At 32.3% G+C, this 72,089-nt stretch overlaps 4 protein-coding genes, 1 long non-coding RNA gene and 1 pseudogene across 7 annotated transcripts in view; 4 read left to right on the top strand and 2 right to left on the bottom strand.

Annotated features, from left to right (window-relative positions):
• The window catches only part of LOC139492037 (uncharacterized), a 9,547-nt gene extending 8,222 nt beyond the window's left edge, over window positions 1–1,325 (top strand). For all 3 annotated transcript variants that reach the window (XM_071280099.1, XM_071280100.1, XM_071280101.1), the window contains exon 5: window positions 1–1,325. This exon is cut by the window's left edge and continues 370 nt beyond it. The gene's annotated coding sequence lies outside the window, so the exon portion shown is untranslated.
• A 474-nt stretch (window positions 1,326–1,799) lies between these two features.
• LOC139493061 (uncharacterized) lies at window positions 1,800–5,079 on the top strand. Its single transcript, XM_071281204.1, has 2 exons — window positions 1,800–1,808; window positions 4,597–5,079. The coding sequence occupies exons 1-2, from the start codon at window positions 1,800–1,802 to the stop codon at window positions 5,077–5,079; spliced, it is 492 nt and encodes a 163-aa protein (XP_071137305.1).
• A 95-nt stretch (window positions 5,080–5,174) lies between these two features.
• On the top strand, window positions 5,175–8,948 carry LOC139493060 (uncharacterized; the record flags this gene model as incomplete). The annotated part of the gene is made up of 3 exons (XM_071281203.1): window positions 5,175–5,624; window positions 6,384–6,456; window positions 8,659–8,948. Coding segments are annotated over 3 exons (813 nt in total), but the record flags the coding sequence as incomplete, so codon positions are not given.
• Window positions 8,949–10,761: 1,813 nt separating this feature from the next.
• LOC139492558 (uncharacterized) lies at window positions 10,762–12,270 on the top strand (annotated as a pseudogene).
• A 9,236-nt stretch (window positions 12,271–21,506) lies between these two features.
• On the bottom strand, window positions 21,507–36,137 carry LOC139493059 (fibropellin-1-like). Its single transcript, XM_071281202.1, has 10 exons — window positions 36,014–36,137; window positions 34,580–34,693; window positions 33,797–33,910; window positions 32,712–32,825; window positions 32,306–32,332; window positions 31,968–32,081; window positions 30,621–30,734; window positions 30,079–30,192; window positions 29,539–29,652; window positions 21,507–26,327 (listed from the first exon to the last, which is right to left on the bottom strand). The coding sequence occupies exons 1-10, from the start codon at window positions 36,135–36,137 to the stop codon at window positions 25,771–25,773; spliced, it is 1,506 nt and encodes a 501-aa protein (XP_071137303.1). The 3' UTR covers window positions 21,507–25,770.
• Window positions 36,138–36,415: 278 nt separating this feature from the next.
• Window positions 36,416–57,466, bottom strand: LOC139492036 (uncharacterized). The gene is made up of 3 exons (XR_011656697.1): window positions 56,461–57,466; window positions 48,805–48,956; window positions 36,416–36,526 (listed from the first exon to the last, which is right to left on the bottom strand). It is a non-coding gene; the product is annotated as an uncharacterized lncRNA (long non-coding RNA).
• Between the last annotated feature and the right edge of the window lie 14,623 nt (window positions 57,467–72,089).

The raw sequence follows: 72,089 nt of genomic DNA, 5'->3' as shown, positions 1-72,089 counted from the left end.
CCTTTCGTAATATAGCTGTTTCATATTGAAAAACAGCGCCGCAATTTTAGAGACATTTTCGTAAAAATAAAGTGATTATGATATGATCTTGTTCCTGTGTACTTCTAAACGAAAACGTTTGCATGACGACGCATAGAGGTGTGAAATCCTTTTGGAAAGAACGGACCATAGAAGAATAGGGGGAAAATCTAGATTAGAAAAGGATACATCCCTATGCATATAACCGTCAACATGTATTAAAACAAGGCGCAAGATGATTCTAATGACTAGTTTGGAAAACGGGGCGAAAATGCACGGCAAGATTGTGCCAAGTAAAAAATAACAATATTCAAAAAGATTTAAGTGGGATAACTTTGACTCCTTAATTAGTATTATTAATTCATTTATTTGTATTTATCTATTTATTAACGAGGCTCCTCATGGGGATTGGATAAGGAATTGTCAATTATTTTGTTATAAATGTATACAATTGCATCCTTAAATTTTCAAAGATTAATTGTTTAGATTATGAGATTAACAGGTAGCCAGCCCTATGAGGAACCTCATTTTTTATTCAACAAAAGAGACGAAAACTGTCTGATATATGTCAAAATTCGCCCTGTCCAATTTCATTAAGGGAACAACCACTTAACTTCAAGGGACGTTATGGCTTGTCTGTGTCAGAAAATTTTGTTTTGCAACGCTATCAATCAAATTATTTTTTTCAATATTTAACACTATAAGGTACGGGGGAAATCTGGATTTAGAATATTGTTTTTGTCATCTGCTTGGTCAGATTATCTTTTTTAATCAAATTGGGGATCAGAATATTTTTTTCTTTAACGTTAAATGGTTGTTCCCCAAGAGCAAACAGTTCCGTCTTTAGGTTTATTAGTGTGATTAGAGTTTTTTACCAGTATTTGTACGACTATTACAATTCATTATTTCTTCCTCATCATTTTGCCTATCTCTAAATCGTCTTTATTTCATTGAAACTTAAAATTACCATGCATTCATAAATTATATATATATATATATATATCATGCTTATTTTTACTGGGGAAGCTTGGTTTTAAAAGTAAATGTGTGTTTGTGTTTGTTTGTATGAACATTGTATTATGAATATCCTGTATAAGAATAATAAAACTATATGACATGGTAACGAGAGTTGGCGAGATGTTAACAATAAAATTTTCAAATAATATTAAAATCACGCTCAAGATTTACACACTGTAGTCAATATATCTTTATTACCATTCGTGTGTATGTAATGATTGTTTTCAAATGGATGCAAACTATTATATATTGTTGATTACTTTGCCAAAGAAATAAATATTTTTTAATAATTTTTTAAGTGATTTTATCCAGATGACCATATAGATTACGATGGCGTATGTCGAGTTATAATAAATACCATAATGATTTTATGTTTTGCCGTTTGGGGCTTATATTCGACAGTTAAATGTTTGGAAAGTTCGTCATTCGTGTTTGAAATAAACAATGTACTGTCTGAGTGGTGTACATTTTGCGGTTAAAAACAGCGAAAATAGTGATAATGTTTCGATATGCAATATGCTCCCTACTAACTTCTGTATAGTTTCTAATGTTCTTCATCTTTGAAATTCAGTTCACATTTTTGGCGGCTTGAGCTATCTGGTATATGTATAAAAAAAGAAGATGTGATATGATTGCCAATAAGACAACTCTTCACAAGAGACCAAATGACACAGAAATTAACAACTATATATATATAGATCACCATACGTTCTTCGACAATAAGCATAGCCCAAACTGCATAGTCAGCTATAAAAAAAAACGAAATGGCAAAGGTAAAACAATTAAACGAGAAAAAATAAAGGCCTTATATACGGGTTATGATATATAAATACCGTAAGATGGTGCCAAAGGAACATTACCATCCAAGAAAAAAATATTTACCTTTCTCATAAGAAAGCAGGCCTTAAACATTTGCAATCAGATTAACCGAACGACTATTTATATTGAATAGGAAAACTGTTTTTGATTAGATTGTGTTGACGCGTAGTGTAAAGAGTCAAAAACTGTACACAAAATGACTATCAAAGGCACGTTATTTATCTAACACATTCAAAGGATTTGTTACACTCCAACAATAGTTTATTCCACTTCTCTCATATATATTGATATAAAAGTTAATGATTAGTTCTTTGATAATAGTTTGATAACTAAAAACTAGTTAAAACTGAAAGATTAGTTGTAGAACACTTACTCATGTTACTGGAGGCTGAGATGTAACTATATTCTTTAGGTTTTATTTATGAAGTTTAGGTAACTACTGTATAGTAAGGACCTGCAAATGTTCAGAAAGGCCTTAAACTGTGATATGGTTATGATGAGTTTGTTAACTATGTGACTCTCTATGGAGCGCACGGACTTGAATGAATATGAATTTAAAATTTGATTCTTAAGAACGTCCGTGTAGTATTTACGGCATATTACCACCACATCGTTGGCTTCTTTTGTCGGCCGGTACAAACACAAACCGCTTTGAAAGTTCTTGAAGAGTATTTCTTTTTCTGGAACACACTAGGCGTATTATGTACCCTTTTTTTATTTCTAAATTATTTAAAATATGTTATATACTTGAATATCGACAAAATTCATACATTTTTTCAAATAGGAATCAGAGATATTTTTTTTTATCAGAGTTTCCCCCTTTACACCAATTTTCACAATTTGTAAAAGAGAAACAATTATAGGTCAATACCTTTATAAAAAGGAACTGGACAATATCTCTCCCATCTCCAAGTTCCAAAAACTCTGAGCTGATATAAAAAATATCATCAATATGAGAACCAAGTCCTCATTATTCTGCCTCCTCTGCCAGGTCACACTGTTCAGTTATTTTGCGAATTGAAAATTGAAATAGCGGGTTGGTGGTAAGGGCAACTCTTTTCCTTTCTTTATTTTTCACAACTCCATTCCGGTGCTCTGGATCTATGTAACTTATCAAACACTCTATTATCTGAATTGTTCTTATCTTGGGATTGGTCAGGGGGCTGAGCTGCGTCAGAACATATCCCCTTGTCAGAGGTGGCCATTCCTGTTAACATAGGGATAAATTATAAATAGGGGACGGAAATAAACTACATTGGCTAGAGGTATAAGGGGAGGTTGAGATCTCACAAAACATGTTTAGCCCGCGGTATTGTTTTCGCCTGTCCCAATTTAGGAACCTCTGGCCATTGCTTGTCATGTGTCACTGTGTTTGTTTTTAAATTTTGTTTCATTTATACGTTACAGAGTTAAATGTGACGTTCATTATATACTAGTATATATATCTTAAATATAGGCTCCGTGTTGAAGACTCCGCGTAAACGTGAAAAAAGGCGCGTCTTCTATATTTTTTTAAGAAGTAAACACACGTTTACTTTTGGTTGTAAAGTTGCATTTACGCAGTTTGTCATGTTATCCTGGATACACTGACTAATCATATCACATAGATAGCTATTCCTACGTAAAAGGCCAAACTGACCATTTTTGACAAATATATAGATACAGCGATTTTATAAATGCATGATATGACATGTATTTAATTAATTGAAAAGTCAAAACCGTACACAAGTAACAAAAATATATTTCTTCCGTAAGCGTAAAACCCTCAACGTATTTTCATTAGTGGACATTGATTTTAAACGATTACGTTACCCGAATTTTTTTATCTCCGGATTTATGATATTTCTTGAAGCCTGACGAAGGTAAATTTGCCGTAAAAATGTTGTCCTCAGTTGACCACTTACTCCTGATGCTATATTAAATATTATTATGTCGTTTGCTTCGATTAAAATTAAATATATACAATTTTGCATTACATGAATATAATTTTGGCAATCAATTTTTTAATTTCATGAAACGATAGCCATTCATTTATTATTTGTAATATAATAAATTGCAATTGAAAATAAACTCTTTTTAATATTCTTGTGCTGGCCTGATAATTGATTACTTTTTATGCATACGAATGGATTGTTTGGCTTGAAGTATTGTAGGTCATGTGACATATTACAAACGACAAGGAACAGGAACTAACAGAAGCACTTTTCGTCGCCCTTTTATTTAGTAAAAATAAATGATCAACACGTTTGATTGTCTAATTTAATGAATGTTATATATTCAAAGGATTGGTTGTGCAATATATCAAATTCAATAAAAATGTCAACATCACTAGACGATATTCATTTTCACTAGAAAAAAAAGATTACTAAAAGCGCGCCTGTTAAAACCGGTCCCTTAGTTTTCTATGTAGTGTTTTGTAACCGTATTTCGTCGTTTTTTTTTTATTGCAATGCTCCTAAAATTTTCATATAAAATCATTCATATCAATATCGTTGTATCCTTGCTCCAATTTGTACTTCTACCGATACAAGTTGAGTTACAACCTTTACTATTTTTAATACAACCGCTATTACTTCAACTTCTACCGCTACAAACTTCTAACGCTATTACTTCAACGTAGTAGTTGTACTTGTAGCGGTTAAAGTTGTAGTAGTTGCGGTAGTAGTTGAAGAAGTAGCAATTGAAGCTGAATACGTAGGGGTAATAGTTGAAGAAGTATCAGTAATATTTGAGGTATTATAGGTAGAAGTTGTAGAAATAGCGGTTGTAGTTATAGTAGTTGTGGTAGTAGTTGAAGTAGTACTTGAAGTAGTAGTTGAAGTAGTAGCAGTTGTAGTTGAAGCTGTAGCGGTAAAAGCAGAAGTAGTAGTTGAAGTAGTAGCGGTAAAAGTTGAAGAAGTAGTAGCAGTAGTTGAATCAGTAGCAGTTGTAGTTGAAGTTGTAGTGGTGGTAGTTGAAGTAGAAGCGGTAGTAGTTGAATCAGGAGCAGTTGTAGTTGAAGTTGTAGTGGTAGTAGTTGAATCAGGAGCAGTTGTAGTTGAAGTAGGAGTGGTAGTAGTTGAAGTAGTAGTGATTGTAGTTGAAGTAGTAGTAGTTGTAGTTGAAGTTGTAGAAGTTGAAGTTGTAGAAGTTGAAGTTGTAGCGGTAGTAGTTGAAGAAGGAGTGGTTGTAGTTGAAGTAGTAGTAGTTGAAGTACCAGCGGTATTAGTTGAAGTAGTAGTGTAAGTAGTGGAAGTAGTAGCCCTACTACCCCTACTACCAAATCCACGTCAGCTACTACCGCTACTACTTCAACTTCAATCGCTACTACTTCAACTACAATCACTCCTACTTCAACAACTAACGCTACTACTGTAACTACTACTACTTCAACTACAATCACTACTACTTCAACTACTGCCACTCCTACTTCAACTTCAATCGCTACTACTTCCTGTACTAACACTACTACTTCAACTACTACCACTCCCACTTCAACTAAAACTGCTAACACTTCAACTATTACCGCTACTACTACAACTACAACCGCTAATATTACAACTACAACCGCTACTATTACAACTACAACCGCTTCTTTTGCAATTTTTACCGCTACTACCGCTACTACTTCAACTACAACTGCTGCTGCTTCAACTACTGCTACCATTAATTCAACTACAACTGCTCATTCTACAACTTTTACAGTTACTAATTCAACTGTTACTGCTACATATTCAACTACAACTGCTACAACTTCAACTATTACTACAACTACGACTGCAACTACTACTGCAACTACTTCAACTTCAACTTCAACTACTACCACTACTTCTACAACTTCTACCTCTACTTCTTCAACTACTACTGATAATACTTCAACTATTACCGCTATTTATTCAACTACAACTGCTACACATTCAACTACAACTACAACCGCTACAACTACAACTTATACTCCATCTACTTCAACTATTACCGATACTACTTCCAACTACAACTACGACTGATAATACTCCAAGTACAATCGCTACTACTTCCACAACTACCGCTGGTACTACAACTCCAACTTCTACTACATTAACTTCAATTGCTTCTACAACCACTACTATTTCAACAACTACCGCTAGTACTAAAACTACAATCGCTACACCTTCAACTACTAGCGCTACTACTTCAACTACCACTGCTACTACACCAACTTCAATTGCTTCTACTACAACTACAACCATTACTACTTTAGCTACTACCACTACTACTTCAACTAGTACTCCTACTACTTCAATTTCAATTGCTTCTACTTCAACTACAACAGCTACTACTTCAACTACATTCCCTATTACTACAACTAAACTGCTACTACTTCAACATCAATTGCTTCTACTTCAACTACTACTGCAACTTATTCAACTACTACCGCTAGTACTACGACTACAATCGCTACTACTTCAACTACTAGCGCTAGTACGACAACTACAAATGCTACTACTTAAACTTCAATTGCTTCTACTTCAACTACGACCGCAACTAATTCAACTACTACCGCTACCGCTACTACTACAACTACAACCGATACTACTTCAACAACTAGCACTACTACTTCAACTACTACCGCTACTACTACAAGTATAAACGCTACTTCTACATTTTATCGCTACTATTTCCACTACTTATGCTTCTACTTCAACTACAACCGCTACAACTTCAACTACAACTGCTAATTCTTCAACTGATACCGCTAGTACTTCAACCACTACCGCTTTTACTCCAACTACTACCGCTACACACTTCTACCACTATTACTTCAATTACTACCGCTACTACTTAAACTACTATCACTATTACCGCTAATACTACAACTACAACCGCTTCTACTTCAATTAATACCGCTAATACTTCAACTAATACCGATACTACTACAACTATTACCGCTACTACTTCAACTACTACCGCTAGTACTACAATTACAATCGCTACTACTACAACTATTACCGCTATAACTTCAATTATTACCGATGCTATTTCAACTACAAATGCTACTTCTTCAACCGCTACTACTACAACTACTACAACTACTACTACAGCAACAACCGCTACTACTACAATGTTTACCACTTCTTCAATTTCAACCGCCACTACTTCAACTACTACCGCTACTAATTCATCTACTACCACTACTACTTCAACTACTTCAACGACCACTGATACTATATCAACTTCTACCGCTACTTCTGCAACTACAACCGCTACTATTACAATTCTAATCGCTACTTCTACAATTTTTACCGCTACTATTCCAACTACTACCGCTTATACTTCAACTACTACCGCTACTAATCCAACTACTACCGCTTCTACTTCAACTACTACCGCTTCTACTTCAACTACTCCTTACAGGACATATCTACAAATCAAGACTGAAAAATGATCGTGAATGTATATACACTTTTCCGATAAAATCTAAAAAAAAAATGAAATATAAATACCAGGTTACAAACCTCATATATCCGAATCGCATCTCTGGACCCACACACATAAGTAATGCCAAAAAGCAAAACACCAGAAAGCAGGATGCATATATGACAAACCATACGATCAAATAGGCAATATTAGTACAAAGACACACAAAGGTAAAATTGTCAAGTACATAAAATAATATTTTTAAAAGCAGAGTCAGCACCTAGAATCTATAACCCAAGGCTATCCTGTATTATTTGTTAAGTTGACACTGAATATTATTTTATTAGGTCTTGGTACTTTCCAATGATTTTTTTTTTTTAGAAAAACATACTTTTTTTACAAAAAAACCCACACACATAAGTAATGCCAAAAAGCAAAACACCAGAAAGCAGGATGCATATATGACAAACCATACGATCAAATAGGCAATATTAGTACAAAGACACACAAAGGTAAAACTGTCAAGTACATAAAATGATATTTTTAAAAGCAGAGTCAGCACCTAGAATCTATAACCCAAGGCTATCCTGTATTATTTGTTAAGTTGACACTGAATATTATTTTATTAGGTCTTGGTACTTTCCAATGATTTTTTTTTTTTAAAAACATACTTTTTTTACAAAAATAATATGATCTTTTTCAAGTGATAATATTTTTAATTCACTGACTATATGAATAAAGATTAAGTTTAAACTATATTATGATATATTGGGTCGTAACCATCATAGATATATAACCGCGTTTTGTCGCCTTTTGTGTTTTCCTAAATATAGAACTGGTTTTTTTTTTATCTAACTTAAAATTAATGCACAATTTTATTTAGTAATTTGAATCATTTTGACAGGCATGATTGTTTCCCCCTGATTTATTCCACCTTTTGAAAATGCAGCAGATTTTTCACAGATTATGAAATAGAATTACACTTAATTGCATTCACGATCCTATACATGTAATTTCAACCGTTTGAAGGAACTGAATTAGATTGAAATTAATTTCTTTTAGTTGTCTGCCCATAGACCGTTATTTGTATTTCCGCGGGATGGGATATAACCATTCAGCACGACAGGGCCGACTCGATTAGATGTGTTTCCCAGTTAACAGTAAACATGGATTCAGATACACCCTCTGATGAAATATCTTTGCGTACAGTTTTAGACGCGGTTAATCGTCAAAAGAAGGATATTGAAGTTCTTGTGGACACCAAAATTAGCGAAAAGATTAATAGTTTGCGCGACGAAATCCATGGCACAAGCCAATGTATGAAATCCCAAGTCAAGAAGTTGAAGTCGAACTCCTAGTATAAATAGCGTTCTGAAGGTAATAAAATTCAATTCAATGGTAATACTGAAAATTTAGATTGAACCCAAGCTCTTTGGGCTATTGACAATGGCAAAGCTGACTATGCCAGAGACATTATTTATTCGAGTACAGAGAGGCTTAAACAAAGAAATAAGGTAATAAAGATCGCGGATACTTCTGATGGGAGATGGTACACCGATCGCCAGTACGAGGCAAACCCAATTGCTAGTGATTCAGAAGATGAGTCCAAGATAATCAGAGCCGAAAACAGGGTCACCAGGAAGAAAAAGGCAAAGGGCAAACCGGCAGGTAAACAACAACAGATTCCTTCCACTGCCAACCCTAGCTTCAATCCCTAACAGCCCTTTCGAGGGGACCAGCCGTCTTGGTATGGAGGTTTCCCGTATGCACAAGACCAGTACGCTGGAAAATCTCAACGGGTACCATGCTTCAACTGTGGGTCGTACAAGCACTGGATAGTTAAAACTGCCCCTTCTAAAACAACAAGACAGCAGCGCCACACAAAAGAAACTAGTTTTGTAAAAGATCAGTATAATTTTTTACACAAGTTCTTTAGAAAATTTGTTTGAACCAACTTTTAAACATGACTATTTCGAATATGAGCAAGATGGTACTGCTATTATTGATAAGGGTAGGCTGAAGGAAAATATCCAATTTTGGATAAATATTGGTGCTTATGATTATATTATTGTTCAATTGAACGAGATCTAGATATGTGCAAGATTGTGTCAGAACAAGTTAAGATAGATTTAGTTAAAAATGGCTTTGTACCTAATGCCGAAAAATCATTGTTGGAACCTACTAAACGTCTGGTTTGGTTAGGCACATTTATTGATACAGAGTAAGGCTTTTATAAAATACTAGATAAGACGATACATTCTGTTGATGACATTATATCTTGTTTAACAGGGCGTTAAAGCGTGTACGTGAAAAAGTTGCATCAGTTGTAGGTCAGATAATATCTACATACTTTAATAGTTTTTGGAAATTTAGTTTATTTAATGACTAAACATTTAACTATAGACGTGAACACATCTGCGTCTTGTTATTCTTATATGTTAGTATTATCTACAGTGACGCTAGTGATACAGGCTTTGGAGGTTATATTGTAGAAGCACCACAAAACATTGCACATGGTATATATAGTAATAGTTCAACTTTGAAGGAACTTTCAGCGGTAAAGAAAGTTTTGCTGTCCTTAATTGATTTGTTATATGGAAATAAGGTCAAATGGTTTACAGATAACTAATATGTTGTGAGCAGTGTAAGCAAAGGAAGTACAAAAACTATTTTACAGAATTTAGCCTTGGACATATTTAGCGCATGTTTGAAGTACACTGTCAACATTGATATAGTTTGGATACCTAGAACACCAAACGAAAAAGCTGATTTTCTGAGTCGCATCGTTGATCATGATGAGTGGGGAATATCACATTATATTTTTCAATTGATACAATATTTATGGGGACCTTATGAAGAAGGTTGGTTTGCTTCTGACCACAATTTCAAGTTACTGGTATTTTATTCAAGATTTTGGAATGAAAATTCTGCTGGTATTGATGCTTTCACAGTAGATTGGTTTGGGGTTAACGGTATTTTTGTACCGCCTATATTTTTTATACCACGTGTTTTTAATTACACGAGACATGCAACGCTGTAGGTACATTGATTGTTCCTTGTTGGCCATCGGCAAGTTATTGGCCTATGTTATGCCCAAATGGGGGCGATTTTACAGATCATTTATCGCATATGTGGAATTACCAAGCGGTAAGGAGTTTTATACTCCTTGTAAAACCAAGAAGGCCATTTTTTGGTAATACTGATCCTACATTCAAGATGTTAGCTTTGAGGTAAGATTTCTGAAAATAATACTATTAAATATGAAAGAAGGTTGTAAACCAATTTTGTTTATTAAGCTGTTTATGCTTATCTGTATTTTACAGATGATATTTTAAAGGCGGTAGTAGTGCCTTGTGTGTGTACTAACGTTACAATGCATATCTGAATTTCAGATTATGGCATTAAGGCTATAATTGTCCTTTTTGAGAACTATTATACTAACAAATACAAATGCTTATGTTCAGCATTTAAGACTATTGTATATAGTCTTGTGAGATGCACTAACAAATATTTTTCTGTTGGTAGTTTTATCTTTTAAGATGCTGCTATTGTTTAATTATTGTTTATACATGTGTTTTTGCAGGCTTATGAATCTGAGATTATTTTTTTGCCACCAAATCTCCATACCAATGTTGATGTTCTTATGGATTTACCTTGCGGATCTAAAGCTGACAGTACCGTTTAAACTGACCATGCAGGATTTATCCGTTGGAAAAAGTGGGCCTTTCATAACGGTATAAATGGTTGTGATATTTTACCGGTAAAACCTGTGCACGTTGCCCTTTATTTATCTTCATTAGTTCAAAACAGTCAAACTGCAAGTCCGGTAATTTCAGCATTTTATAGTATACAATGGGCACATCATATGATTGGAAAAACGTCTCCTTACGAAAATTCAGTTGTGAAAAATGTTTTAGAAGGTGCAAAACGGCGCTTAGCTACACGAACGGAGAAAAAGGAACCAGTTACTCCTGAGTTCTTATCTAAAATGTATAGTTCATTATTTAAGGAATATAATGTTATGTCAGTACTCACAGCGTATTATTTGCGCGTGTTTACTTGCTTATTCAGGATTTTTGATAGTATCCGAGCTATTAAATATACGTATATGTGATATCAAGTTTGAATTAGGTTATGTATCTATATTTATTCCGAAAAGTGAAACTTGATATTTATCGTGATGGCAATTCTGTAGTAATAGCCTGTATGGATTCCGATATGTGTCCAGTAAAGAATTTAAAGTTATATTTGTTGTTGGCTGATATTTCGCCGGATTCAGAAGAATTTATTTTCAGAAATTTATCAAAATTCAAGGATTGATATGTACAAAAATGTACTTCGGAAGGATGATAAACCACTGTCTTACACACGTATGAGAGAATTATTTTTTGAAGCTTTTCCACCATTTGTGTCATATATTAAGAAGTATGGATTGCATAGTTTACGTTCTGGTGGAGCTACAACTTGCGCTGATTTAGGCATTTCCGATCGATTGTTCAAAAGACACGGTAGATGGCGTTCAGAGACCACCAAGGATGGTTACATTAAAGACTCTTTAAAAGAAAGATTAATTGTTTTTGAAAACTTAGGTTTATAACCTGACATTAACTTTTTATTTTCAAAGTGAATTAAGTTCTATAAGCAAGATAAAAAAATTATTGCCCGTTCTTTGTAGTTCAGCACATGGCACTGTCATGTGGGTATTCAATTTGAACTTCAGTTTGGTTTTTATTAGTGTTATTTGTATAGAGTTGGGTAGTCCATGGGCGTTAGTAATTGGTAGAAGAAATGTAATTTCAACCGTTTGAAGGAAATGCATTAGATTGAAATTAAGTTCTTCTAGTTGTCTGCCCATAGACCGTTATTTGTATTCTCGCGCTTCATTGGATATAACCATTCAACATTCTTGCTTATGTGAATTTATTAATGTTTTGATTTCAGTAGTAATTATAAATTACTGACTATATTTTGTCGACATGATATTATGTATCATAATGTGCAATTAAAATCAGCACATGGCACTGTCGTGTGGGTATTCAATTTGAACTTTAGTTTGGTTTTTATTAGTGTTATGTGTATTTACATCCCAGCTCCTTTGTTCTAACAGGAGTGATCTGAGCCGGATCACCCCAACCAGATCACCCCAGTTTAAGTTTCTTTATTATGCATGCTTTCCTTTGTTCTGTAACATTTTGGCGGGAATGTCAAATCCAGTATAAAACTTATAATTAATTATACGGAGAAGACTATGAATCAAAATTCACATAGAAAAAATCCAGTGTATATGCTGGGATTCGAACTCAAGACCTTTAGCATATCAAGCCACGACACATACCACTTCACCAGGACGACTGGATATGAACTATCAGAAATTTAACATACTTAAAGGAAGAAAGATATTTTTATAACTGGGGCGAGTTGGCAGACCTTTATTCAGTGGGGTTTAAACCCTTTTCGTTAAATAAATGAGTTGTCAGACTGATTGTTCAATTCGATTTTACACTTTTTTAAAGTTGGGCGAGTCGGTTACAAGAGTGGGGCGATTTTTTCATAAGGTGGCGATATAGTGTGGGCCGATTGGCCAGTGGGGCGGTTTGACATTGTTTGATATCTACTCATCGTGTTAGGGGCGATATAGTGTGGGCCGATTGGCCAGTGGGGCGGTTTGACATTGTTTGATATCTACTCATCGTGTTAGGGGCGATGTAGTGTGGGCCGATTGGCCAGTGGGGCGGTTTGACATTGTTTGATATCTACTCATCGTGTTAGGGGGTCATAAGGGTATACATCATATAGTAATATATAAAGTATATTATAATGTTTGTGTTGCGTTCTAAACTAGATTTTATGAATTGTAAATGGTTTTTCGTCTAATCTAAAACAGCTGGGATGTAAAATAGTTATCCCATTCGGACTTGGTGTGTCAGTGTAAGATCACCCTCTGGCCTCCGGCCATCGGGATGATCTGACACTGACACACCGCGTCCTTATGGGATAACTATTAAAGAGTTGGGTAGTCTATGGGCGTTAGTAATTGGTAGAAGAACATATCTTTCACGATCCGATTGCAATACTTGACCACTTTTAGTTATTTTTTCACGATAAGTTCTCTCGATATACCGAATGACACTGTGTACTATTACCTCTTCATATTTAAAACATGACATCATATGATTTACATTCGATACATATACCACCTCAAATACCGTTACTTTTCTAATGATCATAACTGTATCAATCACAGATAAGGGTGACGAGTTATTCATTTATCTAAAGTGATTTGTCGTTCAAAGTATCATGATAACTCAAGTGCCTGGAAGCGCCCATAGTGTATCTACTTATAGTAGTTAAAGATGAGAAAATGTAAGTTTTATATGAAATGTGACCTACTAAAGTAAAGTACTTTATTTCAATATAAATGATACATTTTAGTTTGTAATTTTATGTCATTATAAAATAAGAGTAAATCTCACTATTTGTTGCGTCAGAAGCGTATTTCTGGGTTTAGTAGAATAGAATGATATACAAATGGATGAAAATTATATATAACACTTATACAAATATTTATATATAGTTATTACGGTGAGGTTGAATTCCTGGTCATTTATTCATCATCCACACTTGAACTTATCTGAGAATAAAAATACATCTATGTACCTTAACCTAACTTTCAGGTATAGAGATGTTTTTTTTTACTGAGACAAGTGTTTGTGACCAACTACAAGAACTTGCGGTCATCCGATGTACTTCAGTACTTTGATTTTATATTGATTTATATTATTTTATACAAACTATTCATGGATATCGTCTTTTCCTGTATATATAGACAAAATAGTGTACTGACTTGATATATCAACGATATAAGGATGAGGCTTAGAAACAGGGAAATGGGAGGCTCTGCCAAACTTTTTCCCCGTTTGGGGCCGAATCCTTATATCGTTGATATGTCAAGTCAATTGTTGTCTTTATACTGCAATCTAGATATAAAAAAAACATGTTCATTTGTTGTTTATTGTGTGTTATAGTTATTTATTTTATTTAAATATTGGGGATAAAATCCCTTTAAAAAGGCCTCACATCTGGCGGAGAAATATACAACACAATGAAGATCAATGAAATGTACATTACCTGTTGAAACCAATCGATGGTGAACGAATTCGTTTTAGTATGTACTAAAATATCAACATTAAGCATAAACCATAATCATTTATAGGTTTTAAACAAAAAAATATTAACAAGTGAAATATGTTTTTCCAACAATTGTATAATAAATAAGTTTGAGTCGTTCCACGCTACAGGCTGTAGTGGTCGTCGTGAATATTTTAAAAATACAGTTCCAGCTCTACTATTTAAATATTCATGAGGAAAAGTGATATCGGGTCAGTGACTGTATTTGACATAGAAATATACAGTCAATGCATTTTGACTGCTCAAATAGAACGAGTGCAGTATAAAGCATTATATCACCTGCTTGATCGAATGAAAATCAATTGTCATATTCCTGGCTTATATTGACAAACGGACGGTAATATGACAGAACTAGTAATTTTCAAGTTTTTTTTTAAAACATGTTTTTATAGGCTTATTAAATAGCTATAAATGTCTTTAATTTTTTTTTTATGATAACAATTGTATAAACCAGTCAGATATGGCTATCTGTTACTTTGCTTAAAAAGCCTCAAGTACCGGGAAACTTCTAAGTGTTACTACTTATATATATATAAAGTATTTCCTATATGAACACTTCCTGGCTGGTCTGTATAGAACAGATTCGGACAGCTCTATCTAATAATATAGTTATAAAACATATTTTTTAAATAATGAATTACAGTTATAAATTGTATCAAGAAAACGCTTAAGAAGCACGCAATATACGGAGTGTCATTTCACTAAGTGAATGTTGATTGATATCTTCAATCCTGCGATACTAAGACATTGAACTGTTCAGATAAATTTCAGAATATTATACGGTGTAAATTGAAATCATTTTATGATTATGTTTACACGATCAGGTTCAAAAAGTATTTACGTCTTCGTCTTGCATTGCCAATGAAGGCTGCCTTGATAGGCTGGTCCTCTCCCTTGCAACATACGGGTATCTCAGATACATATCGGAGCCAAGCAGATAAAGGACAGAGAACCAGTCTAGCTGCCTTGACTGCTTTAGTCTGTTCAGTTATGGTTCAGGTTGTGATTAATAATCAGTATTTATCCAGGGAGTCTCGAAACCATGTTTAGCTTCGGCTAAGCCATTTTTTGTAAAAAGCATCGTTTAAGTTTCAACTTCTTTTAAGATAACGTTTGGCATTTAAAAAATAATTCAATCGTGATTAGCTATAAAGCATGCGCTACCCAGCAAATGTTCCATTGGTTATTTTAGAAAATATCCAGTCGTATATTGTCTGTTGGGCATCTGTTTTGCACCCCCTCCAAACAAAAAAAACCCAACCCAAACAAAAACAACCTCAAATTGTATGGTTAAGGCAAATAAAAATTTCAAACGCACCGGGAATGATATCAAACAAACTTACAATCATCGCATAATAAAAATCACCTTAGAGACATGTTTTTGTGTCTTTTTTTGTTTGCTTTAGTTTGTTGTAAGTACTGATCTAATGAGCTTGCCTTTTCCAACAGGTTTTCCTTGTTTTCTGTTATGTTTTTCAAACATATTCCAAGTCAGGAGTTTTTATTTGATTGTTTGTATTTGACCGCTATGTCTTAAAGGGGCAGTAGCTACGAGATATATCAGAAAACGGTTAAAGAATCAGAATAATTCATTGAATCTCTTGAAATGACACTAAGGGTTGTTTTGACTAAACTTATCTCTTGGTACTACTTTGTTTCCTCTTATTGCATACCATTGTTCAAAATAACTTCTCCCGGTACTTTAGTATATGGTATAGTTGTCAGGTCATTAAAGATGGCATATTTTAGCTTTACTATTGATTCACTTATAGGGTCTTTGCATCGGAAATAAACACATTTATTCTAAAACCAGTTGTTTGCATGCTAAAAAAAAGAAGATGTGGTATGATTACCAATGAGACAACTCTCAACAAGACACCAAATGACACAGAAATTAATAATTATAGGTCATTGTACTGCTTTCAACAATGAGGAAAGCCCATACCGCATAGTCAGCCATAAAAGGCCCCGAAATAACAAATGTAAAACAATTCAAGGGAGAAAACTAACAACCAAATTTATGTACAAACAAGAATGTGTCCATAGTACACGGATGTCCCACTCGCACTATCATTTTCTATGTTCAGTGGACCGTGAAAATTGGGGTTAAACCTTTATTGGAATTAAAATAAGAAAAATCATATCATAGGGAACATGTGTACTAAGTTTCAAGTTGATGTAACTTTAACTTCATCAAAAACTACCTTGACCAAAAACTTTAACCTGAACTTCGCACTATCATTTTCTATGTTCAGTGGACCACGAAATTGGGGTCAAAAGTATAATTTGGCATTAAAATTAGAAAGATCATATCATGGGGAACATGTGTACTAAGTTTCAAGTTGATTGGACTTCAACTTCTTCAAAAACTACCTTGACCAAAAACTTTAACCTGAAGCGAACGGACGAACAGACGGACGCACAATCGGACGGACGAACAGACGGACGCACAATCGGACGGACGAACGAACGAACGGAGGCACAGACCAGAAAACATAATGCCCCTCTACTATCGTAGGTGGGGCATAAAAATAAACGAAAAACAAATATGTTACACACCAACAAACGACAACCACTAATTTAAGGCTCCTGACTTGGGACAGGCACATACATACAGAATGTGGCGGTGTTAAACATGTTAGTGGGATCCCAACCATTCCCCTGACCTGGGACAGTGGTCTAACAGTACAACAAAAATCAGTTGAAAAAGGCTTAACTCATCAGATGGATGCACATAGAAATATGTTCTTCTCATATATTTTATTATGGTATGTTACTAAACTCCTACAGTGCTTGATATTCGTATGATGAAGACATAATCTTTCAATCAGATTAATTGAGGTTTGGAGCTGCCAGGTCAGTAACTGCTTATAGTCCATTGTTAATTTATGTATCATTGTCATTTTGCTTAGTTCTTTTTGTTACCTATTCTGACATCGCACTCGGACTTCTTTTGGACTGAGTTTTACTGTGCGTATTGATGTGTGTTTGTTTTTACTATATCGACGTTTGTTCGTTTTGTGTTTTTCAAAATTTAGATCATTTACATGTTTTGGAGTTTAGGATAACGTCCATTTAAACTAAACTAGTACACATTTTATCTAGGGGCCAGCTGATTTTTTTTCGGTGCGTTGAAGACCCGTTGGTGGTCTTCGGCTGTTATCTGCTCTTTGGTCAGGTTGTTGTCTCTTTGACATATTCCCTATTTCCATTTCCATTCTCAATTTTATATTGTATACATGTCTTCGTTTTCCGAGAGGTATTTCGGGCTGTATAGTATGGTCTGTTGTTTATAGAATGGCGTATGCCATATAGGACGATTGGCATATTTGTTAAACAAATATATGGTTTTTATATTTATTCAGCTTCCTCTAATCTGTTTTCAATTCTACAACATCATCATATATTGGGTTTGGTCCTGAATGCATAAAACTACATAAAACTACTATAGTTAAGATTTGTTCCGAACGGACGGATTTTTCTACTTGTCCTACGATAAATTAGTATTGGCTCCCTCCAAAGAAGGTACTTTCTTTCAATGTACAACTTAACCAAAGTGTATTGTCAAATATCGGATCTTAATTTTCAACAATTAATGGTAGCACTGAGCAATGTTTTGTGTTCCTGGCCATCTTTTTGTAGGTTTTCCAAAAGTCTTTAAATCAGATTAATTATCCTGGTTTTTCTGGTTTACATGTTATTCATTCTGTTCTTCTTGTGCCTCTTCTTTTGCTTTACCAAAAGAGAGACCAAGGATACCAAAATGAAATTCAAACTCATTAGTCGAAGAGACACTGGCAACGCCATGGATAAAAAGAAAAAGACAAACAGACACACATAGAGAACCAAAGACTGAGCAACACGAACCTCACCAAAACTTGGGAAGATTTCAGGTCGGAAGGCTAAGCAGATCCTGCTCCACATGTAACAACGTCGTGTTGCTCGTGTAAGTACAAACCCGGTGATATGTCTAATTCTGTTGTTCACATTCGGAAGAAAGGAACGAGATTGTAGTTACGTTTGTTCGTCGCCATCTGTGAAACAGATATTCCAAAACGGTCAACCATTTCGTGATGACGTCCGTGACATTTACGAGGGAATGATTTCAGCTTCACTATTTTGAACTCTTGGTTGAATAGCTTCCTTGTTAGCATCAACCCCTATCAAGGAAATCATGATAGATATATGCTCTTGAATAGTGTATCAACTTGGAGATATATACTTCGTATGCAGGTGATGCTGGAATGTTGCTATACATATAAATGAAAAGTTCCCAATTGGGTACCTGTAAAAATCATTGGTAGTAAAGTTTTGTTTTGAACCTACCCTCATTGTTAATTTATAGATGTTAGTCAAGATATGAAGCAGACAGCAATTACCACGATCAGTTTAACAACAGTGAGAGATAAAGTCATCAATGCGGGAATTTTTAAGACTTTCCACTTTGAATTCTCCTTGGAGTTCAGTATTTTTGTGATTTTACTTTTTACATGTAAATAAAGGCAACAGTAGTATAACGCTGTTCAAAACTCGTAAATCTATGGACAAAAAGCAAAATTGGGGTAACAAACTAAAACTGATGGAAACGCATTAAATATAAGAGGAGAACAACGACACAACATTAAAATGTAACATACACAGAAACGGACTAAGCATTAGACAAAATCCGATGAGAATAACAAATATGACATCAACACCAAATACATGAATTTGGGATAGAAAAGTAGCGTGACACGTCTTATAGTAATGTGAATTCACACTCAAATATAAGAGAAAACAAACGACACAACGGAAACACAACGTTAGAATGTTACACACACAGATACGAACTATAATATAACAATGGCCATTTTCCTGACTTGGTACAGGACATTTTTAAAGATAAAAATGGTGGGTTGAACCTGGTTTTGTGGCATGCCAAACCTCGCACTTTAATGGCAATGTTAAATATAACATTGAAATGACAACATAATAATACAGGACTACAATACAAATAAATAGGAGAACATATTAGACAAAGGAACACATGATTAATAGATTACAAAAGGCATCAGGTTTAAAATTCAATACGCCAAAAACGCGCCTCGTCCACACACGACTCACCAGTGACGCCCAGATATAAAAGATCGAAAGTGAAAAAAAGTACAAAGTTGTACAGCACTGAAGATCAAAAGTTGAAAAAGGTTGTGTCAAATACGGCTATGTTTTATGCTTGGGATAAGAACATCATGTCCTTATTATTTAGAACAATTTATGCTATGCAAACAGTAAATGTTATCAAATGGATATAAAAGATATACATAATGAAACTGAAGTATTAACATGATTAACTAATTACAGAAAACAAAACCCGAATACATAATGCAAAGACCAACACAGAAAAATAGACACACCCGACTTAGTCCAGGCCTCAACGCAAAAAATCATAAAAATGACGTCATATACGAAGTGGTGAAAAGGCACAAAAATTACGTCACATTTGAATTTCTGACACATCAGAAAAATGACGTCACATTTGAATTTCTGAAACATCACAAAAATGACGTCACATTTGAAAAATTGTATATCAAAAGTAAGATAGAATTAGGATTGATTTAAGATAATCACTCGAAATTATCATTTAAACTTCAAATGGTAAATTGCCACAAGAATTGTATCCATTTACAACACAGATAGAACATGCACAATATGATCAGCGAAGAATCAGAGTACTAAATTTCCACAGGAACTGTTTACCAGTTAGGAGCACCGGAGTTCTACCCTGGTTGATGATGGAGTTCGTCTGGTTCAGTTTTACGTTTCTAATGTTATGTTTTGAAAACGTCTGCTTCAATTTTTTCCTTTTTTGTTGTTTTTTCCATGGCGTTTTCAGTTTTTTCGTCGACATGCGTATTGAAAGTCCCACTAAATTAATTTTTTTATTCCATAGAATATTGATACAAACTGACCTTGTACAAATAGAACCACTTCACATTATCATCATAGAAAAACTTACAATGGACTTTTTGGGGATTGCCACCTATGAATAAGCAGGTAAGTTAACTCATATTTTAAAATGATTTTATACTGAAGCTGACAACTGCCTAAAATATCTTATGTTGTAAATGGATACAATTCTTGTGGCAATTTACCATTTGATGTTTCGCGCGTCTGGCGTACTAAATAATAATCCTGTTACCTTTGATAACTATTTACACCACTGGGTCGATGCCACTGCTGGTGGACGTTTCGTCCCCGAGGGTATCACCAGCCCAGTAGTCAACACTTCGGTGTTGACATGAATATCAATAATGTGGTCATTTTTATAAATTTCCTGTTTACAAAACTTTGAATTTTTCGAAAAACTAATGATTTTCTTATTCCAGGCATAGATTACCTTAGCCGTATTTGGCACAACTTTTTGGAATTTTGGATCCTCAATGCTCTTCAACTTTGTACTAGTTTGGCTTTATAAATATTTTGATATGAGCGTCACTGATGTATCTTATGTAGACGAAACACGCGTCTGGCGTACTAAATTATAATCCTTGTACCTTTGATAACTATTTACACCACTGGGTCGATGCCACTGCTGGTGGACGTTTCGTCCCCGAGGGTATCACCAGCCCAGTAGTCAACACTTCGGTGTTGACATGAATATCAATAATGTGGTCATTTTTATAAATTTCCTGTTTACAAAACTTTGAATTTTTCGAAAAACTAAGGATTTTCTTATCCCAGGCATAGATTACCTTAGCCGTATTTGGCACAACTTTTTGGAATTTTGGATCCTCAATGCTCTTCAACTTTGTACTAGTTTGGCTTTATAAATATTTTGATATGAGCGTCACTGATGAGTCTAATGTAGACGAAACGCGCGTCTGGCGTACTAAATTATAATCCTGGTACCTTTGATAACTATTAATATATTACTTTTTATTTCACTTGCTTTATTACATTGTTTTGAATTCAACACCACCCAATAAAGTTTCACAATGGGTACACGAAATATGCATGTCATTTAAAGTTAATATATCTTTCCAACACGGTCAGCATGTTTTCCATTGACGAGAGCAGCAATCAGGGTAAATAATAACTAACGAATATCAGTAAGCAAAATTTATTATAATTACAAACAAAATCCATCCATATTTATAATTTTGTTATTTTTTTTGAGAGTTTTTTTTCAGTAGTCCGGCTTTTATAATCCCTGTACATCACCACCTGACTATGATTTTAAGGGGTTTGGTATATAAAACAAAAAAATTGAATAATTGATTAATAATAACAAAGAGTAAATAAATGTACAATGTAGACAAAAAAAAAAAAGGAAAAAAATATACAGCAATTGCTTTTTTATATACACATTTATAAAAAATCTTCCCATAGAGGTGTAATACCATCAAATCATAGTACGTCACATCTGGTTGCATACGGAAAGGGGTAGACAAAATACTCCCTTGAATTTGCGAGCTGTATGAAATTAATCCTGCATTTCATTGCAGTTAAAAAAATTCTGAGTCCTAAACATATATCTTGGGTGGTTCAGTTTTTTTTATTCGGTGTTTCAATAAAATAGTTTGAAAAATTGAAGTTACATGGTCACTAAAGCTTGTAAACATGAAAGGAAGGGTAGATATTTGATTGATGTACTACAAGTGCTGATTTTTATCTTATACTGAACTACTTTAGAAACGCAACACTCATTTTGTTGATTTATTTTTACCAAATCATGTTTGATTCTCTCACAACTACTTTTAATGCTTATCATGCTTCTTTCTCCTTACAAAAAATCAAATTCTGACGTACCTGTGTTTATTGAACATACCAAATTTAGAAGTCGCACGAATTTCTTAAAGCGAAATTTTGGACCCATGAAAGATTGTTTCAGGTTTTTTTGCTTTGTGAAACAGTTCTTTCAATCCTTTGTCTCACTTAAATCAGTTAAAAAATGTAGCATCTCTATTTTGCCAAGACTGAGAAATAAAAAAACTGAATTAGCCCTTAAAAATACTGCAAACATGAAAGCATAAACGTGCTGCAACCATACTGTATGAGTTCAGAAACTCGTCTTACTGTCCTTCCAACATCGATACAAGTAGATAAGATTTGTTGCTGGCCATCAATGAACAGCTCAACGTGTAGTGACAATGAAACGTCAACAGAATTTGATTATGCAACGTCATTTGCCAGGCATATTTACGGCCGCAACGTCAACTGCTAATCAAATTGCCGAGTGCCATTGATTACAGATGCATGCCATAAATGTTTCACATCAACTGAATTGCCAAAGAATCGACTGAAGGAAAACCTTTAAAGCCCTAAATTTTCAACCGTATAATTGCCAAAACCAAATAACGGGTTGAAAAAATGCAAAATCAGAAGGTGTAAAACAGAACCCAAAACATGTCAGACAGAATTTGTTGACCTTTCTGACAATCATTTTGGCGTTTGTAACAGGCAGTCATCGCATTTGACGGTGACAAATTCATTCAAAAATAACACAAAAATAATCTAGTGTTGCGTTTTTAAAGTCGGTCAGTATATATACGATGAAATGTTATGTGAAATCTTTTCTGTAGTACTGGACAGGATAAAGCGTTACTGATACCCAGTAGTTCTTTATTTGAAACAAAGATAGATTCTGCTAATTTTTAAAAAATTGCAAATTTAACATAGACTAAAAGGGAAAAATAATGGTAGTATTACACCTCGATATTATGTAAGTACAGAATGTATCAATCGAAAATTGAACGCAAATATAGAACAATATACAAATACAATACTAGATGCATTTTACAACACAATATAAAAGGAGTCGTTAACGGTAATGACAGGACTCTAAACAGGATAGAGCATTTTCATTGACAAACAAGGTTAGTATACACTCTAGACATAAATAAACATATCTGTTAAAAGCAACTCACAGCAGTTTGTGTTACAAAATTGAATGTTCTATACAACATGTAAAACTATCCCCACATGTCTGCTATTCTGACAACAAAGGAATAATAATAATGCTTGACACTAATACAGCAATAACTGTTGATCCTCATTGATATATGATTTCTTGTCGACATCAAGATTGGTTCGTGTTTCTTAATCTTAAGTTTTCTATGTGGTGGACTGATGTTTAAGTAAAAACAAATCCGGGTGAAAAACTAAAAACATAGAAAACACATCAACTATAAGAGGAAAACAATGGAACAACAGAAACACTAAGTTACAACAAATGCAAACGCTGACATCCAAAGAAACGAGCTGTCTGATAACAACTGTCATATTCATAACTTGGTACAGGACAATCTAAGAAAAATGATTGGTTTAAACTCGGTTTTATGGCTATCCAAACCTCACGCTTATATAGCAATGTTAAAAAAACGTTAACACGTACAGTTGTCATATCGCAAATTTTGGTATTTAGTTGCAGCTTTGCCATCATCAATTAATAGAAATGCTGAATTATATTTAAAAACGCATTACATACTTTTTGCCTTATCATTTATACTATTAAACAGAACAAACAAAAATCAATGTGTGATAAACTTCCATACAATACATATCTGACCATGATTACATAAATACACACTAGATTGTTTATATACAGCTGTATGCAATTATTTAAAAAACTTATAAAAATTCAAATTAATTGACATTCTGATAGATATTAGAAGATGTGGCATGAGTGCCAATGAGACAAGTCACAATCTGTAAAAGCAAACTATTATAGATCAAAATACGGTCTTCAACATAGAGCCTTTTCTCACACCGAACAGCAAGCTATAAAGGGCCCCCAAAATGACTAGTGTAAAACCATTCAAAACGGGAAAACCATCGGTCTAATCTATATAAAAAACGAAAAACGAGAAACACTTATGAACCACATCAACAAACGACAACCACTGGACATCCGGTTCCTGACTTAAGACAGGTGCAAACAAATGCAGCGGGTTTTAACGTTTTAATAGGTTACAAGCTTCACCCTTATCTAAAACAATAGTGTAACATCACAAGATAGAAAGACACAATATAAAATATCAATAGAAATGGCTTAACTCATTATAAAGACATATAAACACATTTGAACATAAATAAATTTGATCTATGACACAATGCAAATACAAAAAAATAATAAAATAAAATGTTAAACCATTTCAGAAAGAAAACCTTTAACCTTGAACAAAATGACGCCAAAGAGATTAATTTCGACAGGTAAATGAAAATAATTTTGTTGTAAGGTATACTGTATAAATGGAGAACGATAATAATAAAAATAAATAATTTTGTTGTTCATGGTACGAGAACAGAAGTGAAAATTTATAGTCATAGCAAACACTTATCAAAGCTGGTATAGATTAAAAATAAAGAGACGAGATATAATCTAAATAAGTAAACATTAAATAACAAAAAAGCATTACAAATTGTACCAACAGGCCATAATTAACATACAAAATGTGTAGGAGAATATTGAATGACATGAAGTGCATTTTTATGTTTTGATCTTTTTACGTTCTACTTTACGCGACCAGTTTCGATTTCTGTTTTCTAGATTAACATAATAAAAGTTATGATATGCATCAGAAGCTAGTTGCTTGATTAAACTTCATGAAAATTGACCAAAGCCAAAAAAGGTGACAATAAAGGGATTATTTGTGGGCCAAAAACACAGTTATTATTTCGTAGTGCATTTCTTTTAGACAAAAAACGCCATTAAAAAAATCATACGTGCTCTATCCTAAAAAGATTTTTTTACAGTGTAATCTACTACTTTATGGACAAATTATATCAACATTGTCGAACAGTCTATCGTCTCTAACTCAAAATATGAACAATTCTTTGTTAAGGGGGTTTGTAATTCAGTTTGACAGCTTCAGGCATACCTATTTTTGACCTTTTCAAACTGGACCAAAACGCTTTTTTACGCAAAAATGTATCCTCCAATTTCTTTAGACAAGTAAGTTCACCCCCCTACTTACTATTTTTTTTTACATAAAATATAAATAAATAAATTTGGAAGGTATGTGAAAAAAAATTTGCAAGTTATACACTGTCCACATTAAGGACTCTATTAGTAGACAACGGAAATCAAAGGACGATAACTATGTTCCCGGAGCAACTGTACCTGATCACTTTGAGCTCTATGATGAGAAAGGACCTAAAATTAATATCTACATCCATCTAAGGACAACTTCACTAGGTGGAGTTTGAACCATACATCTTAATTATTCCGAAATTTATCAAAAGAGAATGACATACAATACAGCAGTACCTAAGCATTGTCTTATGAGGCGAAGGACACAGGGGACTAATAGTCTCCACCAGTTGTACCGACCAGTTGATATCGAAAATGAAAATAACACTTTACATTTGTTTTTAGATGGGTTCATCTTTGATTTCTAATGACTGTTCACTGATGCATCTGGCATATAGATGGGATTCCTCTCGTCTATTAGATTCCAAAGGTTCATATAAATTTGTATAGGTCCTATTCTCTTCTAATGTATCACTGTTTTCATTAGACTCCTCATGAATGTTTTCTGGATGCTGCGGTGCAGGTAGCAATGCCTGGTATGGATTTAGATAACCATCGCTTATTAATCGAATTCCATTTGATGACTCGCTTGAGTTATCATCATCAGAAAGAGCAGGTTGTTCGGATGGTGATGCGACGAAATCTGACATTTCAAGCTCGTTAATATCTGCGTATTCGTGATCACCCCCTCTTTCCGTCGAAATATGTCGGCTCATTTCAACATTACGGTTTTCCAGAGCTGCACGGTTATCTGTATTTCGGCCAATTTCTACATTTCGGGTAATGTTTGCTTTTTTACATTTCCTATGTATAACAAAGCAAACAACACCGCAAACGAGAGCAAGAAAAAAGCCAGATCCACACGAAATAACAATTATAACTTCTGTATTTATTATACCTACAAAGGAATAAAAACATATTATTAAACAATTTGATTGTAATCTGTATTTTACTTTGCTATTTTCGATTTAATATTTATGGCGACAAAAGTTTGGAATCATCCCATTAAGGGCCATGTCCACTATCCAATGAAATCTTTAACTGGATTTCAGTATGCTTACTATTGATTACTAAATCTTTGATTATTGTTCTGCATAATATATATGAATAACGTCCAGCAAGTGTTTTCTTATCATTCAATATCCAGACATTACCGTTAACATTCCTCAGATTAGCAAAGCAGTAATGATCTAGTGTATAATGTATAATAAATCGTTAGACGATAAGGCATTTGACAAATATAACAGTAAAATGATCAATTTATTATTAATAGCGAGTAAAAATCGTATTCACTTGAATGAAAGTTTGAGCAAAAAGACATATTTAAATTCAAAAAGATTAGGACAATAAGTAATTGATACCGAACAGGAATGTATAAAAAAATGCGCTCTATATAAGGACACAATTTTTCACAAAAAATAATAACTTGGAAACAAGTTAATATCACGTTAAGGTAGAATTTCTGGCGTGTTTAAACTTGTTGTTTCCAAGTTATTATTTTTTGTGAAAAATTGTAAAAAACATGTACAGTACATATCTTATTAATTTCTAACTATATAAATTCAAAATATACTGTATACTTTAGAAGATAAATAATTTGATATATCATGTTATCTTATCATATCTATATAGGCAACAGTAGTTAACCGCTGTCCGAAATACATAAATCGATTGAGAAAAAAACAAATCCGGGTTACAAACTAAAACTGAGGGAAACACTATATACGATATATTATCTCGCCAATAAAATATCTTGTTTTATCTACAAGATATCTTATTTTGTCTATAATATATCTTATTTTATTAATACGATATCCTGTTTTATCTATAAGAAGTCCTGTTTTTTCTATAAGATATCCTATTTTATCTAAAAGATATCTTAGTATATTCATAAGATATCTTAGTATATCCATAAGATAAGATATTAGTTTATTAGATGTCGTCTTTTATCACTAGTTGGTTCACCGTTATGGACTATCCGTTTCACAGATGATAGGGGATATGTTCGAAATGTCGGAACTACAATCCCGTTCCCTTTTTCCAAATGTGACATACCGAATAAGAATTATTACCGGGTGTGTACTAACATGAGCAACACGACGGGTGCCACAAGTGGAGCAGGATCTGCTAGCCCTTTTGGAGCACCTGGGATCACCACAGTTTATAGGGGGTTTCGTGTTGCTCAGTCTTTAGGTTTTTTTTGCTGTGTTTTGTGTACTGTTGTTTGTTTTGTTTCTTTTTTAATTATGGCGTTGTCAATTTATTTTCGACTTACGAGTTTGAATGTCCCTTTGGTATATTTTGCCTATCTTTCATTTATAAGAAATATCATAGGTTTAACAGATACCTTACATGTTTTGTGAGATTTCAACCCTCCCCTATACCTCTAGCCAATGAAAAATAAAACACACACAATAATAAGCACAGTAAAACTCAGTTTAAAGAAGTCCGAGTCCGATGTCAGAATAAGTAACAAAAGAAACTAAGCAAAAGGACGAAGACACATAAATTAACACAGGACTACTAGCAGTTAATTACATGCCAGATTCAGACCACATTAAACTGATTTAAAGATTATGTTTTCATCATATAAGAATCAAGCAAATCTCTCCCGTTAGGGGTTTAGTATCATACCATCATAAAATATATGAGAAGAACATAACTCGTATCATGCCAACAACTGGTTTTAGAATAAATTTGTTTATTTCCAATGTAATGACCCTATGAGTGAATCAATATTTATTAACAAATATGCAATCTTTGATGCATTTTTGCGCCTGACCAAAGCCCGGAGCCTCTGGCCTTTGTTATGTTTTTTTAAATTTTAGTTCAATCATATGTTTTGGAGTTTAGTGTGACCTCCATTTTGATTAAACTAGTACACATTATTGTTAAGGGACCAGCTGAAACCCGCCTTCTGAAAGCAAGATTTTCTCGATGCGATGCAGACCCATTGGTTGCCCTCAGTGGTTTCCTGTTATTTGGTTGGGTTGTTGTCTCTTTGACACATTCCCCATTTCAATTCTCAATTTTATCTTTTTCAGTTTATAAGATACCTTATTTAGTGTGTATATACATACATGTATATATTGTATTGCTATGAGTTACAATTTATGACAAAAATCAGCAAAGACCCATCGAAACAACATCTGATACACACATTTAATAATACTTTTAGATATTTGGATGATATTTTAGCTCTCAGCAATGACGACTTCAGTATGTATAATAAAGAAATTTATCCTGTTGAACTTACTTTAAATAAGGCTAATACAAACAATGACCACTGCCTTTTCTTTGATCTTGATATATATATCATTAACGGAAAGCTTAATACTAAAATTTATGATAAAAGAGATGATTTCTCATTTCCTATCGTTAATTATCCATTTTTAGATGGTGACGTTCCCTTGTCACCATCTTACGGTGTTTACATATCTCAACTTGTACGATTTGCTCGTGTATGTAACAATGTTTAAGATTTTAACGAGAGAAATTTATGTATTACTGAAAAATTATTACATCAGGGTTTTCGATATCACAAACTAGTCAAAACATTTACTAAATTTTATCATCATTCGTAAATATAGCTCAACATGCAGACTTCTTATACGTTCAGGTATTTCCCATCCAATATTTTATGGAAATATTCTTTATAAAGCACAAAAATGTCAGAATTCACCTCAGAAGCTAACAAAACCTTTAAATAGACTAATGAAGAAGGGATATAGTTACGATACTGTTGTCAGGTCATTAAAGATTGCATATTTTGGCGTTAATATTGATTCACTTTTAGGGTCTTTGCATCGGAACTAAACACATTTATTATTAATAAACCAGTTGTTGGCATGACATGGGTTATGTTCTTCTCATATATGTTATGATAGTATGATACTAATCCACTCACGGAGAGGATTGTGCCTGATATTCATATGATGAAGACATAATTTTTAATCAGTTTAATTGAGGTCCGGAGCTGGCATGGCAGTTAACAGCTAGTAGTCTGATGTTATTTATGTATTATTGTCATTTTGTTTATTTTCTTTGGTTACATCACTAAAAGTCAAATATTGACATGAAGACATTTTGAACTTAATCTGACATCATACCTATTTCACAGTTCTTTCCGTTGTAACCTGGGGGACACGTGCAGCTGTAATCATTCACTTTATCATTACATGTAGCGCCGTGCTTGCATGGATTTGACAGACATTCATCTATATCTGAAATTAGTATTCCACGTGAACAAACTATCAGAAATCACAGTTTATAATAATTCAACAAAGCCAAATACTTATTGTTTTTAACTATTTTTAAAACAAGGCACGTCTTAAATTCTTGAATACTTAAAATCGACCTGTACGTCATTTAAAAAAGACTTTTCACCGAGCAATCATCTGTGAGGCATAATCTTGCACAATACTAGTATATCAAGGGAGTTTGAAGTTTCATTAGTAGTTAATTGATATACAATTTTAAAAATCGTTTAAACTTTTGCACATGGTAAAAAATGAATTCCAAATATAGGTTTTATTGTCCACCAAGTCTATTTTCTTTTGTATTTCATTCTTTTTCAAAGAAAACAGTTTTCAAAGACTAAAAGTAAAATATTGACATTGAGACATTTTGAGTTTAATCTGACATCATACCTATTTCACAGTTCTTTCCCTTGTTACCTGCGGCACACGTGCAGCTGTAATCGTTCACTTTATCATTACATGTAGCGCCGTGCTGGCATGGATTTGGCAGACAATCATTTATATCTGAAATTAGTATTCCACGTGAACAAACTATCAGAAATCACAGTTTATAATAATTCAACAAAGCCAAATACTTATTGTTTTTAACTATTTTTAAAACAAGGCACGTCTTAAATTCTTGAATACTTAAAATCGACCTGTACGTCATTTAAAAAAAAACTTTTCCCCGAGCAATCATCTGAGAGGCATAATCTTGCACAGTACTAGTATATCAAGGGAGTTTGAAGTTTCAATAGTAGTCAATTGATATACAATTTTAAAAATCGTTTAAACTTCTGCACATGGTAAAAAAATGAATTCCAAATATAGGTTTTATTGTCCACCAAGTCTATTTTCTTTTGTATTTCATTCTTTTTCAAAGAAAACCAATTACAAAGACTAAAAGTAAAATATCGACATTGAGACATTTTGAGTTTAATCTGACATCATACCTATTTCACAGTTCTTTCCTTTGTAACCTGGAGGACACGTGCAGCTGTAATCATTCACTTTATCATTACATGTAGCGCCGTGCTTACATGGATTTGGCATACATTCATTTATATCTGAAATATATATATACCACATGTCTAAAAGTAACAAAAATACAGTTTATAACTATACAACAAAGTTAAACGCTTATTTTGTGATCAAACGTTGAAAAAAAAATAATGCTTGTTCCTATTCTGTAATCTTTAACAATCAACCTGTTCGTCATATCAAAGACACTCATAACAGAATATCAGTCGGGAGGTATGATATTGCACAATATTTTAAAGGAGTTTGGAGTTCCAATAGTTGTCAATTGATCTGCAGTTTAGAAAATTACAGTTTTAGTTGAACAAAAAAACGCATTCATGAATTTATAAATAATATACTTCATTGCATAATCATGACAATGAGGCAATCTATGTAAAATCTTAAAGCTTATGTGAGAGCTCTAGCTGCACCCTGTGTTATTTTCACATGACTCAAGTTGAACATAATGTAACAAAAATCCTGTATTGTGATGTATAAAGTCAGAACAATTTAAAAGAAAATACAAAAAGGCAAGGAATAAATTTAATTACATAATGAAAGTTCTCATAATTAGTCATAGTGGATATACATACGATACCAATACATTATTGTTTACTTACACTAGTACGTTCAAACGTTATAATGCAAATAAATGCGTTAAATTGGGGAACCTTTTTTCAAATACCACATGTATTAAGAGACCACTTTTGCTTTCTCCCTTGAGTAGTCTCTTAATACAGGTTTGACTGAATATTTTAAATATTATTGTTTTAAACATATAAAACTGAGTACTGGTTCGTAGTCTATTTTTCAGAACAACACAAGTTCGAAACTCTTAAATAATTAAAATCGACCTGAAGTTCATATATTGTGATTCCTGATAAAAAGGTCATCAGGAATAAAAATGTCTCACAAGATACTGAAACTTTTGGAGGTTCAATAATATAGCATGTACTGTCCACTAAACACAAACAAAAGTATTGAAATTTTTATAACATAGTTTCAAAGAGGTCTAATTATTTCATGGTATTAATGTTTACATTTACATTATTCTTAGGAAGGTAACATATCTCCGTCTTGAACTATCCGACTCATCTTTAAAATTTGGTTATATTGGAGGTCATTATGGTTTTGATGCACTCTAATACCATTAATTATTATAAAGATTTTTCGAATATGTCGATCTCGAATAAAAAGTATTTGTCAAAATTAAAAAATATTAACGTCCCAAATGTTTAGATTATGTAGCGATTATAGCAAAACAAACACCATGCATATACCTGTATCGCAGTGCTGTCCTGTGTAACCAATTTGACAGATACACACGTAGCCATTAACTTTATCTGTACATGTGGCACCGTTCTTGCATTGATGTAGAAGACAATTATCTATATCTGAAACGAAAAGGATAACAAATCAATATCGTTTGCCTGAAGAAATAACTCTCTTTGAAAGTATAAAAGGCAAAAGCGTTTACATTTGTCTATAAAATGTTCCTTTTGGATCCCCTTAAGTATCATCTGCTTTTTATTCATTATGTGTGTTTAGAAAAATAGATTTACTACACTTGGATAATATCTTTTCATAACGACATTTACGTTTTCATCTGACATCATACCTATTTCACAGTTCTTTCCTTTGTAACCTGGGGGATACGAGCACCTGTAGTAATCGCTCACTTTATCCTTACATGTAGCGCCGTGCTTCAATTCTCGAATATTTAAAAGCGACCTGTACGTCATTGAAAACAAACTTTTCACCGAGCAATCATCTGAGAGGCATTATCTTGCACAATACTAGTATATCAAGGGAGTTTGAAGTTTCATTAGTAGTCAATTGATATACAATTTTAAAAATCGTTTAAACTTTTGCACATGGTAAAAAAATGAATTCCAATTGTAGGTTTTATTGTCCACCAAGTCTATTTTCTTTTCTATTTCATTCTTTTTCAAAGAAAACAGTTTTGAAAGACTAAAAGTAAAATATTGACATTGAGACATTTTGAGTTTAATCTGACATCATACCTATTTCACAGTTCTTTCCCTTGTAACCTGGGGGACACGTGCAGCTGTAATCGTTCACTTTATCATTACATGTAGCGCCGTGCTTGCATGGATTTGGCAGACATTCATTTATATCTGAAATATATATACCACATGTCTAAAAGTTAAAAAAATACAGTTTATAACTATACAACAAAGTTAAACGCTTATTTGTGATCAAACTTTGAAAAAAATAATGCTTGTTCCTATTCTGGAATCTTTCACAATCGACCTGTTCGTCATATCAAAGACACTCATGACAGAAATATCAGTCGGGAGGTATGATATTGCACAATATTTTAAAGGAGTTTGGAGTTCCAATAGTTGTCAATTGATCTGCAGTTTAGAAAATTACAGTTTTAGTTTAACAAAAAAACGCATTCATGAATTTATAAATAATATACTTCATTGCATAATCATGACAATGAGGCAATTTATGTAAAATCTTAAAGCTAATGTGAGAGCTCTAGCTGCACCCTGGGTTATTTTCACATGACTCAAGTTGAACATAATGTAACAAAAATCCTGTATTGTGATGTATAAAGTCAGAACAATTTAAAAGAAAATACAAAAAGGCAAGGTATAAATGTATGTACGTAATGAAAGTTCTCATAATTAGTCATAGTGGATATACATACGATACCAATACATTATTGTTTACTTGCACTAGTACGTTCAAACGTTATAATGCAAATAAATGCGTTAAATTGGGGAACCTTTTTTCAAAGACCACATGTATTAAGAGACCACTGTTGCCTTCTCCCTTGAGTAGTCTCTTAATACAGGTTTGACTGAATATTTTAAATATTAATGTTTTAAGCATATAAAGCTGAGTACTGGTTCGTAGTCTATTTGACAGAATTAATCTCAATTTTACTAATGAGTGACGACCGAATTTTTTATTCATTATAGTTCGTTAAAAAACTTTATGTTTTGTCTCTGAATAACGGATTATGTACCAGTGATTTTTCTGTTATAGAAACATACTTTTAATTGAAAGATTATTGCTTATCTAATACACATGATATACCGATTGTTAGAAAAGCCAATCTTGATCATGATATTACCTATTTCACAGTTCATCCCTTCGTAACCTGGTTCGCAGACACACCTGTAACCATTCACGTCATTCATACATGATGCTCCGTGTTTACAAGGGTTTGATTTACATTCGTTGATATCTGTAATGAACGGATAATATTTGTCTAAGTTAATGTAATAATAATTATTTTCGAAGAAAACAGTTTTCCAAGACTAAAAGTCAAATATTGACATGAAGACATTTTGAACTTAATTTGACATCATACCTATTTCACAGTTCTTTCCCTTGTAACCTGGGGGACACGTGCAGCTGTAATCGTTCACTTTATCATTACATGTAGCGCCGTGCTTGCATGGATTTGACAGACATTCATCTATATCTGAAATTAGTATTCCACGTGAACAAACTATCAGAAATCACAGTTTATAATAATTCAACAAAGCCAAATACTTATTGTTTTTAACTATTTTTAAAACAAGGCACGTTTTCAATTCTTGAATACTTAAAAGCGACCTGTACGTCATTTAAAAAAAAACTTTTCACCGAGCAATCATCTGAGAGGCATAATTTTGCATAATACTAGAAAATCAAGGGAGTTTGAAGTTTCATTAGTAGTCAATTGATATACAATTTTAAAAATCGTTTAAACTTTTGCACATGGTAAAAAAATGAATTCCAAATATAGGTTTTATTGTCCACCAAGTCTATTTTCTTTTGTATTTCATTCTTTTTCAAAGAAGACCAATTTCAAAGACTAAAAGTAAAATATTGACCTTTTAGACATTTTGAGTTTAATCTGACATCATACCTATTTCACAGTTCTTTCCTTTGTAACCTGGGGCACACATGCAGCTGTAATCGTTCACTTTATCATTACATGTAGCGCCGTGCTTGCATGGATTTGGCATACATTCATTTATATCTGAAATATATATACCACATGTCTAAAAGTTCAAAAAAATACAGTTTATAACTATACAACAAAGTTAAACGCTTATTTTGCGATCAAACTTTGAAAAAAAAATAATGCTTGTTCCTATTCTGGAATCTTTCACAATCGATCTGTTCGTCATATCAAAGACACTCATGACAGAAATATCAGTCGGGAGGTATGATATTGCACAATATTTTAAAGGAGTTTGGAGTTCATATAGTCGTCAATTGATCTGCAGTTTAGAAAATTATAGTTTTAGTTGAACAAAAAAACTCATTCATGAATTTATAAATAATATACTTTATTGCATAATCATGACAATGAGGCAATGTATGTGAAATCTTGAAGCTTATGTGAGAGCTCTAGCTGCACCCTGGGTTATTTTCACATGACTCAAGTTGAACATAATGTAACAAAAATCCTGTATTGTGATGTATAAAGTCAGAACAATTTAAAAGAAAATACAAAAAGGCAAGGAATAAAGGAGTAGGTCCGGTAAGGACTCATTTTGGCCTCAAATTTTTGTTTCATCTGACGAAAGATTTTGACCACTTTTTAAACACTTAAGTGTCTATTTCACTTGATTCATTAAGTTTATGTGAAAGATTTTAACTGATTAAGTCATTAAAAACGATCCGATTGAAGATCAAATATGAAAAATCTCTCAAATATGCCAAAAAACGTCACTTTTTAGATTGTTTTTGTCAAAAATGAAAGTGGCCGCATCCGTGTTCATCCACAACCTTTATATATGTTATGTATTATCATAAAATACAACTTATATTGGAATATTAAGGATGAACACGAATGCGGCCAATATCGTTTTACACGGAAACCGTCTAAAATTTAACTAAAATTATGGAATTTTGAAGATTTTAGTAATTTAGCATGACTTAATGGTGCTACAACCCGATATATGTGCATTGTATTGTCAAAAACAGCCCATATTTATGTAGCAGAAGCATTCATCTGTCCAATAAATAACTAAAAGTTACATTTTAACAATTTTGTAAGACTGTTATATATTTGGGCCAAAAAGGGGCCTTAATGGACCTACTCCTTTAATTACATAATAAAAGTTCTCATTATTAGTCATAGTGGATATACATACGATACCAATACATTATTGTGTACTTGCACTAGTACGTTCGAACGTTATTATGCAAATAAATGCGTTAAATTGGGGAACCTTTTTTCAAAGACCGCATGTATTAAGAGACCACTTTTGCCTTCTCCCTTGAGTAGTCTTTACTACACTTGGATAATATCTTTTCATAACGACATTTACGTTTTCATCTGACATCATACCTATTTCACAGTTCTTTCGTTTGTAACCTGGGGGATACGAGCAGCTGTAGTAATCGCTCACTTTATCCTTACATGTAGCGCCGTGCTTGAATTCTCGAATACTTAAAAGCGACCTGTACGTCATTGAAAAAAAAAACTTTTCACCGAGCAATCATCTGAGAGGCATAATCTTGCACAATACTAGTATATCAAGGGAGTTTGAAGTTTCAATAGTAGTCAATTGATATACAATTTTAAAATTCGTTAAAATGTTTGCGCAAGGTATTCCACATTCGGATTTTATTGTCCCCTTAGTTTATTTTCTTTTGTAGTTCATTATTTTTTGAAGAAAACAGATTTCAAAACCTGAAAGTAAAATATTGACCTTTTAGACATTTTGAGTTTAATCTGACATCATACCTATTTCACAGTTCTTTCCTTTGTAACCTGGGGCACACGTGCATCTGTAATCGTTCACTTTATCATTACATGTAGCGCCGTGCTTGCATGGATTTGGCAGACAATCATTTATATCTGAAACATGTATACCACATGAACAAACTATCAGAAATTACAGTTTATATATCCAACAAAGCCCAAAAAAACTTATTTGAAATCAACTTTTTTTAAAACACAGCTTGTCTTGAATTGTCGAATACTTTAAATACACCTGTACGTCATTTAAAAGAATGTTTTCATCTTCATCTGAGAGGCATAATTTGCACAATACTAGTATATTAAGGAAGTTCAAAGTTTCAATAGTAATCAATTGATATACAATTTTAAAAATCGTTTAAACTTAAACCAGTATTTATTTGTTTACAGGGCAACTGAAGGACGCCTCCGGGTGCGAGAATTTCTCGTTGCATTGAAGCCCTGTTGGTGACCTTCTGCTGTTGTCTGCTCTATGGTCGGGTTGTTGTCTCTTTGGCACATTCCCCATTTCCATTCTCAATTTTATATATTTATATATTTGTTTAAAATAAAAATAAAAAATGTAATTGCATTATTACATTTGATCAGACTAAAAAATTAATAAATAAGATATCGTATCACTTGAATAACATCTAATTAATTTATAAGAATATTTTTATTTATGGTTTAAATAGATATCATATTTGATTTAAAAGATACCTTACTGTTAAATATCTTATTCATTTAATTTAGCTATCTTTATTTAAAACGATATTTGATTAACTTTATAAGATATCTGATTAACTGTTTAAGATATCGATTTAACTTTTTAAGATATCTGATTAACATTATATGATATCTGATTAACTTTAAAAGACATCTGATTAACTTTTTAAGATATCTGATTAACTTTTAAAGATATCTGATTAACTTTATAATATATCTGATTAACTTGATACATCTGATTAACTTTATAAGATATCTTATTAACTCGGTTAGATATCTGATTAACTTTGTTAGATATATGATTAACTTTATAAGATATCCGATTAACTTTTTTATACATCTGATTAAATTGATAAGATATCTAATAGCAGTAAAAAAATATCTTATTTACTGTACACATGTATAATATATCTCGAAAATAGAAGACATATTAAAACGGCCTGCCATATTCCGGTCTCAAATTTGTATATAACATTACATATTCAAACGTATCGATTTCTGTTATTTAACAATTAAAGATAAAGGAGGGAAATGTTAATTTGCACAGGAGTATGTAATCTGAAATTATTTTTATAAGTTGATTTAATACTACTCTTCAGATAGTCGATTTTTAACCCCGAGTCTGTCATTTTCGACAGGTTACCTATCCTTTGTTAATGCATTTCGAAACTTTCAAATAAGAGCAACTTAAAGAAATAAAAGCAAGCTTACAATCTGTCCAATTTTTGGAAAAAGTCAACTTGTTTCAAAGATTTGGCATGTATAGAAAACCTAAAACAGTAAATTATTTCCCAAAATTTCCGCAAGCTTACTCCTACTTGACCTAGTATCAAAATTTTCTACCACAATGTAGATAACTTGTTTCAAAAAATCGTATACTCCGGAGTCAAAGGTTAGGTTACATGAAAATAGACTATACCCTCTTATGCTAGAAAAGTAGTTTTCAAGAATTTTATATCTTGATTTAATTACCTGCACTGAATTTTACTTAATAGACATGATTGAAAAACATGAATACATGTAAAAGAGGGACGAAAGATACCAAAGGGACAGTCAAACTCATAAATCTAAAACAAACTGACAACGCCATGGCTAAAAATGAAAAAAGACAAACAGAAAAACAATAGTACACATGACACAACATAGAAAACTACAGAATAAACAACACGAACCCCACCAAAAACTAGAGGTGATCTCAGGTGCTCCAGAAGGGTAAGCAGATCCTGCTCCACATGTGTCATCCGTCGTGTTGCTTATGTGATTACAAATCCGGTAAATAGTCTAATTCGGTAGGTCACATTCATGAAAGGGAAGGGGATTGTAGTTACGACGTAAGGAACATATCCGATATCATTTGTGAAACGGTTATTCCATAACGGTCAACCAACTCGTGATGGCGTCCGTAAAATTTACGAAGGGATGATTTCAACTTCACCATTTGGAACTCTTGGTTTAATAGCTTCCTTGTGAGCAGCAACCCTCTATCAAGAAAATCATGATAGGAAATGCAAGCACGGGAAAATCGTATCAATTGGGAGATATATACCCCGTATGCAGGTGCTGCTGGAATGTTGCTACTAAGAAATGGAAAGTTCACAATAGGAAAGCTGAAATCATCTCTTTTGTCGTAAAGTTTTGTTTTCAACCGACCCTCATTGTTAATTTCTAGATGTAAGTCAAGATATGAAGCCGACTTAACTGTATCTGTTGTATCCTTTATCTCTAGTTCGATGGGATAGATGCGTTCCATATAGTCACCAAATTTTGAATTGTTTAGTGAAAGAACATCATCTATATAGCGGAAAGTAGAGTTAAAGGATATTGCTAACTTCTTATCTTTCTTCCTAAGAAGTTCCTGCATGAAGTCAGCCTCATAATAATAAAGATAACAAGTCGGCAAGTAGAGGGGCACAGTTTATTCCCATTGGAATGCCGACAGTCTGTTGAAAAACACGTCCTCCGAACGTAACATATATGTTGTCAATCATGAAATCAAGCATCTTGATAATATCAGTTTCAGAGAATTTTTTGTTTGAATCAGAGTGATTATTTACAAAGTAGGATTTATCCCTCCCTAAGACAAGATACTTGTATCTACGTTGGCCATTCTTTTTATGAAGCAAAGTATTACCAACTCTTTCAATTTGTCTTTTAGTTTGGAATGTGGAATACTTATGTGAAGACCAACTCATGTATATCCATGACATGTGCATGTCCAAGTGGTTGTGTTTTGTGAAATCTTTTTATTTTATTTCTTTTATTTTAAGAATGTGTACTGACAGAAGATATTGGATTGTTTCTTTTCGATTTATTCACATTTATTCCGATTAATCCACAGATGAAAATATTGTGTCAATCTTTTTAGCGTTCTTGGTTTGTCGTTCCTTGTTGTCTGCACATAAAATCCGTTTTAAAATAAAACTGATTCCGGACAAAAGAATCACGGATAGCGACACATAGACTTTTTGCCCAAAGTACCTGTCAAATAGATCAACTCATAAATGTTTAACAGAAAACTGAGTTAATACAACTATTTTGAAATGCTATTTACTGTTTAAAGTCTGTGCCTGGTAAGGCATATTTACACAAAAAAAAACCAAACCAAATAAATAAACAAAGACAACTCCATTAGTGTGTAAGCAGTTAATCCTCCCGAAAGTAGGAGCATCTCCATGTATTTTGTAAATTACATAGAAAAAAAAAACAGCAGTGTGTTTTTCAATTTAATAATTCAATAATCTAGTGTAAGTTTTAATTCAAAACTTTCAATGAAGAATTATCAATGACATACATAACATCTTGACTCAAAGGGTACAAGGGACCATTTCTCCTTATAGAGATATTTATATATAATAAAAGCATAGACTTTTTACAAGTATCACTCCAAACTTTGGCTTCCTGGACCCCCGTTTTTCAAAATCCTAGATTTGTATCTTATTTATTCATTTTACAATATTAATACATCCCGCAATTTACATTTTGTATTGGGATTGCTAGGAAGTTGATTCATTCTGTTTAAAAAAAAAAGACTAGAGATGAAAGCTACACGTCAAAGATGAATTAGCAAACATGTTACCAAACATTCTAGGAAAATCAATTCATTGGAATTTTAGGTTAGCTTGATGGACAGAACATAAATGATGAAAATGCCTGACTGATGTTGATGAAATGTCATCCAATATTAGCAGGGGATTTTTTTTCATCAGGTACCCATAGCAGGGAAAAATTTTTTTTTGTTACTCACTCATCTGAAGTTGTATTTCTGATTTGCAATAATTATTGATAAAGGTGTAGGAAATTAAATATTGATAAAAAGTCGACACACAGAACACTATATTTTCTTTATTTCCATTTAGAATGGGGGGGATGGATACTCATAAGGAGTTATTTTGCGTCCTGACTTGGAGTTTAATGCTTTGTATGTCATACTGTTTTAACATATGTGGTGTTCAAAGCTTATGATATTACCTGTCTTATTAGTGTGTTAAAAGGGAACAGTTCTTTTAACGCTAATCAAGGGAGATAACTCATATTAAGAAGACATTTGTATGTAATATTCATTTTTCTTTGAAATTATGGAAACTCCAGGGATTTTTTATGACAATCGATCAAGCTTTTTATCATTCGGATTGACTTTTGACATAATAATATTACAAAAAAGAAAAGGCATGTGTGGAAGAAATATATCAAAACTCAATGGAATAAATATCTTATTGATTAATCAATGAATCTGTCCAAAATAAGTTCTAGGTAATATAATGGTTTTATAACAAAATATAATTTCTCAACTCTACCACAGTATATTATCAAAATAGGAATATAATGAATAATTAAAAAAACTACTTTTTTTTCTGTATTTGCATCTTATCAAACACATGCGTGACACATGCATTTTTATAGACACAAGCGATTCACATTCACGTTTTCAACAAGATATTCATATGGAAAATTTCACGCTTACAATGATGTAAAGTTACATATATATGACGAATGCTAATAATACATATAAAACGTGTTTTCATATCGATGGGTTTCACGTGTGTATATAGCATGTGTTGCATGTGTTTCAAATACATGCGTGGCAAATGCGTATTTAGACACGTGCGATTCAAATTTGAACGCATGTGCGCCACGCATATTTTTCATACGTGGCAAAAACATGCGTGTCATGCATGTGATACACTTGTAACTCATGCGTTTCAAGGCACAAGCGTAATACATGTGTGGCATTTTTGCCATAGTAGGATAAAAGGTTTTCAAGGATCCCATATTCTTTTACATTGAATACAAATAATATGTTCAACTTTTTCTGAATATATACATTGCATTTTGAAATGGATCCTTTAACTTCCACTAGGTGTTTCAGTCTAAAACTAAGTGCACAGCTGATTTAGGTCAATTTGCATGTACTTTTTGTAAATTTTTGTACTTTTGTCTTTCGTTTTTGCTGATATGCTTTGTCTATATTCCTTTTCCTTTGATTTTGTTGATATATTTGCTTGTTTTTGTAGTGATTAAAATTATTACACAATGTTGACTGCTGTAATCTTATTTTTGACATTTGTACCTTTTATGTCTGTTTGTTTTGTTCACACAGCGTTGTCAATATAATAGAATTGTATGCGACTGTCATACAAGTGAGAGGTTAAGCTAGCTATAAAACCAGGTTTAATCCACCAATTTCTTCATAAGAAAATGTCTGTACCTGATCTGTTTGAACTTTTGATTTTGCCATTTGCGTAAGGACTTTCCGTTTAAAGTTTTCCTCGGAGTGAGGTATTTTTGTTATTTTACTTTTTGGGCAATGCTTCAGATGTATCAATATATAACAACATATGGAAAAATTTTAACAAAAATGTTATTCATTCTAATGGCATTTAAGGCAACGCTAGTTTGTTAATGTTCAAATATCCAGACAAAAACACAAATTTGAACATTGTCAGTCAATGTCATTGCGAGTCTTCCCTTATATATAGCCCTAAATAGAACAATGTAGAATATTTAGTACCTATGTTGTGTTATTCGTATGTAGCTACCATTGACATGCACAATTACCTATTAATTGTAAGGTGGTTAAATCTCAATGAATGTCCCCTTCAACTCCTTGCAATGAATGATGCATTGTAAGCTTTCCAATTTGAAATTCATTAAAATAACTGCGCCAAACGCGTGTGTTTTATAAGAACACATAGTATTGTTTATATTGCATACACAATACTCATGAAGATATAAATACAATTTGCAAACAGATTAAAACTAAGGACTAAAACAGAAACTTCATAGCCAAATTTGGAAATGAAAATGCGTGGATTTATTATCTTAAAAGTCGAATAACATGTGTTACTTCCTCAAATGGTGTGTAAAAAAATCTTTGTTTATTGATCTTAATTTCATTATGTACGTCTACCTTGACGTTGGGGCCTTTTATAGCAGAAATTAGAGAAAAGATAACAAAAAGAGGTCTATATATGTCTCAGTGAAGAGCATACCACATCTTGTTATTTGCAATTGTTCTGATTGATATTTTACGCTGTTGAAAACCTGATTTTGTATTAGTAATTATTGACTTTGAAATGCTCAAAAGAACTATGAATAGTCTAAGATAAGTACTGTATGTCTGTTTGTAAGTTGTTTGTTTGTGAATTGCATCGATCAAATAAGCACAGTCATTTCTAAGTTGTTAAGCTGTTCCTCACTATGTTGACCAGTTACACCCCTGTCAAATGTTAAAGGGAAGGTTCTAATGTTTCGTTTTTTTAAATCGATGGGACGTTTACAGCTTATTATTTCTAATGTTCATGATTAGTACGTAAGTTCACCTTAGCTACTTGCAGCAGTGTCCTTTGATCTGTGGTTGATGTGCTTCTCATTGTCAATCAACCCACATCTCTTCTATTTACACAAAAAATAATATTGTGTGACTGGTTTGTGGTTATTTGATTAACTATGTTGAAGGCAAACTCATTGATACAATCAAATATTGTAATTAAATGCGGTTCCTTCAACCAACATACGTAATAAATCTTAAGACTTTACACCGTTTTTATTGGCCCTGTGAGGTGACAAAAAAGTGAAATAAGGTGGATCCTTTATGGCTAAAACATATCTATGTATATTGTTATTTTTTATTATAGTATAAAATCATATTTTTGTGACGTCATTAGTGTGACGTAATACCCGGAATCGAACCGAACGCTCAAAATGTCCACATTCTTGAAGAATTTCACACTTTCTCGTTAAAATTCGCATTGGCCACAGGCCTCGACCAAAGTAATTTCACCCTTATCTTAATTGTTTGACATTTTGACTCAGTTTGCAACAATATTTATTGTGGCCGATGCCTGTGGCCACATCGGAAATCTACATTTTGCTAACAAGCAAATCCTGATTCAATGCCACTATTTCCGAGGTACGATACATTCTCTGACGAATAAAACTGCACCAAGAACTTGTACAATATTGCTATAAACGTCATACATCGAAATAGATTCTATGATTATATTTATTACAAACTAAAAAGAAGAAATTGGAAAAACAAGTCTTTGATTTTGTTTCGTAAACCGCCGACACGGCGTGGGTTTGAAACACAAAGTATGGTCGGGTTGTTATACATTGAAAATCGTAGGACAAAAGACTTTAGAAATCACGTGAGAATTGTTATATCATATAGCACAGTGGTTGAATAAGCTTTTCAAAATTAATTTCATAAAAATAGAAACTACGAAGCTTTGAGAGAAGGGCATGGTATATACTATCCGTGACATTCAACCAGAACAAATATTTGTTTGCATTGAAAACTAAAATAAATATGAAACAAAACTATGATATAGCTTGGGTAACTTCAAATAATATATGATATTCACGCATCACGGGATAGCACATATAATTGGTCAGTTGTGAAAAAGTTTTGTATCACAAAAGGATAACAAATCATCTTTATCAAATTTTCAATTTGGGAAGCGTAAACTGACTGCGATTTTTTTTTTTTATTTCTCTGCAATTAGATGTATGTGTATATAATTGAAAGTGAAAATATAATTGGGCCTTAAGCGTGGATATATACCTCTCCACATCATACAAAGCTTGTAAACATATGAGATGAATTATAATTAACATTTTTTTTCTGACAATCGTTTCATTTCATTATCTAATTGTACCGCTATAAAAGAAAGTATAGTAATGAATTTTATAAGCAAGACCCGTTTAACTTGTAATTCCCGACAAACTTTTCATATTAAAGCAAAATATATCTCCCCCTCCGTTTCGGATCTAAATGGGAAAACATTGCACTTTATTACGTTTTATGTCAATTGGTCCGAGACCACAATTATTTCGTAGTGCATTTCTTTTAGAACATAAATGAAAATAAAAAAAAAATCTTACCTGCGCTTTCTCAAAGAAACGTTTACAGTGTGTTGTACTACTTTTGGGGAATTATATAAAAATTATAGAAAACTTCATCGGCTCTAACTCAAAATATGGACAATTTTATGTTTAGGGCGTCTTGAAATCTTTTGACAGCTTCCGAAGTGCTAATTTTAAACCTTTTTCAGCTGGACCAAATCACTACTTTCCTTTTAAATTCTGGACCTAATTTTTTTTACAGTGTAATTTCACCCCCTAATTGCAATTTGAGGCATTAAACATGGAGAAATAAATTTGGAAGGGGTATAAAAATTAATGGCAAGTAACCCACTGTCAACACTAGGGACTATATTTGTGAACAACGAAGATCAAGGGACGATAATTGTGGTCTCGGACCAATTGATATCTGGTAGAGAGTTGTCTCATTGGCACTCATCATACCGTATATATCTTTTCATTTAGCTTATGCATTACCCAAATACGATATTTTTTGTTGTTTGTTGCTTACGTTACTTTCATTGGGAAATATTCCATGCATATTCAGTACAACAAAACATTATAAGAAGTATCCATATTGATGTGCAAAACAAAAAATGCAAGCCAAATACAAAACTTATCTCAAATAATCGGTAATCGCCGTAAAACGTAAACATTTGACGTTAACATTTGAGACGCAATATCGTGCTCAACGTATAACTAAGAGAAATTGTTTATTTGGTCCCTTTTTGGTGGTCTCTTTTAAATTTCGGTGAGACTGGTACAAGAGACCAACACAAATGTCTGCTTACTATGAATAACTTATCTATGAGATATTTTTATATTTCTGGTTTTTGTTGAGGCCCGATCATCGTGTTGAATCTGTAGTAACCTGTTTTTACTTATATTGTGATATTTTTGTTTTTCCTTTTGTCGATTATACATTTTCATGGTGTTGTATGATTTTATTGGTCTTATGATTCTTTATTACGCCCCTACTTTTCTCTTATTATCAATGACAACACATGCAATTTTCTTTTTTCCTGAGGTGAAATAAATTCTCTCAATTACTCCCCGTCATAAATATGCATGAAGTATTTGCCACTAGACGTTCTCCAAACAACTATCAATTATATCTCAGCTAAAGCTAAAAGTCCTATAATGAATTTAAACATAATTGAATACGTTATTCACTTTTTGGGTTAGAAGAAAATCAAGGAATATCAGAGGCGGATCTTCGAAAAAATTGTTGTTTACTGTGAATTCAGAAATTATTGATATTATGTAATTTTAGACTAAAATGCGATTTTAGTTTTTGCGATATTGAGAAAAATCCTGTTTACTTCATATAAGAATAAATCAAAATGCGAGTGTAAATTATTGCGATTATGACTCTGTCGCGTTTTTCGCAATAATAAAAACATTACAATAATTTCTGAATTGCACGTATATACGTGGTCTCTACGATTTACATTTTATGAATATCAATGCAAAAAACGAGTATATGTATACGGGCCACTTATACAAAATTTAAGTGAAGCGCTTATGTGCAGCTAAAACCATTGAAATATTAGTAAGTTTCTATTAATAAAGTCTAAAAAAAAACATTAATATATAAGGACGAGATTCAAGGAATATTTTGATAAAAATTTTTTGTGATGAAATGATTTAAAATTACTAGAACGTTAACGTTAAAAAATGATTTTAACGTTACGCTCAAATGGTAAAAAAACATTGTACCTTGATCTTTTCTGTCGCCCTGGAAATTTATACAAACACAGTTACAAGTCTAATGGTTATTATTTTATGAACCACACTAGTAAGTTATCATTCTGCAGTAATTTCGTAAATTTCTGAGACATGGCCGTTTTTAACCCTTCGTGGTCATACTCCTTTCATTTAATGAAAGTTTGTTGCCTATAATTAAAATAATAACTAGCAGTGTTTCGGGATTTTTTGTTTATACTATTAAAGCATGGGTCCCTTTTCAAAAGTCTCCCAACTATTTCCTTGATTTAGCAAGGTATTCTTTGATATTGTTGTTACGTTTATACGCTATGATAGGCACCTGGGTGAAGATATCACTACATTGTTTGTCTTTTTGCAGATTGCTCCAATGTTTTCTTATAACCTTACTAAGGTTTTTTTACCATTGGATTATATTTAGTAATGAGAGTGAGTGGGACATTATTTGTTCTATCGGCCTTCAATAAGGATGTTTTTCTGCTTGTGGTATTTGTAACGTTTCTAATAACATTCTCTGTTTTATTTTTACAGTATCCTCTTTCAACTAACTTATCTTGTAAATTAGTTAAATGTCTATCTAACTCATTGATGCCCCTATTATTTCTAATATGACTTATAGATTCACACACTGTAATACTTGTGAATGTGTGTTTATGATGTGCACTAGTGATTGGTAAATATTGATACGTTTCAGTTTTTTTAATATGTGATTTAACATCAAGGATGTTATTATTATGGAATCTTTCACCTTTGTACACTTCTGTATCTAAATAGGTGATACTAGAACTAGACACCTCAAATGTGAATTCAAGTAGAGGGTCAATTTTATTCGCTATGTTAAAGAAATCTTCAACCTGTTTTAATGTGCCTGTGAAGACCATAAAACCTTCATCTTTTTATTGACAGTGTTATTTGATGTTTTCTCTCCATTGGAACTTATCTAAAATATTTATGTATAGTACAGACAGATGTAAATCTGTGCATGTCGGAGAAAATATGCCACCAATAGGCGCTCCTATAATTTCTTTAAATAATTGTCCATTGAATTCAAATTCATTGTTTCTTAGTAATAATTTAGCAAATGTCGTTAAATCTTTTTTGTTGGAAATTTCTGAAGTATATTCTTGTGTGTCAATTGATTCTAATGCATGGATAATTGTTTCTTCTAAGTTATCAATGTTCATATTTGTGTACATGGACGTTACATCATAGGCAATAAGAATGCAATCTTTCTTGACCTCATGTGACTCTATTCAATTAATGAAGTCTTTTGTATCTTGAATGTAAAAGTTATGCCTTTTCAATAATGGTTTTAAAATTAGATCCAGTAATCTTTCAATGCCTCTCGTGGGAGAGTTACACTTATTGATGATTGGTCGGTAAGGGATGTTTATCATGTTTATGTTTCCAACTATTTGACCATCTCGAAATGCCTCATTAATTATTTCTAGATTGATTTTATGTATGTTTTGATTCGTTATTACTCTTCAAGAAATTATAAGTTTGTGAATCTATTTCTTTTTTCCTATATATATTTTCAACAATATCTTTTATAGATTTTACAACAACGTTAGAAGTTGGTTCATTTATTTTCTAGTTATGATTACTGTTGAGGTGACTTGTTCCTGCTTTGATGTAATCAATCTTTTTTACAATCACTGATGTGTTATCTTTATCGGCTTTAGATATATAAATGCTATCATTATGTTTTAGTTCTATTAAAAGAGGGACAAAAGATACCAAAGGGACAGTCAAACTCATAAATCTAAAACAAACTGACAACGCCATGGCTAAAAATAAAAAAGACAAACAGAAAAACAATAGTACACACGACACAACATAGAAAACTAAAGAATAAACAACACGAACCCTTGCGTTCTAATTTTGACAAATTGTCTCTAAACTGTTTAACCTTCAGTTTTGATATATCTAGTTTTGTGTCAATTAAGTAATTTTCTAGGGCAACATTTCCTCTGGATGGTATATGCCCCGATTGCAAATATAATGGATGCATATGTTTGTTGTTGTTTTTTCCTGAGTAATTGAATTTACATCTCATTTTTCTAGTTAGCTCGTTAAAATCCATTAATATTTGTTTTCGTATATGTCCCACTTACGTGTATTACTAAATATAATCCAATGGTAAAAAACCTTAGTAAGGTTATAAGAAAGCATTGGAGCAATCTGCAAAAAAACAAACAATGTAGTGAAATCTTCACCCAGGTGCCTACCATAGCGCATAAACGTAACACAAATATAAAAGAATACCTTGCTAAATCAAGGAAATAGTTGGGAGACTTTTGAAAAGGGACCCATGCTTTAATAGTATAAGTAAAAAATCCCGAACACTGTTAGCTATTATTTTAATTATAAGCAACAAACTTTCATTAAATGAAATTTATAAAAAAAAAAAAACGGTGTAAAGTCTGGAGATTTATTACGTATGTTGGTTTAAGGAACCGCATTTAATTATTATTTGCCTTGGTTACATGCCAAAAAAAAGCTGCATGCTGCATATCTCTGTTTTTCTTCCCACAGAGACGTTGTTATTGTTGTTTCTTACAATATCTATTATTTTATATTACCTTTGCAGTTGTTGAAGTTATGATCAATTAACCATGTTAATTCACCTTCACACTTCGCACTGGAATTTCCGAAATTATTATTCTTTTGAAGAAAATCCTTCAATTTTCTCACATCACAATTTGAACAGTCAAAGGGATTATTGGCTAGTCTCCTGTTTTTTAAAAACAACAAAATAGAAAATATTATTAATTATGTGTGGTGCAAAGAATATCAAATGTAATTATGTTTCTTATTAAAAAACCAAACATTGCAATCCTCTTATACAATGAATACATGATGCACAATTCTGTATAGTATAATGGCATGCGATCACATCCAAAAGCTACAAAAAATGCTGAAACTGCTTATGGTGTCTTCACACTTAATTTGTAAAAGTCAGAGAGAATATGATTTACTTATTCATTGAAATTGGGTGATGACTTCGCGTTCGATAACTGTTTTAAATAACGGTAATGTGTGTACTCTGTGTAGTTTTTCCTCTTGACTTGTGTGTTAAATCCCAACTGATGCTTCATGTTAATATTAGTAATTGACATTGAAGTAGTTTTCGGTTATTCAATTTTTAACAAGTGTTGTTTCGGGCTGTTTTCAGCTTACTATAAGATTATCAAACGGTTGAAAGTCGTACGGTAGCATATATATTGTCATCTTTCGTTTTTGTTCAATAGATGTCATTGGTAATCATACATGAACCACATCACCCTGTCTTTATTTTGAATTTAACCTAGTTATTTTAGGAAACTTGACAATTCTAAGCTATTTCAAAGAATGGTCATAGTGGTAAGCAAACTCATAGTATAAATAGCAGCTGATTTTAGAAAATCCTGGGAAGCAATCATGTCTATACGATGATGACGACCAGCATGATGATAATGCACACTTGACATTGTTTCATAATGTCAAATATAGCTGCTGTTTTTCTGTTTTCCCTTTATACTGTTCATAGAACAAGCAATTGTTCTGTCTTACGAACTAAAAAAGTCAGTCACAAAATACTGAAAGCAATCCCAATTGGAACCACTATACAAGGTAATATATATTTCGTAATGAACCCTTTTTCTGTATCTGAACTCCTCAAAACCTTTTAACACCACAATATCCAAAAGATTTCCATTAAATTATGAGGTATTGGAAGTGAATAGGAGACCAGTTGACCCGCATTTGCATAGTTTCGGTCATTTGTTTGCACAAAATGTTAAAATGGTATTGAAAAAAGTAAAAACTTTATCTCGATAAATTGAAATATTTTAAAGTCTCAATTTTTAAGAAAGTATTTAATTAATGATGGAAGATATTGTATAGGAAGAAGTAAAGAACTTTCCATTTTAAATATGCAGAAATTAATGGAAAACAAATAAGGTCCTCTGTTATCAACGACAAAAAATGAAAATCAGGGCACTATTTCGAACATGGTATATCATTATTTTAATGTCATTAATAGCACAAGGGTTAAGCATTAAACTAATGAACTGTCAGATTCTATGAAAGAAAATCTGATAACAAATAAAAATTGATACGGATTTGGTTCTGTATTAACATTTATTATGTTTTGAAATGCATTCATTGTTAAAATACAAAGTCGCTTGAACCTATTTTATTACAAAATTTAAATGGTTAAACTATAAGATGAATAATGCACAGCAAATCATCAGCCACGGGGTTGTTGCTCTGTATCGATTTCCAATAAAAATATTTAACAGTTCATCAATTGACCGGATTGAATTTGTGTTTTTTTGTTTTTTGCATATATTTATCCAGTTTACGAGGTAAGAAAATGTTTATTTCGAGAACGATTACATTCGGTTCAATAGATTAACTCTTGCAAGTCGAGTTATTTTCAATTAATTGACGTTATAAGCACAACGACATATTATTTGCTCCTACTTCACATAAAACTATAATTGACATTGTCAAGGGTAATTTCATGACCAGTTAAAGTGTCTGGTGTAAAAAAGAAAAAGAAAACCTTGTCATGGAACAAAATGGAACAGAAAGAATGTATCTGTGTCCTAATGAACTGACTTGATTTATTCTATTTTGTATCATTAAGTTAAGAATCACACCATGTATTTCTAAAAGACCTTAATAATATAGGCTCGTCATTTTCTATCCTATCTACCTTTAGTGTATTAAAAACTTCCTCATATTTGCTCTAGTTAACAATCATGTCATCAATAGAAATGACGAAATCATTCCATCGACCAAATTCATATCACTTAAGTTATATTATCAAATCAATTACATACATCTAAATGTTCTTACTATTTACTTCTAAGAAATAGTACAGACTCAAATTAAAACGAAATGTATGCACTGATCTAAAACATTTTTCTTGTATATTGTTAACACACATTAATATAAAAAAGAAGATGTGGTATGATTGCCAATGAGACAACTATCCACAAAAGACCAAAATGACACAGACATGAACAACTATAGGTCATCGTACGGCCTTCAACAATGAGCAAAGCCCAACCGCATAGTCAGCTATAATAGGCCCCGATAAGACAATGTAAAACAATTCAAACGAGAAAACTAACGGCCTTATTTATGTAAAAAAATGAACGAACAAATATGTAACACATAACCAAAGACAACCACTGTATTACAGGCTCCTGACTTGGGACAGGCACATACATAAATAATGTGGCGGGGTTAAACATGTTAGTGGGATCCCCCCTCCCCTAACCTGCGACAGTGGTATAAGTATTTTCTAAATTTTAGTTTTTGGGCAAATTACAAAACAGTCAAATGAAAAAAATTAAATGTAACAAAGTTCAACGTTTATTTTATTCCAAAAAGGTGAATTACTAGTCGTAGACGTTTAGGTGTGAGACCAACAAGTCAGTCTCTCCAATTTAGAACGTATGTAAAAGTAACCCTACTCTGACACAAAATAGTGTTTTTTATGTCATTGTTTACTTAAACTAACCTAAATATTTGCAAAAATTAAACTTTTGGTGAAAGAGAAATATATTTAGACCTTTTTAGCCAAAATTTTGCACCAGAAATTGAGGGTTAATGCGCTCCTGGTATATTAATTTAAGATTTCCAGAATTCCATTTTTAGTAGTACTTGTCTTCTGAATGGATTTCTTTTTTAATACGACTTTAAATATGGGTTGAAAACTAGCATGTATAAAAGTGAGACATGTACAATTCAGGATATACCTGGTTCCTATGAAGTTAAACCTATGGTATCTTTTTTAAGAAGGCTGTGACACTTGCAAAATTTGGTTGAATCGATAGGAATTTTGAATTGGTGGTCTGACACCTTTATCAACGGATTGATAATGGTACTCTTCTTAAAGAAAGTTTGGTCTCAATAATAATAAAAAGTTTGTCATCCTAGTCACTGGTAACTCTTGTCACATAAAATGATACAGGACAACATTTAGATGACCTCAAGTTATTTGATCTTTTCATTTACTGTAAAAGTTCTTTTTCAAGGGGAACCATTCTTCGTGGTTTTAATGGAAAGCTTTAACCACGAAATTAAGTGTCCAACGAAATATAACAACTGGTGTCCAATTCAAAACATGGAAAGATCCCCTTGTAGGTTTGACTACATGGAAACTGTCATATAAAACAACGCACTATGAAATAAATATACATTTCTTTTGTACAATTTCAGACTGGCTTTTACGCATTTAATCTGATAAAAATCTAAAATGTACGAGAAATAAGTTTTGATCGATGAAAGACAAATTTCCAGTGATGATATACGATAATGAAGTGTTCATTTTTCCCCTTGTAATTCTCATACGTCGTAATTCTCATACGAAAAAAAAATAAATGATTTCATTTTGGGCTTGCTTTTTCATTTAAGAAATAATTCATGGAAGCCATAGATTAGTTGGAAATTTGCACATGGCCCAGGTCATGTGTAAATTTACTACAAATCTATGGCTTCCATGAATTATTTCGATTCTAATAGGACAAATGCGGTCATTAAAAAACTAAAGGGAGGGTGGGTATCCGGTGTGTGGGGCTGTTCTTTTTTTTTACTCCCTGTTAGATAAAGCTAAAACATTCTAATAAATCAAAAGCTTGCATGAATCGTTTCGTGAATAACCGCTAGACAAAATGTGATTGAATTCGTTTAATTCTCAAACCCAACATTTCCCATTTTTTCACATGTTTTTCTCGTAAGCTATTGTCAAATCCACAGTTGACATTTCGTTACTAAGGAGGCGCCATGTTGACTTGCAGAAATTAGTAAATATGCGAATAATGCAATGGAATAGAAAATAAAACAACACCTACCTCAAATATTCATTTTAATATAATATTTTATGAATTGCGATGGTTCGCGTTAATGAAAAACCTTCAGCTTTAACGTTTTCATTTGTATGACGTCATGTTTTGAAATGACTAAAACGCGCCGGAATTTTATTTTATTTTGATTTTGTAGATTTCTGCGAGGTCTTGTGCATAAATTCTTTTTGTCATGCATCCGAATAATAATAAAAGCTCGTTTTTTTTTCAATTGCAATTTTTAAAACAATAAAATCAGCATATCGTTTGCAAATAGGTTCCGATACATTTGGATTTACGTGGGAGGTATATTGTAACATTCGTTATTATGTATATCTCTGAGTCTGCGCTAAGTATAGATATATCGAGAATTTTATCACGGTGTTGTTTTCAAAGCGAAAGAAGCACGAATCATTAGAATTTATTATAATTAATTCTACAATTCAAATTATATCTGTAGCATTTCATATATATAATCGTTTTCGTTAAGTGACATGTTTAGAGCCCTATTGAAACCTTTGGTGACCATTAATCTGTTGATCATTCGATCTCGATTTCATATATAAGTGTCAGAACCTTTTATTACACGTTTGCAACAACTAAAATACATTTTCCTTCAATCGAGATAATTTCAACTAGCTTATTTTTATTATTTCAAAAAGCAATTTTTATTAAAAACATAATGAATTTTGTTAGTAATAAACGACGAAAAAGTGAATGAAAATAAACACCTCATTTTACTATGTCTCACAAATCATTATTAATCAACATATGATTAATATCACGAATATTCGTTTCTGGAATCTTCAAATACGTCACTCATTTTTTGTCACAAAACTAAAATCAACGATTTTAAGAACCCACAAAGATGTAACTTTTGCTGAAACCACGCAAATTGATAACCACGAATAAAAGAACAGTGTATTAATCTAAACGGCATATTTCTTTTTAAATAACAAAAAAACAACAACGTTGTATGATTGCCAAAGAAACAACTTTCCAATAGAGGTCAAACGATTTAAAAGTTAATTGGTATTGGCCACCATGCAGTCCTCAACAATGACTGGAAACCATACCCCGTAGTAATCTATTAAAGGCCCGAAATAATGAACATAAAACAATGCAAACGGAAGATAGAACGACTTGATTGGTGTACACAACAATAAACGAACAAAATATATAATAAAAAACAAATAACGACAGCAACTGAATTACAGGCTCCTGATCATGACCTGTGAATAAGGAGTGTTGAACTTTTAAACGTGTTTGATTGCGAGTAAGCTGGGGAAGGAAACCATTACAAGAGCAACATCAGTTCATAAAATAATAAATCATGAATCTAACACTAAAACACCAATCAGTACACTTCCACCATCCAATGGATATGTGTAAAGACGTCTTTAACACTCGAAGAAAACAATGCCATTGTGCAATGGTACTTTAAAAGTCGTGCCAAATAATTATAAATGATATTTTATCAGCTTTGCGAAAATTGCAGAGAGTTTTCAAAATGATTAGATGCTAACTATATATATTATTCACAGAAACTTTATTTTACTTAAAAAAAAAAAAAAATTAAAGGAGAGGTGCATATGATGCAATAGAAAAGCAGCACCATATTGGGATTTTTTTTATTTGATTGGCCTATAGGTACCTACAAAATAACATAACGTAATTCTGCATTGCATGTATCATAATCCTCAATGTAAAAAAAACAACAACAAAAAACAAAAAACTTGACAATAATGGGTAAACGGAAGTGCAGTATATCTGTTTAAACACTGGTTATTTTTTCTATTCGTACTGAAAGATTTCATCATATTATATAGAGTTTTTTTTCCATCAATGGCTCAGATAGTTAACACAAGACGAACACATCTTTTAGGTCTGCTCTAAAGTCTGTTCAAATTAATTGTATTCTTTTACTGTTGACCGTGTCATTAATGATGAATAAGCAAAAACAAATATAAAATGAATCATATTTTACATCAATACTATCTAGGTCAATACCAGATTTTAAAAGGTCGAATGACGTGTTAAATTTATAACTTCATTTAATCAGGCCCATAGCTAGCGGAGTTGGAGTAAAAGACTTTTATGTCATATTTTGCTCAATGGTTTCCTTAGTACTTATGAGTTTGCCTCTTATTCAGGATAAATTAAAAACAACTTCGCAAATGTGTGTACCATACTAGAGTTGTAATGAAACAAGAATAATATTGCGCTCTTACAGAATCAGAATAGTATAGATATAGCAATATTTCCTTTTAAATACTATATATCAAGTTATATCTTGTTAATGATCATAACATAAGACAAAATAATTGAAAGACAGATTTCAAATGGCTTTATCAAATGATAGGGTAATATAAAGTTCAGGTTTTAAAAATAAGGAGATGTGGTATCATTGCCAATGAAACAACTATCCACCAAAGATAAAATGAAGTGGATGTAAGAAATTATAGACAACCGTACGGCCTTCAACAATGAGTTAATTTTGGGACAAAAAAACAAGAAAGTCACTTTAATGTAGTCCAGAGTGACAAGATTTAACAGTTTCGATAATGTTGATTTCTGATCAAATAAGTACTTATTTATAGCACCAGATTGATAATGATATCACTTTTGTGCAAGGTTTACTCTCAATATCAATAAAAATTCTGTCATTTCTTCCAAATTAAACGTTTTATTCTAAAATGATACAAGGTAATATCACCATTTAGAACGTTACATATCATCTTAAGCTATCTGATTAATTCAAGATATTTAATCTCAACTTCCTTATCTTTTATTTCTTGAAAATGGTACGCCTTAGACGCAATACCAAATTCATTGTCACCAATTTGAAAACATTTGTAGAAAATTTTAAAATGTTTTCAAAAGATCAATTAGATTTTACCAAAAGCAAACTAGCAACACATGAAGGCAAATTATACTTTGTGGAATCAGGTTACTTACAGTGTTGTCAGAGCTGTCAAAATATATTTTGCGGAATCAGGTTACTTACACTGTTGTCAGAGCTGTCAAATTATTCTTTGTGGAATCAGGTTACTTACAGTGTTGTCAGAGCTGTCAAATTATACTTTGTGGAATCAGGTTACTTGCAGTTTTGTCAGAGCTGTCAAATTATACTTTAGGGCATCAGGCTACTTACAGTGTTGTCAGAGCTGTCAAAATATATTTTGCGGAATCAGGCTACTTACAGTGTTGTCAGGGCTGTCAAATTATACTTTGTGGAATCAGGTTACTTACAGTGTTGTCAGAGCTGTCAAATTATATTTTGCGGAATCAGGTTTCTTACAGTGTTGTCAGAGCTGTCAAATTATACTTTGTGGAATCAGGTTAATTACAGTGTTGTCAGAGCTGTCAAATTATACTTTTTGGAATCAGGTTACTTACAGTTTTGTCAGAGCTGTCAAATTCTTAAAGAGATTGATGTCCAGCGATGTTATTCTGTTGTTTCGGAGGTACCTGCAAAATAATATTTTTGAAACGAATTTCAGCATAAATTCTGTCATATTCATAAATGGAAATATATTTACCTAGGAAAAAGAAGAGCAATGGAAGTGTAATACATCTGTTTAAACACTTGATAAAATATTACATACATACTGACAGATGTTTGTACAGACAAAAATTATGTCTTTTGGCAGCTTTACTCCTTACCAAAATGACGAATTTAAATACACAAACAATCTGAAAGTACAATAGTGTGCATGTACTGAATGATGCAGGGTAACCTCTTCGTTGACCATAGTTATATGAACTTAAGCTATCTTATCTATTCAATTACATCAATGTAAATGATCTTTTCATTTCTTGAAACTGGTATATTTTAAACGTTAAAGCAAATAAATTATAAACGATATTTAAACATCTTCAGGGAAACTGCAAACAAATGATAAAAACGTTGGCTATAAATATTGCTGACACAAAAACTTATTTTACTTTGAAAAAAAATGAGAAAAAAGGATAAGGATGATACAATACGACTGTAAACCATCAGCACATGGGGACCATTGTAAATTGATTGGTCTCTAGGTACTTACAAAATAATCAATTGTTATGATTCATTACATTTTGCAAATAAAATGTTTTCAAAACGATTCATTAAATCATTGCAAGAGCAAAACAGCAACTTACGAATGCAAATTATGTTTAGTGGAAATAAGTTACTTACAGTTTTGTAAGAGCCGGCAAACCTTTAAAGAGATCTATGTCCAGCGTTGTAATTCGATTGTTATGTAGGTACCACAAGCAGAATTTTATTGTATACATATTAGTTTATACATGTTTTATAAAATTAAATCCACTTGATTACCTTAAAATAGGGCAAAATACAAGTGTGGCCGAATTCAGACGAGTCTTCTCAATTCATTAACCTCAATATAAATAGTAAAATAACAAAAAAAAAATCTGAACTTAAAGAAAATTCAAAACGGAAAATCCCTTATCAAACGGCAAAATCAAAAGTGCAAACACGTTAAATGTCGATATAAACGTCCTTATATTTGATTTCTAGAAAATTGTACATTTTACATGTAATATCAAAATAAATTGACACACATTTATAAATCTAAGTTGGAAAATTTCAAAATGGTTTTAGGAAGAAAAACTAAATCATTACGAAAGCAAACCAGCAACACATCAAGGACACTTATTTCTACAGAATCATGTACTTTGTTTGTTGAAGAAATGAATGTAATCCTTGCCAGAGCAAACCAGCAACACAGGAAGACAATATTTATTTTTCAGAATCAAGTTACTTATGATGTTGTTAGAGCCGTCAAACCTCGAAAGAGATTTACTACTAGTGATGGGATTCGATTGTTTTCATATCTTCTCCAGTGAAGTATCTTGTTCTTAGCAGATACAGGATAGCATCACCACTGAGAACATTGCATATCATATTAAGTTATTTTATTAATTCAATATCCTAAGCATGACGTCCTTGTCATAAATATCTAGAATATAATACATATTAATGTTTTACAAAATGCAATTAACAGAATTTATAAATCTAGATAGGACAATTGGAAAATGTAATCAAAAAGGTATATTTAATCAATGTGAGAGCAAACTATCAACACAGGAAAGGAATTATTTTTTAGAACCAATTATTTGTTATGTTACAACAGCTGTCAAAATACGGCAGAGATTTACTTTTAGTGATTTAATTCGATTGTAGTCCAAGCGCCGGCATAAACAATTTTGAAACGAATTTCTGAATAAATATGTCATATTCATCAATGCAAAATATTTACTTAGGAAGACCAATGGAAGTGTAATATATCTGTTTGATAGCTGATTGTAATAATACACATATACTGACAGATGTTTATAATTCAGTAAATAGCATGATTCATGTTTGACTGAAGAGAGGCGAAAGATACTGAAGGTACATTCAAACTTATAGGTCTAAAATTAACTGAAAACGCCTTGGTAAAAACAAGAATTGACTTACAGAAAAACAACAGTACATACACACAACATAGAAACTAAAGACTGAACAACACGAACTGCACCAAAAACTGGTGGTAATCTCAGATGCAATGGCAGAGTAAGCAGATCCTGATTCACATGTGGCACATCCTTCGTGTTGCTAATGTTAGTTAAAACGGTGATAGGTCTAAATCGGTAGGTCACATTCGGTGAAAAGCAGACAGGATTGTAATATTATAATTTTTTTAAAACAACATATTTGATAAATTGAGTAAAGTTTGCAAACTAGACACATTTATTGGTAGTCTTTTACGCATTTTAAGCTAGCAGTAATTGGAACAGTAATCAAACATTTATTTTGTTGACAATTTTTTTTAATTATCTTAAGAGACAAAATATACGAAAGTTTCGCGGAAAAACCCTGGGTATAATGTTTTTGGTTGTTCTGAATATAGTTTTATTAACTACAGATATAGAACCCCCAGAATGAGTATGGGTAATCTCTTTCAAAACGTATGCACAGTGTGTGCTTATTGTAATATTGTTATACAAATTTAACTAGCCACGGTGAGTAAAAAGTTGAAATGTAACAGAATGTTAAATCCCGCCGTTATATGTTTTTATCATGCAAAGCTGTACAATTGTAATCTTGTGGTTGTCGTTGGTTAGTTAAAAGATGTGTTATTGTTCAAAAGAACAAATGAATCAGACACAAGTGTTCAACTTAGTCACGTTTCTCCAACGTCTGTCGTTTGTAGCTGTCTTTCATTTTATAATTTTTTATTTATGTTTGTTATACTGATTCAGTCGTTGGTTTTCAATATTTCAATGTTTAACATGTTGCTGTATTGGATTGTTTAAAGCTTACCGTAAGTTTTTCAAATTATGATAATAGTACGGAATAAAATTGAGAATGGAATGGTGAATGTGTCAGAGAGACAACAATCCGACCAAACAGGAGAAAAACAGCCGACGGCCACCGATGGGCCTTCAAAACAGCAAGAAATTCCGCATCCGGAGGCGGGCTACAGCTGGCTCCTAAACAAAATGTGAACTAGTTGAATGAAAATGGACGTCACACTAAACTCCAAAACATATAAATGAACTCATATTAAAAAACATACAAGACTAACAAAGGACAGAGGCTCCTGACTTATGAATTAAACATGTTTTGTGAGATCTCAACCCTCCCCCTATACCTCTAGCCAATGTAGAATAAACACACACACAGTTATACGCACAGTAAAACTCAGTTAAAAAGAAGTTTGAGTCCGATGTCAGAATAGGTAACTTAAGAGGTAACTATTACACCAAGAGTTCCAAATGGTGAAGTTGAAATCATCCCTTCGTAAATTTTACGGACGCCATCACGAGTTGGTTGACCGTTATGGAATAACCGTATCACAAATGATATCGGATATGTTCCTTTCGTCGTAACTACAATCCCCTTCCCTTTCCTGAATGTGACCTACCGAATTAGACTATTGACCGGATTTGTTAACACATAAGCAACACGACGGGTGCCACATGTGGAGCCGGATCTGCTTACCCTTCCGGAGCACCTGAGATCACCCCTAGTTTTTTGGTGGGTTCGTGTTGTTTATTCTTTAGTTTTCTATGTTGTGTCGTATGTGCTGTTGTTTGTTTGTCTTTTTCATTTTTAGCCATGGCGTTGTCAGTTTGTTTTAGATTTATGAGTTTGACTGTCCCTTTGGTATATTTCGTCCCTCTTTTAAGAAACTAAGCAAAAAAATATAATACATCAATTAACAAGGGACTACTAGCAGTTACTGACATGCCAGCTCCAGACCTCGATTAAACTCACTGAAAGATTATGTCTTCATCATATGAAAATCAAGCACAATCCCTCCCGTTAGGGGTTTAGTATCATACTATCATAAAATATATGAAAAGAACATAAGCAGTATCATGCCAACAACTGGTTTTAGAATAAATGTGTTTATTTCCGATGCAACGACCCTATGAGTGAATAAATATTAATACCAAAATATGCCATCTTTAATGATCTGACAACACTATCATAAATATAAGTCTTTTTAAAGGTTTTGTTAGCTTTTGAGGTGAATGTCGATATTTTTGTTCTATGTATAGAATATTACTATAAAAAAATGGATGTAAATTACCTGAACGTATACGGTGTCTGCATGTTGATTTATATTTATGAATGATGTCCTTGTACGGATGATAAAATTTAGTAAATGTTTTGACTAGTTTGTGATATCGAAAACCCAAGTGTAATAATTTTTCAGTAATACAGAGATTTCTTTCGTTAAAATCGAATATGTTGTTACATACACGAGCGAATCGAATAAGTTGAGATATATAAACACCATAAGATGGTGACAAGGGCACTTCACCATCTAAAAATGGATAATTAACATTAGGAAACGAAAAATCATCTATTTCATCATACATTTTGGTATTAAGCTTCCGTTACAGATATAGATATCAAGATCCAGGAAAGGGCAGTGTTCATTGTTAGTATTAGCTTTATTTAAAGTAAGTTCAGCAGGATATATCTCTTTAGTGTATATAGTAAAGTCGTCATTATTTAGACCCAATATATCATCCAAATATCTTAAAGTGTTATTAAATTTTTGTATCAGATGTTGTTTCGATGGAAGTCTTTCTTTTTATCTTTAATTGTTAATTATAGATGATGTGTCTTGGTAATCATACATGCATCACATCACCCTGTCTTTATTTTAGATTTGACGGACAACTTCACAACTCTAATCTATTTCAAAGAATAGTCACAATAGCGGTAAGCAAACTCAAAGTATAATAAGCAGCTGTTTTTATGAAATCATGGAATGCCATCCTGTCTAATCGATCATCACCCACTAAAATGATTAGAATGCACACTCAACAATGTTTCATGTTGGTAAATATAGCTACTGTTTTTTCGGTTTTCCCTTTAAATTGTTCCTAAAAAAGCAATTGTTTTGGTATAACGAACTATAAAAGTCAGTCTTAAAAACTTTATTTGAAAGCAGCCTTACCAATTATAAGCAGAAAAAAAGTAAAATTAAAAAAATACCGCACTCCTAGGAAAATTTAAAACGGAAAGTCCCTTATCAAACGAATCAAAAGCTCAAACACATTAAACATCGTGGATTTAAACGTTTTTTTTTTTATTTCTTGAAAATTGTACACTTGACCTGTAATACCAAATTAAATTGACACACATGTTTCATGTTTTTTAATCTAAGTCGTCAAATTTCTAAGTATTTTTAAGAAGAAAACTAAACCATTGCAACAGGAAACCAGCAACACACGAAGGAAACTTATTTTGGCAGAATCATGTAACCGTTAAATCTCAATTCGGATGTTTTCATATCTTCTTCAATAAAATATCTTGTCCTAAGCAGATACAGGGTAACATCACGACTGAGAACATTTCATATAATGGGTAGCTATTTTATCAATTCAATATCCTTATCATTGATTTCTTGAAAATATTAATATTAATTATACAAAATTCAATTGGCACACATTTATAAATCTGGATAGTATAATTTGAAAATCGATTTATGACTTTATTTAAAAAAGACAAAATTAATCAATGCAAGAGCAAACCTGCAACACAGGAAAGGCAACAATTGCTTCCAGAAGACATTTTTTATAATATTGACAGAGCTGTGAAATCACGGAAAGAAATTACTTTTAGTGATGTCATTCGATTGTTGTCCAGGTGCTGGCAAAATAACATTTATGAAACGAATTTCTGAATAAAATCTGTCATGTTCATCAATACAAACATATTTACATTGAAAAAAGAAGATCAATGGAAGTGTAATAAATCTGTTTGATAACTGTTTGTAAAAATGCACATCATTAACTCATTTTTGACTTAAGAGAAACAAAATATACCGAAGGGACATCCAAAACTCATAGGTCTAAAATAATCCGACAATGCCATGGCAAAACAAGGAAAATACCAACAGACAAACAACAGTTTTTAAAATTCAAAATAGTAAACGAAAGACTGAACAACATGAACCCATAAAAACTTGGGTTGATCGTAACTGCTACGAAAGTGAACAGAGATCCTGCTCCACATGTGGCACATACGTCCAGTTGCTCATGTTAGTACAAACCCGGTTATAAGTCTTATTCGGTAGGTCACATTCGGTAAAAAGGGGACCGGATTATAGTTACGACTATTGGAACATAGCCGCTGCCATCTGTGAAACGAATATTCAATAAAGGCCAACAAGCTTGTGATGGCGTCCGTATTAAATTGTATATGTTAAAATATATCATGCACTAGCTCTGGTATACATTTTAAAAATCTGGTCTTTAGACAGTTTTACTGCATAACCAAATATTATAGAATTTGAACATAACAACAATTAGTAAAGTACAATGTTGTGTATGTTCCGAAGGTAAAGTACAATGTTGTGCATGTTCCGAAAGTAAAATACAATTTTGTGTATGTTCCGAAAGTAAAGTACAATGTTGTGCATGCTACGAAAGTAAAGTACAATGTTGTGCATTTTCCGAAAGTACAATGTTGCGTATGTTCCGAAAGTAAAGTACACGTTTGTGTATGTTCCGAAAGTAAAGTACAATGTTGTGTATTTTCGGAAAGTAAAGTCCAATGTTGTGCATGTTCCGAAAGTAAAGTACATTGTTGTGCATATTCCGAAAGATTCCGTCTAGCCTCTTCATTGTCAATGTCATAAAAAAAGTCTTCTTTAAACGTTATTGCGTCTCAATCCAAACGATATTTGAACATCTGTGAGAAAGTAACAAGCTAAGACAAATGACTGCCTATAAATATGTAACACTCCCAAACGTGTCCTCCCCCCAAACGTGAACGATTCTCCCAAATGTGTCCGATCCCCACAAACGTGTCTGTAATTACCAAACGTTGCCCAAACGTGTCCGATTTCACAACCCCCAAACGTGTCCGATAATTGTTATTCTTCCAAACGAGCCAACTTATCATCGCCAGAACGTCTCATGTCTTCTAGCGCTGACACATGGAATGTCCTAAAGAAATCCATAACGTTTACGGCATTTCTATGATAGTTTGTTCAACGCCGGTGGTAAATAACTATCATAACTGTAAATGTAATCTGTAACAGTTTTCAAGTTGCAAGTGATCATTTAGAGCGAACATACAAATACATTTAGTACAGCTGAATTGATTGTTTACTTCATTGAATTATTTTGTGCTAACAAACTCCGATGATGCCTTTAACATTAATCCGAATATTGCATGGGGGGCTTTCAGTAGAATTGGCTTTACTTTTAAGACAGATTTGGTATTTTAAAAGCTCTTTAAATCATAAACTGGTTATCCGGTTTTTAAAATATTTTTATGTTCGGAGTATCACTAAAGAAGCACAAACAAGAAACATAACGTCCAGTGCCAAATATTTCATGCATTATTTGAACGAAATCATGTTACTGTAGATACGTTCTATGATCACAACTGGAATTTAGGATTTTGCCTTCATTTTTACGGTTACAGTATACGGGATTAACACTAGTTGGGATTTTAATCTTAAAAATTTAAAAGCGAGTAAAGACCGATTTAATTATGACTTCAGTAAGAAACTGCTTCAATCTCTGTTATGAAATAGAGGCCGTTTTAAAAATAAAATGTTGCCTTTCCAAAGTACAACTGATGGCACCATAAAAGTTTGAATTGCCTGAACATGGCTGCTAATATCTATATCCAACATAGCCTAACGGACACTTATACCCAGGTTATACTGCCGGTTTAAAAAAGACCTAAAGTAATTTATTATTTTTATATTTTGATGAAATAGTAAAAATAGTATACGTTAATGAAGAAACAAAATCAAAATAAACTACGTATTCATAATATGGACGCTAATGATAGTTCCAGTAAAAGAAAAAAGGTTGATATGGACACGTTTAGGGGATTGGACACGTTTGTGCCTTAATACAAATGACAAGCTTTTGCGCTCTTTTACAACTATAGACATGTTTTGCAGTTCAGTGATGTCATGTGGACACGTTTGGGGGAATCAGACACGTTTGGGGGGAAGGACACGTTTCTGAGTGTTACATATTTATCAGTACTCCAATAAAAAAAATTTAAGGTCCTTATTTTACATTTCTTTAGAATTATAAACTTAACATGTATCACCAAATGAAAAATACCAAATGAAATTGACACAAATAAATAGATTTTTGGAAGAAAATTGCAACTGTTTTTTAAAAAGTTAAATTAGATCATTGCAAAAGCAAACCAGCAACAGAAGAAGACAATTATTATTTTGAAGAATCAAGTTTTTAACAATGTAGTTATAGCCGTCAAGCCTTTACTGTAATGGAAATGTGTACTACAAATGAAAAATGTGCCAATGTGTAGCCTCAGATCAATAATGGTATTCCTCTAACACAAGGTTTCGTCTTTATTTTTAAAAAAAATTCTGTATGTCTGCTATACTTGAACATCTTATCCTAATTATCCTAATCCAATAGAGGATACCTGGCCTCACGGTCATAAAACTTTCGAGCATGATTTTTGTACTCGGACTCGAAAATCAACCAATCAAATTGCTGGATTTCATGTTTCGAGCATGATTTTTGTGCTCCGAGCACTGAGCAAAGTTTTATGCCTTCAACCCCTGAAGTTATTTTATCAAATCTATAAGAAAAAACTAAACGTCTGATTTTTTAAGTCTTGAAAATGGTACACTTTACAAGTAACATCAAAATAAATGTACCACATTGACTTAATAAAAAAAGAAAACGAAACGTTTATGTAAAATATTACATGTTTAAGGTCGGCTTTAAAATTTTAAAAATTCTGTTATTTTTGTTGCATTATCAATGATTAATATGAATAGAACAACAAATTTGTTTCTGAACAAGCTAACAACAGCTACGTTGATATCAAATTTGGTATATTTTAATTCGGATCATCTGAACAATAAATGATAGTGAAACACTAATTTCATATCGCGAGGACATTTGATCTAACTACATCAAGTAATTATGGTTTAAAAATAGTTTACATCTCTCATTCAGTAAGTAAAGACAACTTCTACAAATGTGGATGACATTTTAGAGCTTAAATAAAAACAGTGATTTAAGTTTTATAATGTGTTTTCAACTCGATCAGAATTTTATCGGTACAGATAAATAAGTTTATTTGAAAATTACACCTATATGGGTCAGGCAAAAACACAAAATATAGGACTTATTAACACAATAGTCAAATATTATAAGTATAAGCATACACTTTTTTCTTTAAAAAAACATAGATATGATAGTGTAACGTTCGACTTTGATGTCATTTTTGCAAGTATGGAAATTGCTTTACAAGGTCACAAACTGCAGTCAAACATTCAGACTCAGGATTTGAAATCTATTTTAGCTTGAAAAGTGGTTGTGAATTTGTATGAGCAGGTTTTATATTATCATTTTTTAAAACAACAGATCTCTCAAAGTTGAGTAAAGTTTGCTATTTAGAAAAAAATGGTATTCATGATCAAGATTATTACAAAATTTACAAAACTGTTTGTTCTAGGTATATTTCTATATCTTTCTGTTTTACTTCTAGGCTAATGTCACTCAACCGAAATTTATAGATTAACTGTTTGGTTTTAAAATGGGGCTCTATAATAAGTAATCCTCTAGTTTAATCTCATATTTTATTGGGATATTACGAAATAATTTTGAACTGTGTGTAATAAAAGAAAATTACTGCAGAACTGATTTGTGTAAACTTCGTCTGTTATCTGTTTAAACTTCATCTTTATGGAATATTCAATTTTGCTATATGGTTGATCGTAAGTTTCAAAATCTGCAGCATCTGATCCTGCTTTTTGTAATATATTTAGAGCAAAACTATACCAACTATATATTTTGTCATTATACAAGGACTTATTAAATTCATAGGCTTCTTGTAACATTGGGTAAATATCATTGATATTAAATCTCCAGAAATATAAATAGCAATAATTGTTCATATGTTTTCTATATTAATGTATCTCTTGTCATTAATACTAAAATCTGACAAACTAAAAGAAAGACAGAATTCAGAAGACTTTCAGTTGTCTCATTACTTCAATAACATAAATCTAAACCCTATTGCCTTATTTCTTAGATATGGTACCTGGGGTATGGGAGACAATTATGACAAATGTATTGGAAGTCCCTTGTGCGTTTTAACCCAGCGGTTATTGAAACAGTGATCAAACATTTATGTTGTTTACCATTTAGTCATGAGAATTACAAAGGACCATCTAAGAAATTCGGACAAGAGAGACTACCCCAAAAATGCAAATTAAGTAATGCATTGTTTTTTTTTTTATAAAATTCAAAAATCATCAAAAGCTGAAAAGAAAAACATTAACTTTCATACATGAAATTCTTTTAAAACAATACTCTTTAGTGAGAAGTGTTTTGAATGACTCTTGACATCATTTAAATAAAATCTTGGAAGTTTTCGAAAAAATTGAACTGGAAAAAAATGGAATGCATAATGAAGTTATGATTTTAGTGATTAGCTATAGGTTAATAGCTGATCATACTGAACTGTAATTGTCATATTAGTTTTGGGACAGATTACTATAATGTCGAATTAAAACAGTCCAAATTACAAAGATTTTATTATTTTGAAAATATGATCTACTATTTAAAGTATAGCATTAAATCATTATACTATTCCGCATTAGTAATGTTTGATTTCATTTTGATAATAATTATTTCATCTTATCGTGTCTAAAACGGATACAGGATAACATCACCACGGACACAATCAATGATCAATTAGATAACATAAATCTTAACGTCCTATTTCTTAAAAGTGTCACACGTTACATGTAATACCAAATTAATTGATTCAAATTCAAAAACTTTTTTTGGAAATTTTAAAATGCTTAAAAAAATAAATTAATTCAATGCGAGAGCAAACAAGCAACACATAAAGGCAAATTATTTGTAGCAAAATAAAATTACTTACAACCATTCTAGAGCCGTCAAACCTCGAAAGAGATTTAACTCTACTGTTGTAATCCGATTATTGTGCAGGAACCTGCAAAATAACATTTTTTTTAAAAGTTTGTATCCTAAAATCCAAAAACATAACACGTCCAATGTCTGCTATAAAAACTTTACAGAAAATATGGTCTTCAAACAGTTTTACTACATAATCAATAATGTATATGACTGCATACACAGTTATCTTTGTGACCGAATTTACAACGGCTATGTTAAAACCAATGTTTGCATATCTTTATTCGAATCATCTGACCTCGATATTTTATCGTTATATAGTTATATTTGTTTAAACATAATCATATTAAATTCATTTTTTTTTAATTACCTTTAAGACAAAATAGAAGAACATTTCATAGAAATAGTCCAGAATGTAAAGTTTATGGTTGTTCTGAAATATGAATATGAACTGAAGATATATAACTTCCATGATAAGTATGGGTAATCCCTTTCAAAATCAACACTTTGTGTTCATTGCAGTGTTGTTATACAACTTGCCAAGGTTAGTAGACAATTGAACTCTTACAAAGTGTTTATTTTTGTCACTATATGCATGTATAGTTCAAAGCTATATAATTGTAATCTGGTGGTTGTCGTTGGTTAGTTGAAACATATTGGTTTCTATAAACAAATGTTTATGTGTTCAACTTAGTCACGTTTTCCCAACGTCTGTCGTTTGTTGCTGTCTTTTATATTGGATTGTTTGATTTATGTGTGTAATACTGATCCGGTAGTTGGTTTCAAATATTTCGATGTTTAACATGTTGCTTTATGGGGATTTTTTAAGCTTTCAAATCGTGGAAAGAGGACGGAAGTCTTTCTTTTTATCATTCGTTTTTGGTCTATAGATGGTGTGTCATAAGTAACTTGTCAATTCTACGTTATTTCAAAGAATGGTCACAATAGCTATAAGCAAACTCAAAGTATCATTTACAGCCTATTTCAGGAAATCATGGGATCAACATAATTATAATGCACACTCAACACGGTTTCATGTTTGTAAATATGGCTACTGTATTTTCTGTTTTCACTTTGAACTGTTCCTAAAAAAGCAATTGTTTTGGTTTTACGAACTATAAAAGTCATTCCAAATATACTAAGAGCAATCCAGTTCGGAATCCTTATACAAGATAAATATTTCTTAATAAACCTTTTTTTGTATCTGAACTTCTTATAACCTTTTTAACAAAACAACATCAAACAGATCTTTAATGAAATTATGAGGTTTGGAAGTAAATCGGTGAACTTTTACCCACATTTGCACATTTTCGGTTATTTGTTGTGCACACAATGTGTTCGAAGTGAGCCAAGGCTTCGTGTTGAAGACCGTACCTTTACCTATAATGGTTTACTTTTACAAATTGTGACTTGGATGGAGAGTTGTCTCATTGGCACTAATACCACATCTTCTTATATCTATTGAAAACAAAACTGTATCCCGATTAATTGAAATATGTTAAAGTCTCAAATTTTAGAGAAAGTATATAATTGATGATGGAAGATATTAAAGAGAGAGAAGCAAATAACTCCCCATTTTAAATATACAGAAATTAATAAAAAAAAATAAGGTCCTCTTTTAACATGTTTAATAACGACAAAAAAAATGTAAATCATGTCACTTATCAGAAAATGTTATACAATATTTTGAAATCATGAATCACAGAACGGTTAAGAATTGATCTGATCAAAGAGGGACGAAAGACACCAAAGGGACAGTCAAACTCGTAAATCTAAAACAAACTGACAACGCCATGGCTAAAAATGAAAAAGACAAACAGAAAAACAATAGTACACATGACACAACATAGAAAACTAAAGAATAAACAACACGAACCCCACCAAAAACTAGGGGTGATCTCAGGTGCTCCGGAAGGGTAAGCAGATCCTGCTCCACATGCGGCACCCGTCGTGTTGCTTATGTGATTACAAAATTTAATCCGGTAAATAGTCTAATTCGGTAGGTCAAATTCATGAAAGGGAAGGGGATTGTAGTTACGACGTAAGGAACATATCCGATATCATTTGTGAAACGGTTATTCCATAACGGTCAACCAACTCGTGATGGCGTCCGTAAAATTTACGAAGGGATGATTTCAACTTCACCATTTGGAACTCTTGGTTTAATAGCTTCCTTGTGAGCAGTAACCCTCTATCAAGAAAATCATGATAGGAAATGCAAGCACGGGAATATCGTATCAATTGGGAGATATATACCCCGTATGCAGGTGCTGCTGGAATGTTGCTACTTAGAAATGGAAAGTTCACAATTGGAAAGCTGAAATCATCTCTTTTGTCGTAAAGTTTTGTCTTCAACCGACCCTCATTGTCAATTTCTAGATGTAAGTCAAGATATGAAGCCGACTTAACTGTATCTGTAGTATCCTTTATCTCCAATTCGATGGGATAGATGCGATCCACATAGTCACCAAATTTTGAATTGTTTAGTGAAAGAAAGTAAGATAACAAAAAAAAAAAACTCCAAGGAAAATTCAAAACGAAAATCAACTGGCAAAATCAAAAGCTCAAACACGTCAAACTAATGGATACCAATTGTCATACTCTTGACTTGGTACAGTCGTTTTCTTAAATAGAAAATCGTGGATTGAACCAACTATCAGATGCTACTAATGAAAATCTAATAACAAATATAATTTGATACGTATTTGGTTCTGTATTAACATTGATATTATGTTTTGAAATGCACTCATTGTTAAAATACAAAGTCGCTTGAACCTTTTTTATTATCAACCAAGTTTAAATGGTTAAACTATAAGATGTATAATGCACAGGGTAATGAATGACGTAATTTCCTCGATCAATCAACAACCACAAAGTTGTTGCCCTGTCCCTGTTTCTAATACAACATATATAACAGTTCATCAATTGACCGGATTGAATTGTTTTTCATGCATTTATTAATCCAGTTTACGAGGTGAAATAATGTTTATTCCGTCTTTCAACCAACAATACGGTAAGGTCCACGTTTAATGGTCGCACATTTTCCTTAAATTTTGAAACTGATATCACTTGAAAAACTAACAGTATTATATATTTACTCACATGAAACAAACCGGGATGCGGTATTAAGTACGTACGTGACACTGGACGATATTTATCTAAACGCACACAAGAACACCTTTATCGTTTTAAAAGACCCAATCAATTCAAAAGTATCATTTATCAACACAATCATCCTTTTAAATAATTAACAGTTCAACCTTTAGAAGTAGTTAATAAGCAGCCTGGGGAATCTAATTCAAAATTTGTACGATCACGAAAAATAATTGAACTAAATTGGATAAAAAAAATTACAGACAGTCTATCCTCTTGGTCTTAATGACAAAATCATGGGAATTGGTAATATATATAGAACAGATTATGTTAACATTTTGGATATAGTTTCTAAAACAGTTCGTAAAAACCGTTCTCATGGGCGTAGAATAAATCGCAATCAAATAACATTTCGTAATAACAATACAAATATTTCGGACCTAATTCATTCCTATTTTAAAAAACAACGGTAGACATTATCTATTAACCAAGCTCTGTTCTTTGCATGTTAAAACATTACATCAAATTTTGGAGGAATGCATCACAATTCCATATTGCAGTCCTAAGTATGAAATTGTCCAAATTATAATTGCATATTCTTATTCTAAATTGTTTTCCCAAAATTGATCACCTTGAAATCACAAAAAAGTAAATATATCAATAAAGGTTTTTATTTGGTAAATATCTCCGTATTTTTAATGATCATTCTGTTAAAAAAAAATCCTGGCTATTTTGATAATACTGAACTCCCTCTTATTTGTTAAGTTTACAAAAAACCTACCCGATACTATATGTGTTTAATTACAGCGAAGTGTGTAAAGATGTTACTGTGCTTATCCAGTGACCTTTGGGGTATCACAATAGCAATGGCCAAAACAGTTTACCAAATTGCAGTTAGATTTCTTCTCCAACTAACTGATCAACTGGTAAAATATTTTAGCAGATTGCTCAAGTGAAATGTTGTTAGTATGAAGTGAGTGCTGTAAAATCAAAAGTAATACTTATCATCCAGATCCAGTTAGTTGATATCTTTGTCATTTGTTTCAAACACAAAAATGACTTACTATAGTATGAGTCACTGAATAAGAAGGTCTAATTTTGACATGGAAACTTCTATCATAAATAGATTTTATAAATAAATAGTTGAAAACATTGTTTTGTAAGTCTATAATTTATAGCTCCGTTTTCCAACAACAAGTTAGTGCATAATTGTAATTTGGATTTTTTTTTCTAAAGCAATTACTTATCTGCTACCATTAAAGGGAAATAATTTACATTACAGAAAATCAGCAAAATGTTGTCACAATTTTTGTCTGACAAATATCAACTTTCCTCATTTAATTTGTTTGTAACATTACTTTTATGATTATTAAACTTTTATCCTCTGTTTTGAAAAGAAACAATGAAATTTATTTTTAAGATGATTAAAATTTTGAAAAAAATTGTAGGCAAAATCAGAAGCAAGGTATCATTGATTAATTTTTTAGTGTACAATAACTCAATAAAAATTATTTCCCTTTAATGCC

This window comes from Mytilus edulis, chromosome 10 (genome assembly GCF_963676685.1).
Source record: "Mytilus edulis chromosome 10, xbMytEdul2.2, whole genome shotgun sequence".
Taxonomy (NCBI): Eukaryota; Metazoa; Mollusca; class Bivalvia; order Mytilida; family Mytilidae; genus Mytilus; species Mytilus edulis.
This window is presented reverse-complemented; position numbering and strand designations above follow the sequence as displayed.

Coding starts and splice junctions, on each gene's coding strand:
- LOC139493059 (XM_071281202.1), bottom strand. CDS start 36,137: ATGACGTACAGGTCGCTTTTAAGTATTCGAGAATTCAAGCACGGCGCT. Junction 34,694..36,013: donor ACGAAAGAACTGTGAAATAG/GTATGATGTCAG, acceptor TATATATTTCAG/ATATAAATGAATGTATGCCA. Junction 32,082..32,305: donor AGGAAAGAACTGTGAAATAG/GTATGATGTCAG, acceptor TTTTCGTTTCAG/ATATAGATAATTGTCTTCTA.